The 63,412-nt window shown below is 37.0% G+C and overlaps 6 protein-coding genes across 9 annotated transcripts; 3 read left to right on the top strand and 3 right to left on the bottom strand.

Moving 5' to 3' along the window:
• Positions 1-14,100: 14,100 nt before the first annotated feature.
• On the bottom strand, positions 14,101-15,366 carry LOC107646617 (uncharacterized). Its single transcript, XM_016350793.1, has 4 exons — positions 15,196-15,366; positions 15,060-15,105; positions 14,695-14,975; positions 14,101-14,415 (listed from the first exon to the last, which is right to left on the bottom strand). The coding sequence occupies exons 1-4, from the start codon at positions 15,364-15,366 to the stop codon at positions 14,101-14,103; spliced, it is 813 nt and encodes a 270-aa protein (XP_016206279.1).
• A 12,451-nt stretch (positions 15,367-27,817) lies between these two features.
• LOC107646099 (U-box domain-containing protein 43) lies at positions 27,818-33,480 on the top strand. The gene is made up of 5 exons (XM_016350291.3): positions 27,818-28,110; positions 28,501-29,882; positions 30,337-30,640; positions 31,051-31,538; positions 31,959-33,480. The coding sequence occupies exons 2-5, from the start codon at positions 28,656-28,658 to the stop codon at positions 32,955-32,957; spliced, it is 3,018 nt and encodes a 1,005-aa protein (XP_016205777.1). The 5' UTR covers positions 27,818-28,110; positions 28,501-28,655; the 3' UTR covers positions 32,958-33,480.
• An 11,146-nt stretch (positions 33,481-44,626) lies between these two features.
• On the top strand, positions 44,627-47,415 carry LOC107646100 (serine/arginine-rich splicing factor RS31). 2 transcript variants are annotated; one of them, XM_088489373.1, is made up of 7 exons: positions 44,633-44,864; positions 45,003-45,144; positions 45,601-45,960; positions 46,107-46,219; positions 46,347-46,570; positions 46,677-46,955; positions 47,091-47,415. In XM_088489373.1, the coding sequence occupies exons 3-7, from the start codon at positions 45,837-45,839 to the stop codon at positions 47,119-47,121; spliced, it is 771 nt and encodes a 256-aa protein (XP_088345499.1). In that variant the 5' UTR covers positions 44,633-44,864; positions 45,003-45,144; positions 45,601-45,836; the 3' UTR covers positions 47,122-47,415. The 2 variants fall into 2 exon arrangements, with proteins under 2 accessions (XP_016205781.1, XP_088345499.1); XM_016350295.3 differs by lacking the exon at positions 45,601-45,960 and having other exon boundaries at positions 44,627-44,864.
• A 514-nt stretch (positions 47,416-47,929) lies between these two features.
• On the bottom strand, positions 47,930-48,655 carry LOC107646098 (calcium-binding protein KIC). The gene has a single exon (XM_016350290.3). It carries the CDS (start codon positions 48,555-48,557, stop codon positions 48,171-48,173), a length of 387 nt encoding a protein of 128 aa, XP_016205776.1. The 5' UTR covers positions 48,558-48,655; the 3' UTR covers positions 47,930-48,170.
• Positions 48,656-49,346: 691 nt separating this feature from the next.
• On the top strand, positions 49,347-51,890 carry LOC107646096 (uncharacterized). Its single transcript, XM_021104194.2, has 3 exons — positions 49,347-50,063; positions 50,145-50,235; positions 51,559-51,890. The coding sequence occupies exons 1-3, from the start codon at positions 49,950-49,952 to the stop codon at positions 51,687-51,689; spliced, it is 336 nt and encodes a 111-aa protein (XP_020959853.1). The 5' UTR covers positions 49,347-49,949; the 3' UTR covers positions 51,690-51,890.
• A 560-nt stretch (positions 51,891-52,450) lies between these two features.
• On the bottom strand, positions 52,451-56,536 carry LOC107646616 (putative serine/threonine-protein kinase WNK10). Of its 3 annotated transcripts, XM_088489372.1 has the most exons (8): positions 56,312-56,536; positions 55,712-56,182; positions 55,260-55,297; positions 54,804-55,031; positions 54,490-54,710; positions 54,239-54,396; positions 53,733-54,135; positions 52,451-53,534 (listed from the first exon to the last, which is right to left on the bottom strand). In XM_088489372.1, exons 2-8 carry the CDS (start codon positions 55,823-55,825, stop codon positions 52,651-52,653), a joined length of 2,046 nt encoding a protein of 681 aa, XP_088345498.1. In that variant the 5' UTR covers positions 55,826-56,182; positions 56,312-56,536; the 3' UTR covers positions 52,451-52,650. The 3 variants fall into 3 exon arrangements, with proteins under 3 accessions (XP_088345498.1, XP_088345497.1, XP_020959850.1); XM_088489371.1 differs by having other exon boundaries at positions 55,712-56,406; XM_021104191.2 differs by lacking the exon at positions 55,260-55,297 and having other exon boundaries at positions 55,712-56,458.
• Positions 56,537-63,412: the final 6,876 nt, after the last annotated feature.

Below are 63,412 nucleotides of genomic sequence, written 5' to 3'. Positions count from 1 at the left end.
TTATCCTATTTGATTTTCAGTTGCTTGGGGACAAGCAACAATTTAAGTTTGGTGTTGTGATGAGCGGATAATTTATACGCTTTTTGGCATTGTTTTTAGTATGTTTTTAGTAGAATCTAGTTACTTTTAGGGATGTTTTCATTAGTTTTTATGTTAAATTCACATTTCTGGACTTTACTATGAGTTTATGTGTTTTTCTGTGATTTCAGATATTTTCTGGCTGAAATTGAGGGACTTGAGCAGAAATCAGATTCAGAGGTTGAAAAAGGACTGCTGATGCTGTTGGATTCTGACCTCCCTGCACTCAAAGTAAATTTTCTGGAGCTACAGAACACAAAATGGCGCGCTTCCAATTGCGTTGGAAAGTAGACATCCAGGGCTTTCCAGCAATATATAATAGTCCATACTTTGGCCAAGAATTGACGATGTAAACTGGCGTTCAACGCCAGCCTTCTGCCCAAATCTAGCGTCCAACGCCAGAAAAGGATCCAAAACCAGAGTTGAACGCCCAAACTGGCACAGAAACTGGCGTTCAACTCCACAAATGGCCTATGCACGTGCAACACTCAGGCTCAGCCCACACACACCAAGTGGGCCCAGGAAGTAGATTTATGCATCAATTACTTACTCATGTAAACCCTAGTGACTAGTTTATTATAAATAGGACCTCTTACTATTGTATTAGGCATCTTTGAACGCATTGTTCTTAGACCATAGGGGCTGGCCACACGGCCATGCCTGGACCTTCACTTATGTATTTTCAACGGTAGAGTTTCTACACTCCATAGATTAAGGTGTGGAGCTCTGCTGTTCCTCAAAGATTAATGCAAAGTACTACTGTTTTCTATTCAATTCTTCTTATTTCTCTTCTAAGATATCCATTCGCACCCAAGAACGTGATGAAGGTGATGATTATGTGTGACGCTCATCATCCTTCTCCCCTATGAACGCGTGCCTGACAAACACTTCTGTTCTACATGAATTAAGCTAGAATGAATATCTCTTAGATCTCCTAACCAGAATCTTCGTGGCGTAAGCTAGAATGATGGCGGCATTCAAGAGAATCCGGAAAGTCTAAACCTTGTCCGTGGTATTCCGAGTAGGATTCAATGATTGAATGACTGTGACGAGCTCCTAACTCGCGATTGCAGGGCGTTAGTGACAGACGCAAAAGGATAGTAAATCCTATTCCAGCATGATCGAGAACCGACAGATGAATAGCCGTGCCGTGACAGGGTGCGTGAGCATATTATTCACTGAGAGGATAAGATGAAGCCATTGGCAAGGGTGATGCCTCCAGACGATTAGCCGTGCCGTGACAGGGCATTGGATCATTTTCCCGTGAGATGACCGAAAGTAGCCATTGACAGTGGTGATGTATCACATAAAGCCAGCCATGGAAAGGAGTGAGACTGATTGGATGAAGATAGCAGGAAAGCAGAGGTTCAGAGGAACGAAAAGCATCTCCATTCGCTTATCTGAAATTTCTATCAATGAATTACATAAGTATTTCTATCCCTTCTTTTATTTATTATTCGAAAACACCCTTATCACTTTATATCTACCTGACTGAGATTTGCAAGGTGACCATAGCTTGCTTCATACCAACAATCTCCGTGGGATTCGACCCTTACTCACGTAAGGTATTACTTGGACGACCCAGTGCACTTGCTGGTTAGTTGTATCGAAGTTGTGACAAATTATGAATTAAGATCAGAGCATCAAGCTTTGGATCCATTACCAGGATTTGTTCGAGCCTAGAGATCACAATTTCGTGCACCAGTGGCCAAGAAATTTCACTTCAGCTTTCCAGAACTCACACTTAGCTAACTTGGCATACAACTTCCTATCCTTCAAGATTTGCAGTACAGTCTGTAAGTGATCCACATGCTCATCTTCTGTCTTAGAGTAAATAAGAATGTCATCGATGAACATGAAAACAAACTTATCCATATATGGATGGAAAATTCTATTCATGTAATCCATGAATATCGCTGGGACATTAGTCAATCCGAAGGACATCACTGTGTACTCGTAATGACTATAGCGCGTACTGAAAGCAATTTTGGGAATATCCTCATTCCTAACTCTTATCTGATGGTATCCAGATTGTAAATCAATCTTAGAAAACACCTTGTAACTGGTCCATTAGGTCGTCAATCCTTGGCAACGGATATTTGTTCTTCATAGTAACCTTATTTAGCTGCCGATAATCGACACACAGGCGCATACTTCTGTCTTTCTTCTTTACCAGTAGCACTGGTGCTCCTCACGGAGATACACTCAGCCGAATAAAGTTTTTACCCAGCATATCTGATGGTTTCAGTGGCTAAGAGAAGGGGGGGTTGAATCTTAGCCCCCTTTTTGCTTAGTAAAACTTGCTTGCCTTTGAGATAACTTCAGGAGACTTTTTTTATTTTTGTCTCGTCCCTAGCCACGAGACTTTTATTTTTATCTCGTCACTTGATACGAGACTTTTCTTTTTGTCTCGTCACTTGGTACGAGATATTTTTCAGTTTGAGCTCCTGTGCAATAGAAACAGAATTGGAGTAGAGAAGAGAGAAAATTACACCCATATATATCCTGGTTCAGCTGCTAAGTGCAGTACAGCCTACATCCAGTCTCCATCACAACCATGATAGAATTTCACTATAATCTTCTTGATTACAGACTGTAAAGTGCTAACCCAACTTACAAGGGGATTCCCACAGAATCATGAAACACAACATAGATGAACAAAGGAACTCTAAGACATCTATGGCTTTTTCTTTTAATTTTGCACTCTCTGCCTTTTTCCGCTCTATGGCTTTTTCATACAAACCTCACTGTTTGCCTTTTTCCATGAGACTCAAGACATGACAAAATTAAACAGAAAAATACTAAACAGAATATATTGAAGGAGAAGAAAAACTGCTAGCTTAGGTAGCTCTGAGACTTCTGTGCCTTGCACTCTCAAATCTTACTCCTTGCTCCAAACAGTGGCTGTTCTCCCTTTTTATAGAAGAGAGAAGCCTCCTCACTTGAAGCCAAAACCCAAGCCAACTTCTTCTTCTTCAAGAAACAGAACCGGTTCGGCCACACAGAGAGAGAAGAGATAACCATGCAAAACCCAACATGCAATTACCTCTAGTCCTTCCTTGGTCACCACTCTTCATCAATCCGAGCTCTCCATCCTTGGCTTGCTTTCCAAGATGGATTTCTGACCCTTGATGCTTCATGATGATGATGACTTCATCTGCTTCAATCTCTACCTCTACCATCACTTTGCCACTCTAGCTACTTCCTGTGGTGGTTGAGCAGAATCAAAGACAAGTCACGCCTCCAAGAGTCTCTTTGCTGGCCGAATCTTCTTCTTCCTTTTTGAGCATGAAGAGCTCGAGATTACTTCACCAAATCTAACCATATTTGGTGAAAATCTCAGCCACAACACACTTTTATTTTGTTATGTTTTCTTGCCATCATTGTGATGGTCTTGTAGCTTGCTCTTTCTTCAATTTGGTAGCTAAGTTTTGCTTTCATGGTTTCCTGTGTAATAACCGAAGAAGAGAAGCAAAGATGAGAAAGAGGAGAGAGAAATTTGAACACTAGCTAATGGGTAATGATAAAGTGAAATTAAAGTCCAACTTACCTTGCATAAGGTAGCGTGTAGAGTTACTGAACCCATCAAATCAATTTCTCTCTCTCACATTTATATTTCTAATGCTAGCAAATTAAATTTGAAATCCATCCAAAGTAAAGAAATGGGATCCGTGGGAAAGCATGAGGCAAATGATAACATTTGCTTTCCTGATGGATTTTGGATCAAGCATTGGTTCTTGTAGCATCAAAATTAATTTGGGTTTGTAGTAATAATAGCTTCAATTTGGCCCAAATAAAACACAACATTGTTTCAGCCACTATGATCACAATTAGATTAATATCAAGGCTGAGTGTTCATAGACATATTGGGCTTACACCAGAATTTCATTTTTGGCCTAATATTAAAAACCTGCAACAAAATTATTAATCAATATATTAAATGGGAATCAAATTAATAATTTTGTAATTAATTACTTTTAATAATGTTTAGTCATCACAAATATTAATTTAGAGTTTTCCAAACTCATCAATCTCCCCCTTGATGACAAACATTATTAAAATTGAAATGGAAAGAAATTTAAAGATTGAGTAAAGAATACTCCCTTTGAATTTGAATTTCTCCCCCTTTCAAATTGTCACATGGCTCCCCCTTAATATATGCCATTTTTACTAAGGGAAGCACTAACCTATAACAGTTTAATCAAGCTTCAAGTAACAATGTTATTTAGCATTTTTATTTCATGATGCTAAATGCTTGATTTATGAGCAGAGTGTGATGACAATCAAAACTCATTTGTTATCATAAATTGATTTTCTGCTCAAACTTTTTACACATATCAATCAACAAGAAAGTTTATTCAAATATTTTTCCTATACAAGATATCAGAGCAAAATTATTATAGTAAGAAAAATATTTGAAGCACACATGGTCAAAACATGGCAGTTTTTATATTTTTCAAGTTTAAAGGAACTGCCAAAAATATCAAGCATATTAACCAGGATGAAATAGAGTAATATAATCATGCACATTCATCAAGATTAATTAACAACCAGTCATCCATGTAATCAAAACAAATGCATTGCTAAATCATTATAAAACAGTAGCAGCAAACATAATGAAGCAAATGCAGTTTCAATATTATCAACATGCTATCATCAAGCATCAAAATATAACAAGGGTGATCATGAATTTTCAACAGAAAATTTCATCCCCTGTTTTTTCATATTTCAATTTTTAGCTTTTCTCCCCCTTTTGTCATCAAAGGGGTACCTGCAAGAAATGATTATCATGGAAAACAGAGTATGCAAAATATATCCGAAAACATAAACAACAAGTGTCATCAGAGTATCACATAGTTATGCTACTGTCAGTCCCTAACCTAACAAAATAAAGTAACTAATTGAGCCAAAGTGTGCCAATATCAAACAGTAAACAGAAACTTAATCATCAGAGAGATTAAAGTCCGATCCCTCAGCCCTTGCTTGACTACCAGCTTCATCATCAAGGCTCTCTAGCATTAAACCGACCCTTTCTTGGCATTTCTTCTAGGCCGACTCATTTTCATATGCAAGTTTGCGAGCAGACTTGTGAAATTAAACCATGAGATCAGACATGTTAGAGAATTCTGTGAGAATGTCTCTTAGGGAATCGGTCACCTTTGAGAATTCTGGCCGGCTCTCAAAGTCATCATCAGAGGCCATAGATTTCTTTTCCCTTTTTGTAGCGCCGCCTCCTTTAATCATAGAAACCTTGTTCTCTACATCTTCATTTGTTAAATCTACCTTAAAGTACTCAAAGATGCACGTGAGAAACATTCCATAAGGTAAATTAGTCTTTTTTATACTCTTTACAGACTCCCACATATGTCTAATCATTAGATAACTAAATGAAATGGAAGATGAAGTAACAAGAGCAAATATTATGAGACAGTCAGATACGGTTACCCTGTTATGAGAACCACTCTGTGGAGTGAGAATATGAGTGATGATGCGGTGCAGCAGGGAGTTGGTTGGACCCAAAGCCTTGTGAGTAGGAACGGTTCCATCAAGTCCAGATAGATTTTCACAGATTTGATGAAGAACTTGTTTGTATGTAACCCCAACATGTGAATCCTATTTATCACTCATGTAAACCTTCGGCCTTTCATCAACGTAACCAAGGGCAGAAGCAATTGTCTCAGCATTCAGAGTGATATGCACCCGTTTCACATAGGAGTGAAGGCTGCCATCAATATATCTCAGATTTGCATAAAACTGTCTCACCAACCCTGGATAAACCATTTTGTGAATAAGAAGCAATGGTGACCATTTGAGACTATCACACAGGGGTTGTAGATTGATTCCTTTGGAGGACAGAGACTCGAGATTCACTAAGTAAGAGGGGCACAGATGCCGTTTTTCCAAGACCTCTTTGTGGAATTCATAGAAGGCACAGGTAGAGAACCTTGAAGGATCAAAATGTGAGTGTGGTTTGTGAAACTTATTTTTGAAATCCATTGAACCAAGGTTCATGGGTTCTCTGGTCTCATGAAGCACGAAACCCTTGGCCTTTTGAGAGCTCTTTCCAGATGCATGGGGAGTGGATCTCTTCGGTGGTGAAGGTGGTGGAGACGGAATGGGTGATGTGTGAGACTCTTCTTCTTCTTCCATGGGACCTTTTCCTTTCTTCTTTCTTGAAGAGGTTTTCGTGGCAATGACCTTCTTTCTCATGGTGTCGGTTTGCTTTGAGGGAGGTGAGGGTGATGATGATGATGATGTAGAGTGAATATGGATGTGAGTATGAGATTGTGGAGTGGACGGTTTTTGAGAGAATAGGATCCTTTCACTTTTCCTGGGGGCAGTTTTCTTTTTCATGGTTGGGAGAGTGGAGAAGTTTGAATATGAAAGGGTGAGGAAGGCCGAAAGATGTGAGGGAGAAGGGAGGTTAGTGGTGCAATAAATGTGGAGTGGAGAGAGATAGTGGAGGGAGTTATTAACCATTAATGGCGCAGTTATTAACCAGGGAAGTTTTTCAAAAACTGAAAAAAAAAAGAAATGGGAGTTCCCTTGAATCAAGGGATTAGTTGGAAGGAAAGATTTGATTTGACAACATGCTTCTTCCAACAAGATTTGATAAGACAACTAAGGAATTTTGTGATTTTATTTTTTTTAAAAATGAGGAACTAACAAAACTGTCATGGTAGGGTCAAAAGATATTTGGTGGGGCCTATGAAACTTAAATTCTGCGTTGCCTCCCCCTTAATTATAGCTCTTCCATCATGCCCTTATTTTTATCTCGTCCAAACCTACGAGACAAAACTGAACAGAGTCAAATATTCACAAGTTATCAATAGAGCTTAAATCAAACATTCCCAAACTTTTTCTCAATGTACAGAATCTGTCTTCACAGAGGGGTTTTGTAAAAATATCAGCAATTCGGTCTTCAGATTTTACAAATTGAATATCAATAGTACCCTTTTGCACATGTTCTCTAATAAAATGATATTTTATCTCAATGTGCTTAGTTCTTGAGTGCAGAACAGGATTTTTTGATATCTTTATAGCACTCATATTATCACAAAGTAAGGAAATACTATTGATTTCTAATTTGTAATCTTCCAATTGTGTTTTTAACCAAATTAATTGAGAGCAACATGCAGATGCGGAAATGTATTCAGCTTCAGCTGTGGATAAAGCCACTGTGGCTTGCTTCTTGTTTGACCACATGTTGAGTGAGCTTCCAAGGAAGCAACACATGCCGGAAGTGCTTCGTCTATCCACTCTATCTCCCGCATAATCTGCATTACAAAACCCTACTGCACAAAAATCATCAGATTTAGGATACCATAACCCACAATTACAAGTTCCCTTAATGTATCTAATGATGCGTTTAACAGCCGTAAGATGGGATTCTTTCGGGTGAGATTGAAATCTTGAGCATACACTCACACTTTGAACAATATCCGGTCTAGAGGAGGTAAGGTACATGAGTGAACCTATCATTCCTCTATACCTTGTTTCATCCACATCTTGGCAATTATCTTCCTTTTCAAGTTTTGTATTAGGATGCATTGGTGTACCCATTGATTTGGAATTTTCTAGGCCAAATTTTTTGATAAGTTCTTTTGCATACTTTCCTTGGTGAATAAAAGTACCACTAGGAGTTTGTTTGATTTGGAGGCCAAGAAAGAAGGTTAGTTCTCCCATTAAACTCATTTCAAACTCACTAGTCATAAGTTTTCCAAACTCTTCATACAAGAATACATTGGCCGATCCAAATACAATGTCATCAACATAAACTTGAACAAGGAGTATATCATCATTAGATGCTTTAATAAATAAAGTAGTGTCGGTGGTACCCCTTTGAAAATGATTTTTTAATAAGAAGGCACTAAGCCTTTCATACCAAGCTCTTAGAGCTTGTCTAAGACCATAAAGAGCCTTAGTTAATTTGAAAACATGATTTGGAAACTTTTTATCCTCAAAACCGGGGGGTTGTGCCACATACACTTCTCTATCAATCAAGCCATTAAGGAAAGCACATTTAACATCCATTTGAAACATTTTGAAACCCTTATGGGCAGCATAGGCAAGAAGCAACCTAATTGCTTCCATTCTAGCTACCGGAGCAAAAGACTCATCAAAATCTATTCCCTCTTCTTGATCGTAACCTTGGGCCACTAATCTAGCCTTGTTACGAACAACTTGTCCATCCTCACCAAGTTTATTTTTAAATACCCATTTAGTACCCGTTACTTTCTTACCATCCGAATGGGATACTAGTGTCCAAACCTCATTCTTGTCAAATTGAGCAAGCTCTTCTTGCATTGCTTTAACCCATGATGGGTCTTCAAGAGCTTGTTTGACATTGTTGGGCTCCATTTGTGACAAGAGAGCAAAATTTCTCGGTTCGGTTTGCCTTTTGGTGGAGGATCTTGTGGTTACACCTTGAGAGGGATCACCAATGATGAAGTCATGAGGATAACCCCTCATGGACTTCCATTCTCTAGGTTTTCGGATAGGTGTTGAGCTTGGATGAACTTCTGTTGGTCTCACTGTTTCAGTTTCTCGTGCCTGTTCAGGAGATAAAATGGAAATATCTCCTCCAGTCTGACGAGACAAAACTGGACTGGTAGATTCTTCATTTTGAGCAGATTTGGGATTTTCTTTACTTGTTCCAGCCTCTTCACCATCTGAATCATTATCTATCACAGCACTGGAAATTAAGTTAGAATCACAAAAGGTAACATGTATGGATTCCTCTATTATTCTATGCTCTTTGAGATAAACTCTATAGAACTTGCTTGTGGTGGAATATCCAACAAACATTCCTTCATAAGATTTTGGATCAAATTTTCCAAGGTTTTCTCTATTATTAAGTACAAAGCATTTGCATCCAAAAACATGAAAGTACTTAAGATTTGGAGGGGTTCCTTTCCATAGCTCATAAGGGGTTTTCTTCAACCCTTTTCTAATGATTGTCCTATTCAAAATGTAACAAGCTGTATTTACAGCTTCAGCCCATAAAAATTTAGGAATCTTATTCTCACAAAGCATAGCCCTAGTCATCTCTTGAAGGCTTCTATTCCTTCTCTCAACCACCCCATTTTGTTGGGGGTTCTAGGGCATGAAAAGTTATGAGAAATTCCAAAGTCATCACAGAATTTTTCAAAATCTTGGTTTTCAAATTCTCTTCCGTGATCACTTCTTAAATGGGCAATTTTTAAATCCTTTTTATTTTGAATTTTCTTGCAAATAGTGGAGAAGGCATGGAAAGCATCATTTTTATGAGCAAGGAAAAGTACCCAACCAAATCTAGAGTAATCATCTACCACTACAAGACCATAGTGTTTACCTCCTAAGCTTTGAGTTCTAGTTGGTCCAAAAATATCAATATGTAACATCTCCAATGGTCTTTTGGTTGAGATTCCATCTTTAGGTTTAAAAGAGGATTTTACTTGTTTGCCCAATTGACAAGCATCACAAGTAAGATCCTTATCAAATTTTATATTTGGTATTCCTCTAACCAGATTTTTCTTAACTAGTTTAGAAATTTGGTACATGCTTGCATGACCCAACTTTCTATGCCATAGCCATTTTTCAGAATCAAGAGATGTAAAGCATGTCACATTTTGTTCTTTTAGGTCCTCAAGAGTCAGTCCATACACATTATTGCATCTTTTAGCTTCAAATAAAATATCCCCAGTTTTTTCACAAACAACCAAACATACAAACTTCCTAAAAATAACTTCAAAACCCAAATCACACAGTTGACTAACACTAAGCAAATTATGTTTCAAACCATTTACAAGAAGGACATCATTTATACAAGATGAGAAGTTTTTACCAACTTTTCCAACAGCAACTATTTTTCCTTTTGCATCATCACCAAAAGTGACAAGTCCTCCATCATATTCATCAAGCTTTATGAAGAAGGTTGTCTTTCCGGTCATATGCCTAGAGCATCCGCTATCCATATACCACATATTTTCCTTCCTTTTGGATGCTAAGCACACCTACAAAACAAGCTCAAGTGACCTTAGGTATCCAAATTTTCTTGGATCCTTTCACGTTAAATCATCTCTTATGTTCTAAGCCATTATAATCGAAGACAACTTTACAAACTTTATCACCAATCATTCTTTCACCAAAAAAAACATTGAATCGGAAAGTGTCCATTTCGATTGCATAGTCTACAAAATCTTGGAGTTGTTGTTTTGTTAAAGTAGGTGGGATCTTGAAATCTTGTATCATTAGAAGATGAAGCAATGTTTTCAAAATGAGCTTTTTCTGCAGATTTATAAAACCCCAACCCAGCTTTATCGTAAAGAGGTTTTTGACTAGCCAAGATTTGATTAAGATTTTCAGAACTTTGAGTGAACTTGGCCAAGTCTTCCTTAAGTCTTTTAATCTCTTTAAGCAACTCTTCATTTCTTTTAAAACAATCTACATATGTAAGAACGGAATGATTACTTTCACAGCTCTTAATTTGGGCTCTTAACTGCTTATTTTCTTCAACAAGATCACAAGCAGTTTCGGCCTCTCTCACTTTCTCTTTAAGAAAACTGTTTTCAGCTTTAAGAATGGTGATTTGTTGTTCAAGTTCTTGATTTTCCAACAGAAAGCATCTTATTTTTTCAGAAAGGTGGTCTATCATATGATGAAGATCTTCAGTGTTATGGTTGTGAAAGACTACCTGATCTATGTGATCTGCCATGAGACATGGTTGTGACTTGGTCTCGGTTTCTTCATCATCATCATCTGAGTCATTCTCCAAGTCTTCCCATGAATCCATCAGTCCCTTCTTCTTTTCTCTTTTCGGCTTCTCCTCCTTCTTTAACTTAGGACAATCAGATTTGAAATGCCTCATTTCCTTGCAGTTGTAACAGGTTACTTTGCTAAGGTCTTTCTTCACTTTCCTTGAGCTGCTGCCTTTGCCTTTGAGCTTCATCATTTTCCTGAATTTTTTGGCAAATAACACAAATTCATGTTCAGAAGAGTTATCACTGGATTCATCATCCAGAGGGTTAGTCATAGAAGAAAAAGCAATTCCTTTCTTTTTTGAATCCTTTTTTAAATATGTGTTTTCAAAAGCAAGAAGATTTCCTCTCAAATCATCACAAGTCATGGAGTCTAAGCTACTGCTCTCAGAAATAATTAAAGCTTTTGTTTTCCACTCTTTTGTGAGACATCTCAGCACTCTCCTCACAAGCACAGAATCAGAATATGTAATTCCCAGAGCATTTAAGCCAACAACGATGATGTTAAATTGTTCAAACAGCTCATCAATAGACTCTCCTTCCTTCATTGCAAATATTTCATACTCTCTGTTCAACATATCTGTCCGAGTCTTCTTTACAATGGTGGTTCCTTCATGAGTGATTTGAAATTTATCCTAGATTTCCTTTGCCGTTGTGCATCGTGATACCCGTCGGTACTCCTCGAAGCTGATAGCACAGTTGAGCAGGTTTACTGCCTTGGCATTTAACTCCACCTTCTTCCTATCTTCCTCGGTCCAGCTTGCTTCTGGTTTGAGAGTGACTATTTCTTCAGCACTTGTGTTAGTTAGAAATTGAGAGTCTTCCAAGATGATCTTCCAGAGTCTATAGTCTATTGCGTGCACAAATATCTTCATTCTCTCTTTCCAATAGGTATAGTTTTTCCCATTGAAAAGAGGCGGTCTGTTGCTTGACTGCCCTTCTGTAAGATTGTAGGACACCAGATTAGAGCCACTGCTTTTTGCCATTTGGATCTTTTCTCCAAGCTGCAAAGCTTGATCTCTTTGAGACCAAGCTCTGATACCAATTGATGGTTTCAGTGGCTAAGAGAAGGGGGTTGAATCTTAGCCCCCTTTTTGCTTAGTAACACTTGCTGGCCTTTGAGATAACTTCAGGAGACTTTTTTTATTTTGTCTCGTCCCGAGCCACGAGACTTTTATTTTTATCTCGTCACTTGGTACGAGACTTTTCTTTTTGTCTCGTCACTTGGCACGAGATATTTTTCAGTTTGAGCTCCTGTGCAATAGAAACAGAATTGGAGTAGAGAAGAGAGAAAATTACACCCAGATATATCCTGGTTCAGCTGCTAAGTACAGTGCAGCCTACATCCAGTCTCCATCACAACCATGATGGAATTTCACTATAATCTTCTTGATTACAGACTGTAAAGTGCTAACCCAACTTACAAGAGGATTCCCACAGAATCATGAAACACAACATAGATGAACAAAGGAACTCTAAGACATCTATGGCTTTTTCTTTTAATTTTGCACTCTCTGCCTTTTTTTGCTCTATGGCTTTTTTATACAAACCTCACTATTTGCCTTTTTCCATGAGACTCAAGACATGACAAAATTAAACAGAAAAATACTAAACAGAATACATTGAAGGAGAAGAAAAACTGCTAGCTTAGGTAGCTCTGAGACTTCTGTGCCTTGCACTCTCAAATCTTACTCCTTGCTCCAAAAAGTGGCTGTTCTCCCTTTTTATAGAAGAGAGAAGCCTCCTCACTTGAAGCCAAAACCCAAGCCAACTTCTTCTTCTTCAAGAAACAGAACTGGTTCGGCCACACAGAGAGAGAAGAGATAACCATGCAAAACCCAACATGCAATTACCTCTAGTCCTTCCTTGGTCACCACTCTTCATCAATCCGAGCTCTCCATCCTTGGCTTGCTCTCCAAGATGGATTTCTGGCCCTTGATGCTTCATGATGATGATGACTTCATCTGCTTCAATCTCTGCCTCTACCATCACTTCGCCACTCTAGCTACTTCCTGTGGTGGTTGAGCAGAATCAAAGACAAGTCACGCCTCCAAGAGTCTCTTTGCTGGCCGAATCTTCTTCTTCCTTTTTGAGCATGAAGAGCTCGAAATTACTTCACCAAATCTAACCATATTTGGTGAAAATCTCAGCCACAACACACTTTTATTTTGTTATGTTTTCTTGCCATCATTGTGATGGTCTTGTAGCTTGCTCTTTCTTCAATTTGGTAGCTAAGTTTTGCTTTCATGGTTTCCTGTGTAATAACCGAAGAAGAGAAGCAAAGATGAGAAAGAGGAGAGAGAAATTTGAACACTAGCTAATGGGTAATGATAAAGTGAAATTAAAGTCCAACTTCCCTTGCATAAGGTAGTGTGTAGAGTTACTGAACCCATCAAATCAATTTCTCTCTCTCACATTTATGTTTCCAATGCTAGCAAATTAAATTTGAAATCCATCCAAAGTAAAGAAATGGGATCCGTGGGAAAGCATGAGGCAAATGATAACATTTACTTTCCTGATGGATTTTGGATCAAGCATTGGTTCTTGTAGCATCAAAATTAATTTGGGCTTGTAGTAATAATATCTTCAATTTGGCCCAAATAAAACACAACATTGTTTCAACCACTATGATCACAATTAGATTAATATCAAGGCTGAGTGTTCATAGGCATATTGGGCTTGCACCAGAATTTCATTTTCGGCCCAATATTAAAAACCTGCAACAAAATTATTAATCAATATATTAAATGGGAATCAAATTAATAATTTTGTAATTAATTACTTTTAATAATGTTTAGTCATCACAAATATTAATTTAGAGTTTTCTAAACTCATCAATATCTTCTAGGTGAGACTTCAGCTCGGCCATTTCTAGAGGTGACATTCTATAAGGAGCACTCGAGATTGGACCGGCTCCAGACACCAACTCAATAGCGAATTCAACCTCTCGGTTAGGTGGAAATTTGTCAATATCGTCTGGAAACACCTTTGGGAACTCACACACAACCGGAATTTGCTCCAAACTTTGATCATCACCCGAAATACTCACAGTTAACAACATAATACCTTGATATTCAGCCCCAGAACAATTCACCATCATAGAATTTATGTAATAGCTATTCGCCACAATCGGCCCTTCTGTGTCTTCCGGCATAAAGCACACTAATTTGTCAGAACAGTCGAGCAGAACATGGTTCTTGGATAACCAGTCCAACCCCAGAATGAGATCAAGACAAGTCATCGGTAGACAAATCAAATCATGCACGAATTCACGTTGTTGTATTCAAAGTGGAACTTGTGGACATTCTAACCTAGTTACCATAGCCTCATGGGTAGCATTATACACCTTTAAATCATAACCCAAGACCACTATCTTCAATCCTAATTCATCAGCCTTCTCAAATGCAATAAACAAATGTGTTGCTCCAGAATCAGATAAGGCATTTAAAATTTTACCGGCCATCTCACAGTTACCTCTAATCAGTGTCTTTGACCCCTCAACACCTGCTGCGGAAGTAGTATACACTCTTCCTGGCTGCTGCACTCTACCAGTCTCATACTTCTTCTTCTCTGGGCAGTTATTGGCCAAGTGTCCGGGCTGTCCACAGAAATAACATACTCCCGTCCCAAACCTGCACGGAACTCCTGGATGATACTTCCCACATCTGTGACAGCTCAAATCCTACTATGGCTTCTTCCCATACCTTCTTCCTTGATTAGTATTAGCATTTGGCCTTCTGAAGTTACCCAGACCCTGATTATTCTAAGGGACAAAGCCACCATGCTTGAATTGTCTGCCCCTTGGTGCAAAATTCCTCCCTGGAGTCCTCTGGAAAGGCATTCTCATACTTCTCTTCTCTGTTGTAGCCTTTCTCACACACTCCTCAGCCATCCTACTCTTGTTCACGAGTTCAGAGAACACCCTGATCTCCATAGGTGCAACAAAACTCAGAATATCGCTCTGAAGGCCTCCCTCATACTTGATATATTTCCACTCAGCAAAATCCTCAGGAGCTCCTTGAAAAATCCGTGAAAAATGACACAATTCCTCAATCCTACTAGTGTACTCAGTAACAGTCATCTGACCTTGTTTTAGCTGAAGCAGTTCAAGTTCCTTAGCATTTCTGACTGAACTGAGAAAGTACTTCTTATAGAACTCTATTCAGAACAACTCCCAAGAAATTACAACCCCATCAGGCTGCAGAATACGCCGCGTGCCCTGCCACCAATGCTGAACCTCACCTTGCAACTGATAAGTTCGAAACTTAACCCACTGCTCTTCAGAAACCTATTGAGATTGTAATGCTCGCTCTATAGCTTGAATCCAGTTGTCCGCATCGGTAGGGTTTGAGGTTCCTCTGAAGGTCGGAGGATGAACCTTCAGAAAGGAGAAAAGCGTCATAGAATCCTCATCGCCGTTATTGCCATTATTCTCATTGTTCATTTGGTTTTCCAGGGCTTCGGCTGTCGCCTGCATAGCCGCAGCCATGTTTCCCAGGGCAGCCATAAAGTCTACAGGGTTAGGATTATTCCCTGTCGCTTCAGGCATAGCATTTCCTATTCTGCCTCTACCTCGCCCACTGATAAACCGCTATTTTACGGTTTATTTTGTCTTGAATTGAGCAGATTTTATCCATTATTCTCACACTTATTCATTTAATTCGCATGTTTTACATTTTCCTTCCTAATTTTGTGCTATGATTGAAAACATGCTTCTTTAGCCTTAAATTACTAATTTTTAATACTCCTTTATTACCATTCGATGACGTGATATGTGTGTTAAGTGTTCTCAGAGTTTATAGGACAGGAATGGCTTATAGGATGGAAAGGAAGCATGCAAAAGTGGAAGGAACACAAGAAAATGAAGATTTGAGAAGCTGATGCTGACGCGCACGCGTGGACGACGCGTGCGCGTGATCGCGTCATACTTCAAGCGACGCGTACGCGTGACAGAGCCTCATGTGCTACAATTTGCAGAAAACGTTGGGGGCGATTTTTGGGCTCCTTTTTTACCCAGTTTTAGGCCCAAAAATCCAGATTAGAGGCTGCAGAGTGGAGCTAGAAGGGGGAAATCAATCATTCACACTTTTTATTCACACATTAGTTAGGTTTTAGATGTAGTTTTCTAGAGAGAGAGAGAGGCTATCTCCTCTCTCTAGGTTTTAAGATTCTTAGTTTTATTTCTTCTCCAATACAGATTTCTACTTTACTTTAATTTAGTTTTCTTCTACTCTTATTTGTTCTAGCACTTTAGTTTATCTATTTCTCTTGTTGGTTTATTTATTTTTCCAATTTAATTTATGAACTATTCATGTTAGATTTAATTTCCTATTTAATGCAATTTGAGGTATTTCATGTTTATTGCTTCTTTCATCATTTGTTATTATTGATGCTTGCAATTGGTTGTTTAGATTTAATATTCCTTGTTACTTTTCTATACTTTTATTTTGTGCCTACCAAGTGTTTGATAAAATGATTGGTTGGATTTTAAATTAGATTTTCATGTTCTTAACTTGGATTGATCAATTAGAGACTCTTGAGTTATTAGAATTCTTTTGTTGATTGGTGATTGAGACTTGCTAGTTAGCTTAGGCTTCACTAAATCTAGTCTTTGATTAGGACTTGTGAACTTAAGTTAATTTTTGCTCACTTGACTTTTCTTCATTGCTAGAGGTTGACTAAGTGATAGCAAAAGGCAATTACCATCACAATTGATGATGATAATGAGGATAGGAATTCCAATTCTCAATCCTTGTTAGGACTTTTCTTAGTTGTTATTTTATTTTCTTGTTATTTATATTACTTGTCTCTTATTACAAAACCCAAAAAGATACTTTTCCATAACCAATAGTAAAAATACTTCCCTGCAATTTCTTGAGAAACAACCTGAGGTTTAAATACTTCGGTTTATTTTAATTGGGTTTACTTTAGTGACAAACAAATTAAATTTTGATTGAGGTTTAACTGTCGGTTTAGACTATACTTGCAACGCGATAATTTTTGTAAAAAATCTTTATCGACATTTTTCCTCTGCCACCCGCGTCCATGTTCGCAAGTCGACATCTAGTCCATATACACACCAAACAAGTGATATCAAGTTGATCAGTCTCAATATTGCAAGTCTAGTGCTTTAAGTCCCAAATGCATGCTCATGAACATTTATGCCACATATATCAGTTAGATATCCTAATAGCACATAGACACATACAAAGAAAATGCACAGGAGCATAGTCAGTTCGTCCTCAGGCTCTATAGGAACGAACAGCTCTGATACCATAATGTAACACCCTACTACACAGAGCTTTACGCTTAAGCCGTAGAACAGAGGTAGTGTGGTGTTACGGACCACTAATCATAAAATACATACGTATAATAGCGGAAAAATTTAATATACTAGGAGCCTTGAAAAATAGGTAAAGCAAAATCGCAAAATAAAAAGCGCAATGCTCAAGAAACAGAATTACTTGCGTACTAAGAAACCTAAATATCATAGATATGAATAAGTGAAAGAGTGGATAGATAGCCAAGAATACAGCATAACTAGCTCCTGACTCAGCCTGCAAAGCCAAGGCTGGCCGGAGAATATTTACATACATATACAAGTATCCCAAAATACCCAAAATACAGAAATAAAGCCTTAACTCTCCTTAAACCTCTAAAAGGGACAAAATAAACAAGTTTCTTGAAGAGAAAGGTAAGCATATATGTACATAAACTGATAATCAAAAGAACCCAGGGACCGCTCCGCTTCAAGAATCCAGACGCCTAGCGAGGAGCCTCTCGACCTGCATCTGAAAACAACAACACGGTATGGGGTGAGAACCGGAGGTTCTCATCATGGTAAAGGTGCCACGCATATAATATATAAGGTTCTGGGAATGCCAGAGGCAATCTTAGAACGCCAACACTCAGTCATAAAACTTAAATTCTAAGCAGAAGTCATAACAAGGGTAGGTATTCTAAGGAATTCTAAACTTACTTACTTAAACCTAACGTTATCACCAACCCGGTCCATCTTTCCTCCGCTCCTCCATCACCAATGATTTAGCAAAGACAGACAACCAAATAATTTCAAGTACAAGTAGAAAATATGTACTGCAGGTAGCAAATACTGTAGTTAGCAGAGTATATGTTCAGTTAGGCAATCCCAAGTAACGCATAGTAGACAAGACAAACAGAATGCACATGATGTATGCCTGTCCTATGCCTGATGAGGCTCATCTGTCGGTAATCCAACCAACCCGACAAGTCTGAAACCCTTAGACTGTCCCTCGTCACGCATCCCAATGAGTCTATGCATAGATTTTCTCATTCATTCGTAATTCATATATTCATTCATTCGTTTATATCTCACTCAATTGGGGATATCCATTCCTGGGAATTTATACGTGCCCGGTCACCCTTATGACGTAGGGTCAACAGAGTATCGAGTTTCAACCTGGAACACGCGGTGGCAAGCCACGGTTCTGTTACCCAAGGAAACTTGTATCTCAGTTATCATTAAATTCATAAGCCGCATAATATTCAAACCATTCACATTCATCATATAATCATTCATCTTAGCCATAGCAACATGTATTCATTTAGCTTTCACATCATTCTCTTATAATTCACCATGTTTACCCTTTTCTTCATCCCCAAGTTACCTCAATTTCCTAACTTCAACTAGTTACTAAGCTTACTAATAAGATCTAGGGTTAAAAGGATAAAAATAGAGGTTTAAAGGTTCAAAATCATACTTAATTCACAAAATACAGGTGCAAAAAATCAGAGTGTGCGCGGACACGCATAAGTGTGTGTGCGCATAATTTGTGAAAAGCAGAGTGTGTGCGTGCGCACTAATGTGTGCATGCACACACCGGCCAGGAACTATTTAGTGTGCATGCGCCTCACATGTGCGAGTGCTACCAGCCGTATGCATACCCTTGTGTGTGCGTGCGCACTATGGCATTCGTACGCACAAATGAAATTGTTGCTACTATTGGGTGCGTACGCATATCAGTGTGCATATGCACACACCAGAAATCCTAATTCTGCTATACTTAAAAAAAAATTCAGTTTTTTGCACAAAATTTCCAGCGTTCATAACTTCCTCTACAGAATTCGATTTTCCACAAAATTTATACTGTTCTCAAGCTTATAAAACCCTCTTTGATTTGAAATGAATCTTATCTTCATCCAAAATTTGATATTCGAGTTATGGATTACCGAAGTTCATCAAAAATCAATTTTTTTTCCAAAGATCACCAAACCCCTATTTTTACCAAAACCTCATTTCATACCTAAACATTTCACAACCAAGCATTACCAAAACTCAACTCCACACCTCCCATTCATTTTACAACACACCAAACCCGATACACTCAATTATTTAATAACTCCCTGCATATACACATACATCTTCACAAATCCTCAACCCAAATCAATGAAAATTATACTCAATTATATATATAGTTCCCATGTCACACATATTAACATATATATTTAACCCTTTCATTCAACATATATATATATATATATATATAGTGATTGTTGAATGAAAGGGTTTATATATATAGTTCCCATATCACACATACTAACATATACATATAACCCTTTCATTCAACAATCACCAACAATAAATACTTTACCCCACTGTCATGAATGGCTCAATATTTACATTAAGAATTGCTAATTTATATCAAGTATACTAATTTAACTTCCATCAAACTCAATTGAATTCATCATTAAACACCAACACCACACTTTCAACAAAATCATCAATCACTACTCATTCTCAATATCATTTAATAATTCCATCAAAGTTACTAAACATTAACATATTTACACATTTCAACTTATCCTAGGGTCGTCTAGCCTAAGTTTTCACAGAGCATTATATATTAAATACACGAAACCTAAATCATACCTTGGCTAATTTTCGTGTTTGGTCCAAGGCAACACTTAAGTCATACACAAACAACTCCACAATTCACAAAATCACCAAGAATTGACACCAATACAAAGCCTCCAATGTCCACAATTTCAAGTTCCAATTACATACACACCACCTAATACAAATATACAACACATATATACCCAAACTCAATATCTATTGTACAAATTCAGAAATTAGATAGATTTATAGTTTCCTCATCTTACCGAAGCTTTGTATAAGTAAGAGTGAACGCTTTCCTCAAGCTAATTGGATCCTAATACATCAAAAAGTAAAGAAATTCAACACCACTACAAAATTTTCGAAAATTGTGGGAAAGGAGAGGCTGGAGTGTTAGAGTAACTTACCAAAGAAATTGTTCTAATAGAATTGTAAAGCTCGACACGCTGGACGCGTAGCTACAAACAGTGCGGCGATCAGAGTTCGGATGAAGAAGTTATGGTGGATGAAAGTGGAAGTTAGGTTTTTGGCCTTCACCTTCCTCCTCCCATAGCTGCTGGAACGAAATGAAGAATGGAAGGGAAGTGATGAGCTAAACTCATTTAAGTGTTGGGTCCGGTTCAACTGGTCAGTCCGTTCGGTCCAATCTTGGGCCAAATTTTTTGAAATTAGTGTCAAAATTCTCATTTTGAAGAGTTCTATCCTATTTTAGTATTAGATTTATATTTTTAATTTTTCTAATTAAAATTCGATTTATTGACTAATTATTTACTAATTTTAGCGGGGTTTACATCTTGTCCTTTCAACGGTTGAAATTCATTCCGTCAAAGCGATCTAACTTGATAAACTCTTGATTCATGACCTTGAACGTGGTGTTTTGATCTTGTGCCATCTTCAAGTAATATCTCTCTAAAATTGTTGGGTATATGAAGATTGTTTCAAGGCATGATTAAATCGCTTTCTTTAGAGAGATATTTGTACCCACACTTAGTTGCTATAGGGTTGATGGCAATACTCTCGCAGGATACAATGAAACCTAAGAATTTCTTAATTAGCAATAGTAATAAATTCTCAACTCTCTTAAACAAAGAAAATCTCTTAATAGTTAAGTAAAATGTACATTTAGTACTTCTATTTTTAAAATAGTGGATAAGAACTTATTTATACAAATTGCACGTAGCAATTATAATTTTTAAAATATTTTTAAAAACTTGTTTTTATTAATAAATATCAATAAAATTTATTTTTTCTATTCTTTTAAATATGTTTACTCTTAAAGTAATATTAAACATACTTTTTTTAAATAATAAATTAAAATAATACAATGTATATGATAATTATTAGTTGAAATAAAATATAAAAAGAATATTTATTTATTTATTTTTATTTTTTTGCGCATACGCGGATCGGATATGCGGATATTTACACAAAATCCGCAATCCAATCCTATTAGTGTGTGGATTGGATCCGATCTAATAACCTTACGAATCAAATTCATATTCGTAATTTTCAAATCGAATTTGAATAAATACCGCAAATATACGGATTGAATCTAAAAATAATTTGTATCTATATCCATATCTTATATTTTTAGCCAAATAATATTAAATAGTTAGTAATCATTTATTAATATTAATAATAATATAAATAATATTATTAATATTAATTAATTAAATTTGTAAATACCTTTCCATGACTAAGGAAAATAATCCTCCTCTTATAGTCTTATATTTTTTCTTACCTAATTGTTTGGGACTTGTAAACTAAGATTTTCTTTAAAAAAAAGTGAGAAAAAAAAGATATAAGTGTAAAGTATTTATCTTTTAAGAAATTATGAGAATGAACACTTTTAATTTTTTTTAATTAACTGTTATTAAATATAATTTTTTATCGTATAATATCTTTTTTTATATGTATTTTTTTCTTATTTAAAAAAATACATAGTAAAAAATATATCTTACAATATCAATTGAAAGAAAAAATAAAAAAATAAAAGCTTCAAATTGCATGTATCTATTATTGGTCCACCAACGTGGACTTCGTTTCACATTGGCAGTCTGGCATCGCGAGGACTCAACCCACCATTTGATTTTTCCATTACTCGGTCTGAGATTCTGCCCTGCTATAAGAAGAAGTATATTTTATTATTTTCTGCTAGATTGACAACTTTTTTAGAAAAATAATATGTAACATCATCTTTTCTGGGCCAAAGTAAGATCCATGCATGTGCATTTGTTTTGCAGTAAATGGCACATTTCAATTTTTTTTTTCGGTTAAACTAATTTTTGTCTAGTATTATTCATAAGAGGTAAAAAAAAACCTAAATAGAAATTAGTAACTTCATTTTATCCTAAAATATTGGTTGTTCTATTACAAAAATATTTTTCATACTAAAGATTCATATCTATTTATACATTTTGTAAATATAAAAGTTAAAAAGGAGGTAAACACATGAAGAATGAGTAGTGGAGTCTCTAATCTTATCTTGTTTATAATAATAAGTTCGTATCCGTAAACACACATTTTGAATGTTGTGGGCCTCTTAGGATTTCACTGGTCTAAAGTACACAGAATGATAAAATAAAGGTAACAATCATATATATATATATATATAGGATAATTCACTTTAATAAACTAATACCTATCAAATTTTACGAGAATTATCCAAAGTAAAAAATGTAATATGAATTACCCATGTATATAATTATATAAATCGAATTAGTTTAATTCGATTTATAAACTATAATAGTAAATCAAATTAAACTATGTTAATTTATTAGAAAAATAAATTTTAGGCATAAATCAAATTGAACTATTTCGATTTAAGGTTATTTTTATTAAATCGAATGAAGACTCTTCGATTTATTATTTATTCACGTGCATGTAAATTGAATGAGCGACTAACATTAATTTGATTTACTAATTAAAATGCTAAATGTATACTATTTATTAATTTATTTTAATAATTTTTTTTTATCAAAGATAAGAAGACTTGAACACGCAATCTCTTAGATGAGTAATGAGAAATTATGTCATTTGAGCTATAACTTATTAGCATTTTAATAACTAATTATTTATTTAAGAAATATATAAATTAATATGTTTAAATATACAAAATATATAGATTTTGAATTAATAAAAAATGAAGGATTTTTGGTGACTTAAAAGAAAATAAACAACAACTAAGAAAGAAAAAATAAACAAGAAACTGCTTAAGAAAGACAGTCCCGCTGAATACTACTTTCAAACTCCTTCCAAGGCAACGGAAGCTCCACTTGGGGAGAAAGGGTCCTCATTGCAGTCTTTGTCATGATGTCTGCTACTGTATTTGCATCTCTTAATATCAACCGAAGATCAGCACGCCATTTCTAAGATATGATATGTCGGATTTTTAATACCAAAGGATCAATAAACCCAAAGCAATCCTGTAAATTATTGACAATAGTAAAAGCCTCCACACAGTCTATCTCACATATAATGTCTCTTTGTCCCGAGTCCCATTCTAAAAGAAAGCCTCTCCAAATAGCAAACAACTCTCCTTGCAAAATGCTACGACTCTCAATTGTTCCCAGACAGCCTCGTTGCCACCTTCCCTTCCAATCTCTGCTAACACAAGCAAAACCAAATCGAGAACCATTGTCAGGATAGCTAGCATCACATTAATCTTAAAGGTACCCACTGAGGGGGGAATCCAAGAGCCACTAATGGTGGAGGGGATAGACAATCGTTGCAACTCAAAAATATTTCGGAACTCCTTTTCCAAGGATAAAGCCATACCAATTACCTTGTTAATGGTCCAATGCTCGTGAGGATGAAAGATCTCGTTATTCCTCGAACGCCAAATCCACCAGAGACCAGAAAAGAATCTAAAGGGGCGCTGTTTGTTGTTATGTAAGAACCAACTCATCAAATTCACTGGTTGATCGGAGATTCCTAAAGCTTGCCAAATTAGTTGGGCTTTTGGACAATCCCGAATACAATGTAAAACCGATTCCTGACCTGAGAAACATCGTGGATAGCTATCCATGTGCGAAATGCCCCTCATAAAACGAAATGCAGCAGTAGGAAGAGCCTCTCGAAGACATAGCCAGGCCAAAAAATTGTACTTTTTCGGAACATGTTGACGCCAAAGCCAAAGCCAATTACCCCTATCCTCCCAACTAAACATCTTCTTACTGAGCCACAAATAACCACTACGAGCATCATAAACCTTTGAAGCCGCACCAATCCAACACCAACCGACCTCTAAACAGCTTGAACATCCGGGTTGTAAGAGTTAATGTTGCTCTGCAGAGACTGATTCAGAAGAGAATAGATATTCTCAAGGTTCCACTGTCCAGATGACCCAAGATCCTGATATCCAAATCAGAAATGTGAACATAATCCATCTCCTGACACAGTCGCCTCTTTCTTCTCCATTTAGAAAACCAAAAGTTCTGTTCCAAATCCCCAATGCACCAAATAAAACCTTCCTTCAGGATATCCCAAGCTCGATATATACTCTTCCAAACATAAGATCCACTTCCTCGAGACCGACTGAAACAATCATCCTTAGAAGAATGGTATTTCTCTGTCAACAGTTGAACCTATAGCTTGTCCGGATGGTGAAAAAGTTGCCAAACTAGCTTTTCAAGAAGAGAAATATTAGCACAAAAAGGGTCTCTAATTCCCAGACCTCCAAACTTCTTTGGGGTGACCAACACTTTCCAGTTAACTAGATTCAGGCCTCTACCATCAGTTTGACCCTTCCATAGAAAGTTTCGCATCATGGATTCTATCTTATTAGTTACCCCTTTAGGAAAGAGAGATACTTGCATGCGGTAAGTAAGAATCGCAGTCACTACCGAGTTGAGCAAATAGAGTCTTCCTGTCTTATTAAGCAATCTCCATTTCTAGATGGCTAGCCTTCCCCGAATCTTATTCAAAACATCGTTGAAAGTTGTGCGTGTCACCCTAGAGTGATTAAGGTTCACCCCTTAATACTTGCCCAAGTTCTGGACGAATCTGATGGAGGACACTCCGGTAAAAATCTCTTTTCTTGTCGCTGAAACATTCCTGGAGCATAGCGCTTTAGATTTCTCCACATTAACCTTCATCCCAGAGGCTCTACAGAAATTTTCTAAAGCTACCATTACAGTTTGAACTTGCTGTTTTTCGGCTTACAGAAAAGAAGCAAATCATCGACAAACATCAAATGAAAAATTCTTGGATCCCCTCTAGAAATCGCAACCGGCTTCCATAAGTCCTTATCAACTTGCTGATTAATAGAACAGGACAATCTCTCCATACACAACACAAACAGATACGATGATATATGATCTCCTTGCCTAAGACCCCTGCTCGGAGTGAAGCTATTTAATCTATCCTCATTCCAGAGGATAGACAGTGAGAAAGCAGTGACACAACGCATAATCAGATTGACTGTCAGAGGAAGAAAGCCAAAACTCACAAGTGTTTGTTTAAGAAATTCCCAATCCACTCTATCAGTAGACGTGAAAGCGAAAGATTGAGCAGACGTGAAATACTTAAATCTTTTAAATTATAATCTATTAAATTAAATAATTTAATAATTCTCAGTTTCGAGTTAAACCCCAAAGTGGTCGTTGAGATTCACAAAATATACCGATTTAGTCCCTGACTTTCCGATTGCACTAATTAAGTCCTCCAGATTGGAAAAAATGCATCAACGTGGTCCCTCTCATATTTTTCAGTCATATTCCTTGCCGGCGGGAGTGACGTGGCGAATGAGTGCCACGCTGGAGTGTCTAACAGTTGGTTGATGTGGCAAATGAAAGTTTAAACCCCAATTTGGTCCCTGATCCCTTTTTAAACCCTAACTCAGAAGTAGCGCAGCATTTCTTCCCTGCTGGTTGGATGATGGTTGGATGTGCAGATGAAGGAGAGGGAAGTTCTATGTGATCAACCACAAGGAGGCCAACTCAGAGCAGAGGCACGCAAGTACCAGAGCGGTGTGGCTGTGGAAAACGTCCTGTGCTTCGATGGTCTGGAACGGAAACCCACCCAAATAAGCCCTTCTTTGGATGTCCGAATTATAATGTGAGTGTTTCCTGAAGATTTGTAGTTGACTATTTTGATAGTAACTATTAAATTTCGTGTTCACAGAGTAGTGAAAGAAGATGGTATGGGTTCTCTCGATGTGCAGACATTGTAGAAGATGATAAAGAAAATTTAGAAGACACTGCGGCATACAACAATGAAGAAGTGAGTGTCAGTCTTGCTTTCAGGATTGGCAATTTGGAGGCTGAGTTAAGGACCCAGAAATATATTATACAAATGTTAGGATTGCTGTTTTTTTCTCTGTTAGTTGTTGTTTTAGTTGTGATGGTAAAAATGTAAGAATTGTGTTTGAAAGCATCTGTTAATGAATGTATGGAAACTGTTTAGCTTATTGGTGTGTTATTTATAGATAGATTTTACAAAAATAGAATACAAACTGAATGAATAGAAGAGGTAAATTGATAATAGTAGTTGTAGATTATAAACAAGGCATTGTCAATGTAACACAGTATCAGTTGACCACATAAGGATAAACAAACTGAAACAGCTACCAATTCGAAAACAAGAAGACCTTCGAGTTTAAACTCTGTTAAAGTATTTACTACCAGAAAATTAAAATAAACCATACAGTCTGGCTAAGAGCTATTCATTTAGAGAAATAACAAAAAACCCAAAAAATCAGCCAAAATCCAAATCCCATATATATTCTGAAATCAGTAGCTAGAAAATCCAAAATCAAGGATTTTTCTTCCTTGGTGCCTTGAACTGTGGTGTTGGAACAAACTTCATGAATCTTGTCAACCTTGAAGATGTGGCTGCACTTACTCCTTGCATGGGATCGACAGAAGTAGTTACTGGTTGTGGTGAGGTCCTCTGTTTGGTTGGTAATTTAGATGGCCTTGTTGTTGTTGGTGGTGGTGCCTGAGTAAAGTGTGATAATATGTATGAGATAGTGTGAAAAGGAAAATTAAATCTAAGAAGTAAACAACAAATATTTTGGGACTTTTTATACCTCATCTTGTGTTCCACCATAGCTTGGTTGGGATAATTCAACCTCTTCAGCTTGCGGTGCAGACACTGGTGGTGGAATGTTAGCTGCTTGTGGTCCCGGAGTGGCAGTGTTGCTTGCTTCAGCTGTAGGTGTACTCCCAGTAGAAGTAGCTTTAGCCTTGGAAGCTGCCACAGCAACTGCTGCAGCTGCAAGAGCAGCAGCAAGCTCATCAACTCTCTTTTGTTTGCATCCCCTCTTGGTGTGGCCCTTTACACCACAATATGTGCATGTGAATGGCTTGAGCTGTCTCTTTAGGATAACAGCTTGGCTTTCTTGTTTGCACTAGGACCCTCATCAGCGTCCTTTCTTCTTTTAGTTGTGAGTTTTCCTGATTTCCATTTGATGTTTGGAGCCTGGAGCTGACTATATGCTGATTTTTCCCACATGAATTGGCCCGAGAGAGGATTGATGTAATGTTCATAAGTCTTCCTGTATGAATCCATATTGACCAAGGAGTAACAGAAATTCTCTGGTCTCTTGTTCACCCGTGCAAGAGCAGCACAGACATGAACACAGAGAATGCCTACAGCACACCAAATAAAAAGGTAGTTCAAGTCCAGACCATGTCAGTTAATAGTTCAAGTAAAAACAATCTAAAATGAAAATAAATATAATGTAAATGTAACAAAAATTACCTGTTAACATCGAAAACTGGCCGGTGCAAAGTCTTTTGCCTAGATCGACAACCATGTTTATTTGGTGTCCATAGACCTCAAACTTTTCATAGGTTTCATCCTCAGTCCATATAGGAACCCAGTTCTTTGACTCTTTCCTTACCTTTTCTATCTGGCTCTGAATAACTGGAGGAAGTTTTTCAACGTGGTTGTTCAACTTTATCTTGTTCTTTGTAATGGCACTCATTCGCCACGTCACTCACGCCAAAGAATATGACCAGAAAATATGAAGGGGACCATGTTGATGCATTTTTTCTAGTTTGAAGGACTTAATTAGTGCAATCAACAAATTAAAGACTAAATCGATGCATTTTATAAATCTCATGGATCACTTTGGGGTTTATCTCCTCAATTTCTTCCCTTAATGTTTTAGAAGTACACGTAAAACTTATGGCTCGGAGGGTGAATAGTTTGATAATCACGTCACATTCCCAGGTCAAAGCAAAGATGTTGGTTGGAAAAAATGGTATAGACTTGGTTCAAGGAAAAGGAAGGAGTCTACTCAACTAGTCAGAACTCATAACGAGAAAATAAAACAAACAAAATTTGGGTTCCTAACCATTCAATTCAATTCTGCAAAAGTAATCTTTCTTTTCCGCATCCCTGAAATGCTATTTATGTCTCAATTTTAGTTTCTCAGGAAAGCAGCTTCTCAATTTCCATGGCTCCACCCAGGTACTCTTTTCTCGACTCTTCCTTATCTTCTTTCTTACTTGCTCACATGTCAATGGTGTTTCCCCAATTGATCCTTTCATACGCGTTTTCTTAACTCTGTTAAAATTCATGCTTTAAGGAAGGGTTTCTCTAAGTCTCTTAGTCAAGTCAACTCTTAACTGTGCACATTTCTTTTAGCTTTTTACGGAATTTATAGTTTTTCTGGTGCCAGATGACAGCATATTTAGTCAAAGCAAACTCCAGTTCAAAGTCATTTAAACTTTAAAGAATTCCTAAATGAAAATTGACGCTGCTGGAAAAATTTTCAATATTTTGTATTTGGTTTATCATCAGTGCCATGTAGAAAAATCATCAGGAAATGGTTTTGAGAAATTATTGTATTGATATCAGGTGCAGGCATTTGAAATTGGATTAAAAGGGGTATGGAAGAATTCCCTAATCACATTTTGAGGAAAATTCCTAAAACCTTTCGGTCAAAACTAGCTGGGGTTATCTTTTAATGGGAAAAGAAGGGACTTCATTCCTTAGCCTAACTTGGTCAAAAGATGATGGTTCTGGATGCATTGAATTCTGGTCCTACTGCAGAAGCCATTTCTCAAATTATAGATACCATCGCTGAGTTTCTATATTATGCTAGTGATGTTCTTGTGAAGAAGGATAGTTTTAAGGAACTTTCAGCTTACTTGGAAAAAATTTCACCCATTTTAAAAGCATTGAAGAAAGGAAAAGTCAGCGATTCTGAGAAATTCAACCATGCCATTGAGATTCTGAGTCGTGAAGTTAGAGATGCAAAGCAACTGGCTGAAGAATGCAGCAAGAAGAACAAGGTATATCTCCTAATGAACTGCAGAACCATTATCAAGCGCCTCCAAAATAGCACTAGTGAGATTAGCAGGGCAATTGGTCTTCTTCCTTTGGCCACACAAGGCCTTTCTAATGGAATAATTGAAGAAATTATAAAGCTATGTGAGAATATGCAGGCAGCTGAGTTTAAGGCAGCCATAGCAGAAGAAGAGATTTTAGAGAAAATTGAGTCAGGGATACAGGAAAAGAATGTAGATCGCTCCTATGCAAATGCTTTGTTGGTTCTCATTGCAGATTCTGTTGGGATTACAAATGAGAAATCAACAATGAAGAAGGAACTTGAAGAGTTCAAGAGTGAAATCGAAAATGCCAGGCTAAGGAAGGACCTAGCTGAAGCCATACAAATGGATCAGATCATTGCTTTGTTAGAAAGAGCTGATGCAGCTTCATCCCCTAGGGAAAAGGAACGCAAGTACTTTGACAAACGCAGATCTTTGGGAAGCCAACCCTTGGAACCATTACAGTCTTTTTATTGCCCCATTACCCGGGATGTCATGGTTGATCCTGTGGAAACTTCATCAGGTCAAACATTTGAGAGAAGTGCAATTGAGAAGTGGTTTGCAGATGGAAACAAATTGTGTCCTCTAACCATGGTTCCTTTAGACACATCAGTTTTGAGACCCAACAAAACCTTGAAACAATCAATAGAAGAATGGAAAGATAGAAATACAATGATTACAATTGCTTCAATGACTGAAAAAATCCAATCAGGAGATGATGAGGAAGTACTGCATTGTTTACAGAAGCTTCATGACTTGTGCGAACAAAAGGGCCAGCACAGAGAATGGGTGCTACTGGAGAATTACATTCCAGTTCTTATCCGATTACTCGATGCTAAAAACCGTGATGTCAGGAATAATGCCCTTGTCATCCTTTGCTTGCTGGCAAAGGATAGTGAAGATGCTAAGGTACGTCATAATCTTAACCCATCTTTGGTTTTTCTTTTCTCAAAATAATATTTTAGTTTTATGATAATGGGGTGTAGAGAAGCTTGGCCACACTCAAAATTTGGCTTTCTTTAATACTGATCAATAACTGCCTTTTTAGATGAAATGGTGTTATTCTGATATTTAATATGTAGGATAGAGATTCCTCATGCATATCAATGCTTAATGAATTTAAAGACAGGGCCAATTACAAAGATACCTCACTGAAATATATAGTTTTGGATTATACTTTTCTTATAAAAGCAATTTTATTGTTTTACTTGTAGTATAGATGGACATTTTAATCAATGCTTTAAGCAATAGAATTCGATCAATGAAACTTTTAAATACCCTGGACAAATCTTGCCGTTTTACAATATAGTAGAACCAAGTGCAATTTCTTATATGTTTTTGCCTAATCCTAAATTTTTTTCAGGAAAGAATTGCTAAAGTTGATAATGCAATTGAGTCTATCGTGCATTCTCTTGGTCGTCGTTTGGGGGAAAGGAAGTTAGCAGTGGCATTACTTCTAGAACTATCCAAATATGATTTACTGAGAGAACGTATTGGAAAAGTTCAAGGTTGCATACTGTTATTGGTGACTATGTCCAGCAGTGATGACAATCAATCTGCTAGAGATGCAACAGAGTTGTTGGAAAAACTTTCATATTCTGACCAGAATGTTATACAGATGGCAAAAGCCAATTATTTCAAGCAGTTACTGCAGCGTCTCTCCACAGGTTATTTTTTTACCCACAATTTTGGTTGAGTGTATTAGTATCATTGATGCACTATCATCTATTGAATTTTAAAGTGCAAAATAGTTTTCTTGTTAAATTCATCATCTTATACCAAAGATTAATGTCTGAAATACTAGATTGACTTATGCGGTGTTGAAGAGAAACCTGCTTAATCACTTGTAGAGTGTGTGTAATTCTTTAAAGAACTAAATCTCAAAGTTGAAAATTTTAAAGAGAAATGCTACTCCAATTCAATGATTTGTAAAGCCTCTAGTAAATGTTTAAATAATGTATTTGAGAAGCTGCATTTATGCAAGAATACTATAATTGTTATGTTGGCTACCAGAAAGACCAGAGTGGAGTGATGAACAAGCATTCCCCAGTTACTAAAAACTTCTTTCTTGTTTCAGGGTCAGACGAGGTGAAGATGTTGATGGCCACGACTTTAGCGGAAATGGAGTTAACTGATCATAATAAGGAGTCCTTGTTTGAAAGTGGTATACTTGCTCCTCTTCTTCACTTGGTCTCACATAATGATGTTCAGATGAAAATAGTGGCCCTTAAAGCTCTTCAGAATCTATCCAGTTTAAAGAAAAATGGACTGGAAATGATTCGACAAGGTGCAACACGTCCGCTACTTAACATTCTTTTCCAGCACAGCATTCCATCTTCAAGTTTGTGGGAACATGTAGCGCCAATAATTATGCAGCTTGCTGCATCGACGATGTCACAAGATGCACAGACACCAGTTTCATTGCTAGAATATGATGAGGATGTTTTTAACCTTTTCTCTCTAATTACTTATAACGTGCCTGATGTGCGGCAATACACTATCCAGACTTTTTATGCCCTGTGCCAATCGCCCTCAGCTTCTTATATTAGAACCAAGCTAAGAGAGGTATGTTTCTAACTGAACCTTAATGTAGTTTCCACATCTGGAAATGTTCTTTTTCCTGAAGTGCTAGTGCCCAAAATGAGTTTTTAAGTATTCGACAATGTCAAAGTAGGCACGTCTAGATAGGGATCACCATTTAAGTTCTGGATTCAGCTTACTGCATAGCAGACTACAGACAAAGGCAAAATCTTGCATTACCAAAATAGTAAAAGGACTTCATTCATAGATGAGATTGCTAGCGCTGCATAGGTTTCTTCTCTTACCTTCTACAGGTTATGTAGTTATACCTTACACCAATAGATGGTGATTTGAGACCAACATTTTCCATTAGAAATTTTTGGCTGACTATCTATTTAAGATGTTTCTACCATATTTTGTTGAAATGTCAATATATCAGAGCTAAGTCTAATTATGCATGTGCAGTGCACAGCTGTCCAAGTACTGGTTAAGTTGTTTGAGACTGAAAACCAAAAACTACGAGGAAGTGCGGTAAAGCTTTTCTCTTGCCTTGTAGAAGGTTGTGATGAAGCCATCATACTAGAGAATGTGAACGAGAAGTGCATTGAGACTTTGGCCAGAATCCTGAAATCATCTTCTGATGAAGAAGAAATAGTTTCTACTATGGGAATAATTTGCAGTTTGCCGGAAAATCACCAGATCACTCAGTGGCTTTTGGATGCTGGTGCCTTGGTGACTATTTATAACTATATCCAAGAAGGGAAGGACAAAGATCTTCAAAGAAGCAAGCTGGTAGAGACTTCTGTTAGTGCCCTATGTCGATTTACAGTGCCAACAAACTTGGATTGGCAAAAGAGAGCAGCAGAGATTGGGATTATAACTATTCTAGTGCAGTTGCTTGAAAGTGGAACCATGTTAACAAAACAACGAGCAGCATTGTCTCTTGCTCAGTTTTCTAAAAGTTCACAGGGGCTGAGCAGGCCATTGCCGAAGCGCAAGGGACTCTGGTGCTTCTCATCCTCAGCGGCTGAAAGTGGATGCTTAGTACATGGGGGCCTGTGCACTGTCAAAACCTCATTTTGCCTTTTGGAGGCTGATGCAGTAGTACCACTAACAAAGGTTCTTGGGGAATCTGATCCGGGAGCTTGCGAAGCTTCTTTAGATGCTCTATTAACTTTAATTGAAGGTGAAAGACTACACAGTGGTAGTAGAGTGCTTGCAGATGCAAATGCCATACCACTTATAATCAGATTCCTTGGTTCCCCTTCTCCTGGATTGCAGGACAAGTCTCTGCATGCTCTGGAAAGGATTTTTAGGCTAGTGGAGTATAAACAACAGTATGGACCCTCAGCTCAAATGCCTCTAGTTGACTTGACTCAACGCGGTAATGGTAGCATAAGATCCATGGCAGCTAGAATATTAGCACATTTGAATGTCCTGCATGATCAATCTTCATATTTCTAAAAAAATGGTGATTCAAATTCTTGTGTTGAGGAGCCATGTTAGCTAAACCATGAAGTATAGCCTTCCCTTGATAACATCATTGTTTGCAAACTACAAGCTTGGACATGAAGGATGACTCTTTTTGCTGTCAAAATTGCTTTCATCTGTGCAATATTCTCATGGAGAATCACATTGATGTGGACAAGGTTTGCACTTTGCAGCATTCTATTAGGCTATATCCTCATGGGGAATCACATTGATCATGAACCACAGGTGAAGTGTGTCCTCATCCAATTTGGACTGTTAGTCCACTACCACCACCATTGGACATGAAGGAATATGTTTGAGGCCTATATTAAACGCCTCAAATATAGCTTCTACGTTTGAGGATCGACTGGATGGTTTCGTTACTTGTGTAAAATATGTATTAAAAAAAAGTTTCCCTTTCTCAAGGAGTTGTATTCTTTGTTCATTGGTATTGGAACTCATTTGTGATTCATCTTATATTGTGAAAAAAAAAAAGGAAAAAAAAATATTTGACACAGCTCGAAACTTCAATCCCCCTTCATCCTTAAAGACATTCATGAATTTTCCTTCGTAAAAGGGACAACATTGTTGCATCATCACTCGTGGCGTACACGTCGTGAGAGATTTTACATCCATGGTCTTGAATTTTAAACCAAAAAATTTCAATAATTAAGCTTGAGTGTAATTTTTTCTCTATTAAACATTAAGGCTGCATTCACTCGGACAAAATTAAAGAGACACAAAATTATTTTTGGTAGCTAAGATATGAACAAAGACATTGTATCCAAAAATTGAATTAGTGTAATTTGTGTCATTCTTGATAAAAAAGACAAAGAGAGACTAACAAGATATAACTTATTTTTTATTTTTTTATTATTTTATCAAATTTTTATAATTATATTTTTTATTATTATATTTTTTTTAATTTTTTTATAAACAAAATGAGAATAAATTAAATTTTTATAATTTATTCTAGTTTATCATCAAATAAAATATAAAAAACATTAATTTTTGTGTCTTGTTTTTAGTGTCCTATCTTATTCTCATAACTAAATACTAAACACAGCCTAATAGTAGTGGTTTACCAAAAAAATTTAATAATCATGTTCTCATAACGAAACGCAACCTAATAATAGTGGTTTACCGAAAAAAAAGTTTAATAGTAGTATTTAGTTCTAGTAATTGCTATTGTGCTCCCCATTTATCAATTAAATTATACATTTAGGTCTAGTTTGGATAAACAACTTAATTAAATTTTTTTTGAAAAAATAAATTAAATAATAAATGACTATATTAAAAGTAACTTATAAATAAGTTATTTTGTATTTGAATTTTTAGTTCTAAAAGTATTTATTTTATAAAAATATGATAAAAAGTAATAATATTATAAAAAAATTATTTTTTTTAACTTCTCTATAAATTCCTAAATAACTTTTTAAAAATTACAATTTGTACTTAACATTAATATTACTAATTTTCATAAGTCAAAAAAGTTCAAAAAAAAAAAAATTTTTTTAAGCTTCCCAAAATATCGATCATTCAAGTAGACAATTAGAATTATATTATGAGTGAAGGACTTGAACATCACTTTCATTTTGATCTTGCATATTTCAACTCAGCCTGTCATTCATTTCTGCCCATCCCATACTCCATGCCACTCTCAAAGGACCGTTTAATTTAATCTGTCTACCTAACATTTTAAATAATATCACAACCACTTCACAGTTGGGAATTTGATATTCCCCAAACTCTATCACTGTACTAGTTAAAGAGTTGGCTAACAAAAAACATTTTTCTTTTAATTGTTCAATTCAGGAAGCAGTTATATTTTTTTATAAAATAAGGGCAACTAAACATTTCTAAATTAGAGTTTCTATGCCCAAGCTTAAACTTATTTTATTGTTTCGAAAATTACTTAAAATGTTGATTTGGGCCTGAATGTAAGGTTCAGATTCTTTTGTATGGCAGCCTCCGACTTATTGATGTCGATGTGTCGTCTCTCCGAGTTCCTCGTGAAGAGGTGGGGGTGGTATTTGCAAGAGACTCTGATACTTAAGTTAGCAAGGACTTTAAACAGATTTTTTTAGTAGATTAAAACGTGAATATACTTAAGGAATGTCAGTGTATTTATAGTAGAGTAGGTGACCACCTTTTGAATAATTCTATCTTTATTGATGGATAATCATTCCCTTTATTTTGGGAGTTGTTGAGACCTATCTTTTACAGAAGATAGAGATAATAGGAGAGATTCGCGGAGGTAGTTTATTTGCTTGGGCAAGTAGAGCTTGAACTCCTTTGCGGTGTCCGACCTCTTTAAAGAGGTCGGGTACAGGTTGTAGACCTCCTTTATGGATTGGGTCTTTTATCTTTATTGGATCTGACTTTAGTTGTTGGGACAAAGTATGAACAATGCCCATGCTTGAGTCCTGAGTTTTTTAAGAAGTCGTACTCAAGCAATTTTGTGACTTTTGCTTTGACGTCAAGTACACTGTCTTTCTAGCGGTCGGGTACTCGACGTGTTTTAAAAATTTGAACGTTACCCTCTTTAAATGAGAGTTTAATTTTGCACGACAATTTCCTTGAATTACGCACATGTCTTTAATAGGGGTTAGGGAATGCTTGGGAAGAGTACGTTATCCTTTAGGAAAATGTGGTCGGAGATATAGACAAGATGTTCGACAATTTAAAGGTTCAAATCAAAGTCCTTGTCCCGGACTTTGATCTTTCCTTTTTCGGCCAAGACAATATTGTTGCTGACGGGAGGATCGAGTGAGGAGCCTTAACCTGACTTGAAGTCTCAACGCAGCCGACCTCCTCAAATCCCTGAAGTCCGTGTCGAGGTCGAAAATGCTAAAACTCTTTCCTCGCCTCTTGGTCTTATTCTGGCTGTCCCGGTCTCGATGCATCCTCTGACCCCTCCTGTTCGAGGTAAGGATGCCGAGACTGGTGAAGACCTCAATCCTCTACTTGGTGCTACTTCTTTGAATGCTCTTATGTTTTTATTTGGGATATTCGAAATGACCCGGCTTGTGGGTCTTATGACAGTTTATTTTTTGTAACAGTTAGTAGCTTTTTTGAACACTTTGCTTTTGTTATGGTTGCTTTTTTCACAACTTTATAAAGTAGTATTCGAGTTACTTTCTTGTATCTTAAAGAACTCTTCTGCTTTTTAAGCGAGTGAAGCTAGGTCCTTGAGGTTGAATATAGTTTGCTTGATTTCGGATCTTAGCAAATTTTTTAAGTAATAAATTCATTTATGAGTCTCCTTTCCTAGTTTCGACCTCGTATAGTCGGACTTTGTTAAGTTATTTTCACACTTCGTTTTTATCTGGCTTGTGGTTGAAGTCGGTTTTCATGAGTTGTTTTTATAACTTCTTACATTAATTTGTACCTCGTCGCTTCATCTTGCCGACAATTTTAGGTCGGGTAATGATTTTTGCAGTTTGTCGAGTTTAAATTAATGCGTTTTTAATAAGAAACTTTTGGCGAAAGAAATAGGAATTTTATTAATAAGCAAGAAATTCCTTTACATAAACCTACGTAGTAAGGACTTAAGTACCCCTAGCCCTTGTTTTGGTGACTCATTAAAATTCTTTTAAGAAAAAACTCTTTTTCAGGGAAAAAATTCTAAGGTCGGAAAAAAGAGTACACCAAAGAATAAGGTTTGCTATCTAGCTGTAGTACTTTCTTAGGTTACATGCATGCCAAGACCTCGGGAGCTCCCGTCCTTGGAGGTCAAACACTTTATAGTAACATTTGCCTAAGACCTTGACTACCTTCTAAGGTTCCTTCTAGTTTGCATCTAGTTTTCCTTCACCTGACTTTTGCACTTCAATGTCATTTCGGATCAGGATAAGATCGTTTGTGACAAAACTTCTTTTGATCACCTTATGATTGTACCTTAGAGCCATCCTTTGTTTTTGGGCTTCCTCTCTAATCCAAGTTCTTTCTCAGACTTCTAGAAGAAGATTGAGCTCTTCTTTTTGTGCCTGGACGTTAGCTCCTTCATTGTAGAATATAACTCTAGGTGATTATTCAGTAATTTGTATGAGAATCATGGCTTCCATCCCGTAAGCAAGTCGGAAAGGTGACTTCCCTGTTGTGGAATGTAAGGTGGTCCGATACGCCCATAGGACTTGAGGGAGCTCGTCAGCCCAAGCCCCCTTCGCGTCTTGTAGTCGTCGCTTTAGCCCAGCCAGTATGACTTTATTCACAGCTTCTTCCTGTCCATTGGCCTGGGGATGCTCTACCAATGTGAACTGATGTTTTATCTTGAGGTCAGCCACCAAGTTCCTAAAGGTTGAGTCGGTGAATTGAGTCCCATTGTCTGTGGTGATGGAGTAAGAAACTCCAAACCTTGTGACAATGTTCTTGTACAAGAATTTCCTACTTTTCTGGGTGGTGATGGTTGCTAAGGGCTCCACCTCGATCCATTTAGTGTAATAGTCAATCCCTACTATGAAGTATTTGACTTGTCCTGGAGCTTGACAAAATGGTCCGAGCAGATCGAGACCCCATTTTGCAAATGACCATGGTGAAATGATACTAATGAGTTCCTCAGGCGGCGCAACGTAAAAGTTGGCATGCTTCTGGCAATATGGGAACTTCTTAACAAACTCGGCCGCTTCTTTTTGTAAGGTCTGCCAAAAGAATCCAGCTTGGATTGCCTTTTTGGCTAGTGATCAGGCTCCCAGATGATTTCCATATATGTCATTGTGCACATCCTCTAAGACTTTCTTTGTGTTGGAGGTCAGAACGCACTACAAAAGAGGGGTGTTAATATCCTTCTTTTGTATAGGACATTGTGAACCAGTGTATAATTTTGTGCTTCCTTTATGAGTCTTCTGGCCTCCTTTTTATTCTCAGGGAGGACATCAAATTTGAGATAGTTGACTATAGGAGTCATCCATCCATCCCAAATTTTGACTAAATATGGTCATTGCCTCCGAATTGTCTTCCCCTTTTGTTATTGATGGTGCCTGCAGAGTCTCTTGGATAAGACTTCTATTGTTATCCCTTGGCTTGATACTGGCTAATTTAGAGAGGGTATCAACTCGGGCACTTAATTCCCAGACTATGTGTCGGATCTCTCCTTTTGAGAAGTGTGTTAGTTGCTTGCTTCGTCCAAGCACCTTTTTATGGTGGGACCTTTAGCTTGATAGGCACCGTTAATTTGCGAAGTTATTACTTGAAAGTCACTTAACACTATCAACTTTTCTGTCCTACTTTTTTGGCCAGCTTCAAGCCAGCAAGTAAGGCTTCATATTTTGCTTGATTATTAGAAACGAAAACTTGAACCTTAGTGAGAGTTCTATCTAAGTTCCTTGGTTTGTTGCATGACCCATCTACGTACAAGCTCCATGTAGTTGGATCTCCTAGGTTTTCAGCGTACTCAGCTACAAAGTCGGTAAGATATTGGGATTTAATTGGTGTCCGAGCTTCATATCTTAAGTCGAATTCAAACAGCTCAACAGCCCATTGCAGCATCCGTTCCGCTAAGTCCGTCTTTTGTAAGATGTGTTTCATTGGCTGATTAGTACAGACTTTTATAGTGTGGGCTTGAAAATAAGGTTGAAGCCTTCGAGAGGTGAGAGTAAGGGAACACGCGAACTTTTTTATCTTTTGATAGTTCAACTCTGTCCCCTGTAAGGCTTTGCTGATAAAATAGATAGGTTGCTGCCCCTTTTTATCTTCTCGGATCAGAGTTGAAGCTTTGGCTCGACTTGCTACTACCAAGTATAGTACAAGCTCTTCTCCTGCTACAGGTCGGGCAAGTATGGGGGCTGTCCGAGGAAGGCTTTGAAATCTTGAAAAACTTGCTCGCACTCTGGGGTCCATTCAAATTGCTTTCCCTTTCTGAGGATTGAGTATAAAGGTAGTAACTTCAGGACTGATCTTGCTAGGAATTGATATAGAGTTGCCAACCTTCCATTTAATTGTTGAACTTCTTTGAGACAGGTCTGGCTTTTCATGTTTAGTATAAATTGACCTTGTCTGGGTTGGCTTCTATGCCTTTTTAGGTTAGCATGAAGCCTAAGAATTTTCCCACATCTACTGCAAAGGTAGATTTTGAGGGATTTAGTCTCATCTCGTGCTTCCTTATTGTGGAGAACACCTCGAATAGGTCGGATAGTATTGTTGAGCTCTCCTTGGTTTTGACAAGTATGTCATCCACATACACCTCCATAAACTTTCCTAGATGGGAAGATAATACTTTATTCATCAGCCATTGGTACATAGCTCCGGAGTTCTTTAACCCAAAAGACATTACTATGTAAAAATAGTTAGCTTTTGGAGTTATGAATGAGGTGTTTTCTTGGTTTAGTTTATACATCGGGATCTGGTTGTATCTTGAGTAAGCATCTATAAAGGACAGATACCGATAACCTAAGGCTGAGTCAACCAGAGCGTCAATGCTAGGGAGGGGATATGGATCCTTGGGACAAGCTTTATTAAGGTTGGTGTAATCAACACACATCCTCCACTTTTCGTTTTATTTTTTCACGAAACGACGTTAGCTAGCCACAACGGATATTTTACCTTCCTTATAAATCCCGCTTCCAGCAAAGCTTGTACTTGTTCCTCCATGACCTGTGTCCTTTCTGGTCCGAGCTTCCGACGCTTTTATTGAATAGGTTGAGAGCCCGGGTATACTGTGAGTTTATGGGACATCAGATCGGGATCTATTCCAGACATGTCGGAGGCCTTCCAAGCGAAGAGTTCAAAATTTCTCCTTAGTAGATCAATGAGTTGTTCCTTCATGTTTTCTTCTAAACTAGCTCCTATGTTTGTCGTTTTGTTAGGGTGATCTCCGATTTGTACTTTCTCTACTTTTCCTCCAGGTTGGGAGTGCAGTTCTTCTCGAGTTTGGACACCACCTAGTTCAATAGTGTTGACCTCTTTGCTCCTGAGACTGCCTTTTAAATTAAGATTTTCATTGTAGCACTTATGTGCTAGCTTCTGATCCTCCTTGATAGTGGCAATTCCTTCCGCTATGGGAAACTTCATATAGAGGTGAGGTATAGAGACAACAGCTGCAAGTCGGTTCAAGGTGGTTCGACCTATTAAGGCATTGTATGCCGAGGTAATTGGTGCACGAAACTGGCTCTGCAGAATTCGTACAGATAGACCGACAAGTATACCGGGTCGTCCAAGTAATACCTCAGGTGAGTGAGGGTCGATCCCACAGAGATTGTTGGTTTGAAAAAGTAGTGGTTACCTTGCAGATCTTAGTTAGGTGGATAGAAATGATAATTTGTCACGGAAAACGCATAAAACAAAATAAATAAATAAAACGTTACTAGGTAGACAAGAATTCAATGGTATAAGAATGGTTGAGGCTTCGGAGATGTTTTGTCTTTTCGCATTAACTTTTCTTACTGTCTTCTTCAATAACCTTCTGATTCCTTCAATGGCAACCATAAGTGATTAACTCATGTCCTCTCATCAAGTTAATCTCCTCTACTGCAGCAATCCACCATGTTGAAGTGACTCATGTCCTCTCATCAAGACACTTCTAGGTTTCTCAATGTAGCAGAAGATGAAGCTCTAAGCAATCCACTCCCCTTCGCGATCCTACTCAAGGTGCCACAGATAAGGCAGATCTTCCGGATTAGAAAGTGCTGCTTCTCTGACTCTAGCCTTAGCGCCACAGAGACCTTACGCACCCATAGTCAACGGAATTTCATGTCACATATCCAAAGTTGCTCAGATGCTCTGTTAGAATTCGCAATGCAATCTCTAGTTTTAGTTCAATGCTATCCAGGTCAGGAATTGTACGGAACCCATGTAGAACAAGGGTGATTGTCATGGGTCACCCTCAATTCATAAGATGAAGAACAAGGTTGCATAAGAGAATAGAATCAGACATATTGAATTAGAACAGTAATATTATTGATCCATGAAACTCAGCAGAGCTCCTAATCTTAACCTTAGGAGGTTAGTGACTCATACTATACAGAAAAAAATAAAGAAAGGTTCGAATGGGCAAAGATCTCTAACAAGGATGATCTTTGTTCTATATATACTAGTCTAATAACTAAGGATTACAGAAAATAAGATAAACTAGTCTTTTAGTGCGAAAATCAACTTCTGGGGCCCACTTGGTGAGTGTTTGGGCTGAGCTTGAGTGAAATCCACGAGCTAGTACCCCTTAGGGGCATTGAACGCTGGCTAGGGACTCCATCCTGGGCGTTGGATGCCAGCTACTCCCCAGTGGGCGCTGGACGCCAAGAATGGGGCTGGTGGCTGGCGTTAAACACCAGTTTTGGGCCTTCATTTCCAAAGCAAAGTATAGACTATTATCTATTTCTGGAAGATCTGAATGTTAGCTTTCCATAGCCATTGAGAGCTTGCCATTTAGACTTCTGTAGCTCCAAAAAAGTTTTTTCGAGTGCACGGAGGTCAGATCCTGACAGCATCTACAGTCCTTTTTCTATCTCTGAATCAGACTTTTGCTCAAACTCCTCAATTTCAGCCAGAAAATACCTAAAATCACCATAAAACACACAAAATCAAAGTAGAATCCAAAAATGTTAATTTTGCACTAAAACCTATAAAAAGTTAATAAAACTTAAACAAAACATGATGAAAACTATATGAAAATAATGCCAAAAACCGTATAAAATATTCGCTCATCAATAATGTCAACCACAATATAATCAATGCTTAACGTCTTCGATTTTGCACCTTTTCCACAAGTAGTGTATAATAAGAAAATGTATCCAAGAGGTCGAATCGGCATATCTCCCAATCCGAAGAGGTTATCCAAGCATGCCTTCGAATCCTTTTCTTCTAATCCGAGTTTATCGAAACCAGGTTTAAACAAAATATCTGCCGAGCGACCTTGATCTATTAGATTTATATGGAGGCTCGCATTGGTAATGATCATTTTTATCACCACGGGGTCGTCATGCCCAAGTGTTATCCCTTGAGCATCTTTTTTAGTGAATAAGATGGTGGGCAAGTCGAGTAGTCTACTATCTTGCCCGACTTGATAAACCTCTTTAAGGTGCCTTTTCCATGATGATTTTGACATTTCTCCTCCAGTAAACCCCCATTAATCATCTGTATATATCACTCCGGGGTCTGAAGTGGACGTTCTTGTCGTCCCCCTTCTTTGTCTCTCTTTCTCTTTCTCGGATCGTCCGATCTGTCAGCCAAGTATCCGTCTAATCGGCCTTCTCTGGTCAACTTTTCTATGACATTCTTCAAATTGTAGCACTTATTAGTAGATTACCCATAGAGTTTGTGATACTCACAATACTCTGTCCAGCGTCCTACCTTCTTATGTTTGATCGGACGAGGCGCTAGAAGATTTTTGGTGTGACATATCTCTCTGTAAACGTCTACTAGAGAAACCCTGAGGAGGGTGTAGTTGTGGTATCTTCAAGGTTTCTCCAGGTTGTGTTCTTCCTTCATCTTGGATTCTTTTTCTTTTTTCCAAGGTGGATAGGGTAGGTTGGGTCGAGGGAAAGGTTTCCTTAGTCGGAAATTCTCCTCCATGTTGATGTATTTTTCGGCCCTTTCTTGCATTTCGTTTAAGAAATCTGGGTGTTGTTTGGATATGGATTGAGAAAACGGCCATTCTCTAAGGCCGTTAACTAATCCCATTATCACCGCTTCGGTGGGTAGGTTTTGTATCTCCAAACATGCCTTATTGAACCTTTCCATGTACTCTCGAAGGATTTTTTTTGACCTCTTGTTTAACCCCTAGCAAGCTCGGCGCGTGCTTCACTTTATCATTTTGGATAGAGAACCTGGTCAGAAACTTCCTCGCCAGGTTGTCGAAGCCAGTTACCGACTTGGGCGGTAAGTTATCGAACCATTTCATTGCCGTTTTAATCAAAGTGGTCGAGAAGGCTTTGCAGCAGGTAACATCAGAGGCATTGCCCAAGTACATCCGCCTTTTAAAGTTGCTCAGATGGTGTCTCGAGTCAATCGTTCCATCGTACAGATCTATGTCGGGAGTTTTGAAATTTCTGGGAACTTTAGCCCGCATGATCTCCTCTATGAACGGGTCTTCTCCACCTAGGGGATTTTCTTTCCGATCTGATCGGTTATTTCGATTTTGAAGGTCGGCCTCTAACTTCATGAGCTTTTCTTCCAGCTCCCTTTGTCGTCTTACCTCTCTCCGCAGTTTTCGCTCTACTTCTCGCTATTATTTAGCCTGTTGATCTAGCGGTTCTAGTCGTCCTCGTTGACCATGGACTAGGCCCAGTATTTCCATTGTTTGAGGGGGTTCCTCATTTTCAGGATGGTGGATCTCTGAATGAATTCGCCTTGAGTGGAAGTTTCCCGATGTCCCTTCCCCGCGAGGACCATGCGTTTGCCGTGGTGGAGGTAGTATAATGACATGGTCCTCTGGTTGGGGCTCGGATTCGGATTTAGACGCAGTGTGGCCGTCTTAATACTGGTGGTCCTGCCATTGTTAAAGAATGAATCCTAAGTCTTCGGCACCAGTGCCAATGTTCCAAAGGTTACCTAAAACGTTGATTTGGGGCTAAACATGAGGTCCAAATTCCCTTGTATGGCAGCGTCCGACTTGTTGATGCCGAGGTGCCGCCTGTCTAAGTTCCTCGTGAGGAGGTGAGGGGTGGTACCTGTAAGAGACTCTGATGCTTAAGTTAGTAAGGATTTTAGGCAGATTTTTTTAGTAGATTAGAACGTAAATATACCTAAGGGGTGTCAGTATATTTATAGTCAGGGGCGGAGCTAGAGTAATTCTTAGGAGGGGGCTAACATAAAAATATAATTTTAGAAGAAGAAAAAATTAAAATTAAGGAGGGATTAATATAAAAATTAATGACCTTTATACATTAAAATTTTTAATTTGGGGCCAGTGCCCCCTTCTCCAACACTTGTCTCCGCCCCTGTTTATAGTAGAGTAGGTGACCACCTTTTGAGTAGTTCCATCTTTATTGATGGATAACCGTTCTCTTTATTTTGAGAGTTGTTGAGACCTATCTTTTAGGGAAGATAGAGATAATATGAGAGATTCGTGGAGGTAGTTTACTTGCTTAGACAAGTAGAGCTTGAACTCTTTTGCGGTGTTCGACTTCTTTAAAGAGGTCGAGTACGGGTTGAAAACCTCCTTTATAGATCGAGTCTTTTATCTTTATTGTGTCTGACTTTAGTTGTTAGGATAAGATATGAACATTTATTAATATAATTTTTTTTGCCTTTCTTCTTTTTCTTTAAATTCAAAATATAAATAATCAAATAAAACAATATTTTTTATTTTTTATATTTTGGTCATAAAAACTAAAATCAAAACCTTTTTTTTTCTAAGAAAAAAGATAAATATAGATCAAATAATCTAAATGAATTGCACAATATTTAGAGTGCTCAACAATAAATATAAAAAGATTTATTCGTATTTTGTCATAAAATATTACTCATTATTTATTTATTTATTTAAAGACCTATTATATTTTAACTGTCAGTTTCTAGACGTTTTTAGTGTAATGTATATTTTGTTTAATTTGAATTTATTTCGAAGTAAATAATTCACAAATCAAATCTTTTCTCTCTAACTTGGATCGAGTTTTGTAAGAACGATTTAAAAAAAATGATCTAAATGGGTTGCACCCATTGACTTTTATTGATGGGCTGAACTCCCACAACTACAAGCACAGACCACATCCTTAATTCCTTATCAATCTAATCCAACTCAGTATTGACTAATGACTATAGTCATCAATATTTTTTTATTTTTTATTTTTTCCTTTAAAGTTCAAAATTAGGGTTTGGTTTGTGGTGGAAATCCTATCCGAATCAGAGTATATATTTCAACACGGTGAAGAAACATCACTCTCTTGCCTGTTCCCAGTGTGCTTTTAGCTTTGTCCTTTTGATCCTTCCCTACCCGTAACTTTCCCCAACAGACTCCAAGCTTTTCAGGTACTAATTGATTCATTGGTATTCGATTTTCCAAACTTATCGCAATTTTAGAGCGATGACCCCTATTTGTCAGGGGTTATGGTTTTTTTTTTTTTCGTCCTTCGTTGATTCTTATAACTCTTTCTCTCTTTGTTCTAGGAAAAAAAACCCTTGGTTCTGAAGGCAAAGGCGAAGATGAGGCCGGTTTTCGTTGGGAACTTTGAGTACGATACTCGTCAGTCAGAGCTTGAACGCTTGTTCGCCAAGTATGGCAGGATTGAGCGCGTTGACATGAAATCTGGTAATTCTTGTATCACTCATTTATTCGGTTTTGATCGGTTTCTGTTGCACGCTGAATGATCACTTCACCAATATCACCTGTCTTGTATTAATGTATGTTTAGGGTTTGTAAAATTGCAACGTGTTTTTGGCTTTTTGCAATTACACTAGTAGATGCTGGAAAATCTTTGATTGATAGGTTATAGGTAGTTCATCTAACACTAATAGCTACTTAGAATTAGGTTTGACACTGATAGATGCTGGAGATGAGGGTATATTATTTGTTAGTAATGCTGCTTTTGGAGTTGGAAGATTGTTGCTAATGTAATGTAATCCTGGTGGAAAATAAAATGGACGCAGAAAGAATTGAAAATTTCTGTGGGGGCAAAGCAATCCTCCATTTTATAAGTGTTTATTTTGACGCAGGAACTTGTTCTAAGGAAAAATATGCTTTAATGAGCTTCTATACTTTTTACAGAAGGAAACCTTTCATGCTTGTCTGCTCTCTCCTTCCTTCTACCGATAGCATCATCTCCATTTTCTCACTCACCTCATCGCACCAACCACTTCCACTGGAATGATCTTCAATCGATTTAATATGCCATGCTTAGCTTCACTGAAAATAGGGGGTCATTGAATTTCTGTCATGCCATGCCATCTATTATTTGAATCACTACTGCTGTCTGAAATCTGAATGGAGAAGCATGCTTGGCAATGACATGCACAATATCAGAATCTCAATTTTGGATTTTAATCTTTAATTGCAATCATCATTTTCTTCATCATTCAACGCCTCTACACTACAGCATCATCTGCATCAGCTCTCACATATATGCAGGTGTTGTATTCCTTTGTTCCCGACAAGGGAAATAATTCCCTGATTCAGATGATATACTGCTTGCCAGGGATAACATGTTGAAATTTTATAATATTGATCTTTGCTTTTGCTTTTAGATGTTTTTAATACTAGTTCTGCTTATGCAGGGTTTGCTTTTGTCTATTTTGAGGATGAGCGAGATGCTGAAGATGCAGTTCGTGCTCTTGACAACTTTCCATTTGGTTATGAGAAGCGAAGGCTGTCTGTAGAGTGGGCTAGGGTATGAAAGGATCCCAATTAGCATTTTTTTAGTTGCCTTTACCTAATATTATTCAAATTGTAATGCACACTGGCTATCCACCACTTGATCTTAATCAGAGGGCTTCCTATTTGTTATGTTTTAACAGGGTGAACGTGGTCGCCATCGTGATGGCTCAAGGTCAAACCAGAGGCCCACAAAAACACTATTTGTGATTAATTTTGATCCAATTCGCACCCGAGTTCGTGACATAGAAAGACATTTTGAACCTTATGGGAAGGTTCTTCATGTTCGCATTCGTCGTAACTTTGCATTTGTGCAGTTTGAAACACAAGAAGATGCTACTAAAGCTCTTGAGTGTACACATATGAGGTCAGTGATGAGATTCTAGATATTATTGGTTGGAATTCTGAGATTTCTTATTTGATCCCACATGTAAATTGGTGAATGAATTTCTGGTTGCATTGCAATTGTGCAGCAAGATATTGGATAGAGTAGTGTCTGTTGAGTATGCTCTGAGGGATGATGATGAAAAGGGTGACAGATATTATGACAGTCCTAGAAGAGGAGCTTATGGGAGATCACCCAGTCCAGGTTATAGGAGGAGACCAAGCCCTGACTATGGCCGTCCACGCAGTCCTGTATATGATAGGTACAATGGTCCAGCCTATGATAGGCGTAGGAGCCCTGAATATGATAGGCCTCGGAGCCCTGACTATGGTAGGAACAGGAGTCCTGAATATGGGAGACATCGCAGGTATTATATTTGTTGGGCAAATTAATCAATAGCCTTTTGCATTTACTTATTGTATTTCAGTGAATTTAATTAATTCTGTGTACTGTTTTAAAATTGTTTTCTCCACCTTATATATATCTTATTGATTTTCTACAGTCGAACACCAATTCGAAGATCCAGAACTTAGAAGCAGTTCTTGGTCCCTGGGGTTTGATGCATCTGGAGTTGCTTGATCTTTTTCTCGTGGATGTTGGGATAGCTGGTCATACATCAAGGAGAATGTTATGTTGTTTTCAAACTTCAATCTCTGGTTTCTTAGCTGTGTAGCAGTTAATATGAAATTTGCTTTTGTAGGATCCTGGATATATAGTCAGTTTTCAGAGGCAGAATCTTTAATACTTGATGCGACATCGTTGCATGCTGTGATTAAATTAATTGGCTTATTAATATGATGGCATGCATGATTCTCTGGAACATTTTAGTATTATGTATTACGGAAAGTGATGTCCCATGGTGTTGTAAAAACCTAAAAGGTTGCTTCTAAAATCTTTAAACAAACATTCCAAAATTTCCCATAGCTAACAATAAATTATGCAATAAAGGGTGCTTCATTGTTTGAAATCTGTTATGCCAATTTTCGAGTAAAAATGTTACAATATTCAGATCATCTTCTGAACAAAGGAGTTGATTCAAACTCAAATTTTAAGTTTCAAGTACTCAAATATACATACATATTACTAAGTTTTACCAGCATTATCCATTTGAATTCAGAGATTTCTGACAGATATCATATTAAACGCTTTTAGGTTTTAATGATATCAAAATTATTTTATTGAAACATAATATTTGTATCATAATGTTTTAAGGCAATGTACAGTATGGTAATTTAAATATTATATATTAAAGCTTTTTTTATGAAAAATAAAATTACTCAAGCTATGACTTAAACTATCCAAAAATGCTTTAATATTTAGCACGCAAAATAACTTAACACAATCATTTTGCTGGTTTGAACTCACTGAATAGATTCATTTCAATATTATTCAAATTCACATAAGCATTCATGGTGGACATGAGCACCTCAAGTCCTCAACCAGAGACACCATTCAAAAATACACGCAACTTTTTATAACCCAGATGAGATGATATAACATAAATATACATACATACATACATACATACATACATACATGTTACCGAAATAACTTAACAATTATTGACAGAAAGAAGCAGCAGTTACAAGGTTGATGATTTGGTGAGCTCTTGTTGAATTGCTTTGTGAAGCCATGCCTCAGCATCTTGCATCATTTCGGGGCTAAGCCTCACCATCAGGATGCAAAACTCAGTTTCATTCAGCTTCCCATCCCCATCAAGATCACCATGTCTAACCATAGCCTCTGCATCCTCTTTGCTCATCCCATCCATGCCCAGAAGCTCCGAGTTCCTCTTCAGACTCTCCGCCGTGATCAAACCCTTTTCGGGGTCAGCCAGAAGCTTGAAACCCCCACACAGCTCAGACACAAAAGTGTCCACGTCAAGCTTCTCTGCCATCACCGGCAGCAAGTCCTCAAACACAGCTGCTTCTGCAGAAGCGCTTTCTTTTTCCCCTTGGCTGCTTTCCATTGTTCTATTTTGTAAACTGTAGAAACTAGAGATAGGTGAATGAAAGAAGCAAGAGACTTTGGAAGCTGACTTGTAGTTGTGTGTAAACAATGGGGCAATGACTTGGAATTCGTTAGGAGAAATGGCCTTTATAAGAGATGCATTAGTCTATTCCACAATGCCAAGTTGTTAGGAGGAGCTAAATTCTTGATGGGTCCTACGCATTAGGAATTATTGTGTGTAATAATACTCTAATGCTGACCCTGCATATTGAATTTAACACGATGGACTGACTAACAAATCTTAGTAACCCGTGTAACAAAAATGATGGTTTAACTTTAGTGCAGGGTGAACATGTTACTGCACTGTTTTTACTTTTTCATGGAGAGTGGCGGGCATTGGTGGGGAACAAGGGATATTATTTATAATAATGATTAAAACGTGATAGTCTTGGGAAGGAATTGGCTTCCATGAAACTTCCTCTATAATTGATTAATTGTGATGTTATATGCACCCCTTTGTCTTCTTCTAACTCAGTCACGTGCCAAGTAACACAACAATATGTTAAAGCATGGGCCCTCCTTCTAATAATGGGCGTGATTGTAATTTTTGAATTTTAGGGGCTTGTGTCCAGATAAGAGCTGAATTCGAAAATGATTAATTCCTTAGATATGGGAGGTAGTTACTTAAATCCTCACAAGCCTTGTCAAAAGACCGGTCATAAACCGCTAAACCGGCCGGAACCACTCGGTCTGATCGAACCAGGATCCGGTCGGTTTTGAAAAAAGAGGTATAGCCGTTTTAACAATCAGGAAAAGGGATGGGGAAAAACCCAAAAAACCCTAACTTCCCCCAGCTCTCTCGCCTCTCTCTCAACTCCAGAAGATCAGAACCCCTTCGAACGCAACAGCCTCTGTTCTTCGGAAGAACTTCTTCCATCTCGTGGTCGTTCTTCAACCAATCCAGCCACCGCCGCCGTCCGCGCTTCTCCAAGAGTCGTCGCAACGCCTCTGTTCGTCGCACTTCCGCGTCTGTTTGCCGAGCTTCCCCTCTGTTTCGCCGTGCTTTTGCCGCCGTTTCACCGTGCTTCCGCCGCGCTCCAGGAGCCTCGGTTCAAGTGAAAGGGTCCTGCCTCCCCCACCAACTCCGACGCCATCTCTTTTTTTATTTTTGAAGAAAAACCACACAATTGGGCTGGCCCACTCAAAATTTGCTTTCGCTCTCCATAATACAGTGGGCTTTTCCCGATTATTCCCCCAGCCCAAGCCCAAAGAGAAAAAGGATATCTGCAAATAATCTGGCCTCACCTCGCCGCGACGGCACTAGCGCTCCTAGTCGAAGTTGAATTTACATTGAAGCGAATTGATTTGTGAATCGAATTTTGAGTTCTCCGAACAAGAAAGTAATGCAGTGATGGAGTTTTGCCCAACTTGTGGAAACATGTTGCAGTATGAACAGCCTAATCTGGGTCGCCCCTCTAGATTTTATTGTCCAACTTGCCCCTACGTTTGCCACATTGAGAACATGGTAGGAGCACCCCTCTTTCCTTCTACTACGTCCGTATCTGCTTTTTCTATGGTTTTTACTTTTTCTATTTCCACTCTTTAGGTCAAGATTAAGAGAAAGCAGTTGTTGGTGAGGAAAGAGATAGAGCCAGTTATCTCACAAGATGACATGAAGAATGCTCCCACAGCTGAGGGTATTCTTTTTCTTTTCTTTCTCCATTCACAGACGTACATATTCTCTGTTCATGATCCAAGCACTTCAATGCTTAATCAAGTTCAATAGTCTTTTAGACTACGTTTATTTATAGAGACAGACAAAGACACACTGACAAGAAGGACATCAGAAACTAATAAGAGACACAATTTATTTTTCATTTTTTTTATTATTTTTGTTAATTTTTTATAATTATATATTTTTATTATTATATCTTTCATCTCAAACTTTTTAAATGAAAAAAATAAAAATAAAATAGATTTTTATAATTTGTTATAGTTTATTACCAAACAGAATAAAAAAATAAAATTTTGTGTCTCTGTTTCTTATGTCTTGTTCTAAGTGTCTTGTCCTGAGCTGTTATCAGAAACAAATGCAGTCTTACCGTTATTAAGCACCCTTGGTTAGTTCATCATCTTATCTGTAAATTTGTTCATGATTTGAACGGTGCTTTGTTCTTTAGCTTTGTGTGATTGTTTACTAGGACAATTGGTAGAAATTGGAACAGTTATCATTGTTTGAACTTGTAATATCGCTTTGTTGATAAATTAACAGCTCCAACATAATTGAACACTTGAACTCTCAAGATATATTTCAGAATCCAATTCTTACGTGTGGATATTTTCTTGTTATGACTTTGACCTAGAGCAAATTGTTGAGTAGGCAGAGAGAAATAAAAATGAGTAGCAAACAGTCTTCTACTGTACCATCTTTTGTTGAGAACCATGTGTCTAAATGCAACAAATTATCCTGATAGTTTTATTTATGAAAAAAGAAAATATTTTTAGAAGTAGGGAAATTGAAAGTGTTCTGGTCAATTTCAAATGCAAACATGGACTGAATCAATCCCAAGTAATCAACCATATTGCTGAAATGCTGAATCATAAGTTCATAACACGCTAATTATGTTCAGTTATGTCAATTTGCATACTTCAGTTTGCTTATCAATGCTTGAGTAGAAACTTTTTGAGTTGATTCTATCGGCCTTAATTTTGTCATGCTGTTGTCATAGATTTCCATTATGATTATGTTTATTATTTTTTTTTTGGGAGGATGAGTTATACGTTGATTTAGGTTGAGAACTAATTCACAATATAGATTTTGTGCTAGTGCTAAGGTTTTCTTTTATCTCAATCTCATAGGAATGTATAGTTGTGTTTGTTTAATTGGAAAAAGTTTTTTCTAATTCAGTACTTTTAACTAATAATTAGGGCTAATTGCACAATCCATGCTTCTTTTGTCAACACCTTGTATCCTCTCCTGTTTTTCTTCTTATTTAACTTGGTTCCCTCTTCTTTTGCAGTGCCATGCCCAAGATGCAGTCATGATAAAGCTGCTTACACAGAGTTTCAGACTCGTTCAGCTGATGAGCCAGCAACTATATTTTACTTGTGCCTGAATGAGAAGTGTAAGCACCAATGGCGTGAAGATTAACTGCATATGCTCATGCAATCTTTTTATTATTTTTGGTTGGCCCAGCATAGAGAAGCTTTTCATGTTGTTTGAATAGAAATTATATGGCAGCTGAGAGGGGTGTGGTTCTTGGTTTCCTCTTTTTTGCTAATAATTACAAAATTCTTATATTTTCCAGTTTTTTGTCTATTTTAGAATATTAATAAAATTTAATTTTATATCATTACTTCATATTAATCATTGTCATTTGTTTCAATCCATGTATATTTAAATATTTGCTACATTGCCACTTATCGTTTGAATAGTGTAAATCATATTAATGTATTAATGTATTATGCAATGTAGACCAACTCCACTGAGATATCAATTATTTTACTTGTTTGTCATGATATCACTTATTCCAAAAGTGTAAATGCATAGGAGAAGACAATATTAATAGTTATATCTCTAACACTCTCTCAAGCATGAGTTTTTTTGGATTTGCTTGATTTTTAAATGGATTTTCTTTTTTTTGTTTATTTATCTTATACTATTTTTTCACTTTTTGAAATTCACCAAGAATTGAACTCTAAATCTTTTGACAAAGAATGGATTTGCTTGATTTTTGAATGGTTTTTTTTCTTCTTTTATTTATCTTATATTAGTCTCATTTACATAGCATTGATTACTTTGAAATCACAAAAATAATGTTTTCGTGATTGCTTGTAGGCGAATGCTAATCCAAAAGCAACTACTTTATTAGATAAACCTTAAAATTTAAACAAAATAGTATTAACAACAAATTGTTGGAGAAAGCCCTTCTCATATATGATGGCAATACTAATTTAATAAAATCTCTGAAACCTGTGAAAATAGGTTGAGAGTACGGACGGAGGCTTTAACTAAAAAGAGCCGCATCCAATGTACAAATAATAATAGTAAATATCACAAGCTTTACAAAACTTGGACCAGGGGCAAAAGGGGAAGAGCAGCAATCTTAGGATCAATGAACAATCAGTTTCTTCCTTTCTGTCCATTTCTTTCTGGTGGCTTCCAATGCTTCCAACTTCTGTCTTGAAAGTTCTTGGAACCAAAGCTCATAGTGTGATTCGATCGCATCGAGTTCATGCTCTAGCTCGTGATCGATGTCTTTGTCGGTTGGAGACAAAGAAGAATTGCTGCTTGTCAAGCTCAAAGCATTAGGTGTTCCCCAAAAGGCTGGGATTGTAGAGTGAGAAGAGTTCTTTGAGATTCCTTTCAGTACAATGCTTTCGGCAGCACAGTTTGTAGCCTGCAATTTACAACATTCCCAGAATGTATCAGCCAGCTTCATTTCTAAGGTTGACCAACTTAATCCCTTCTCACTCCTATCAGCATCAGAATCAAGACAGTATTCATTTTTCGTGCAAGCATCTTCAATGGCTATATCAGCCTCTGCCGGTTCTTGCCAATCTTGATCTTCCAAGCTACTCAAACTCAGAGAAGAATTATACTCACCAACAAAAGCAGCATTATCACCATTGTTAAACACGAAGCTTCTGTTGGCTGTATCAAAATCTTCTGCTTGGTTAGAATCAACTGGAGTCGAGTTCTCTTGATTGAAAACCAATTCAGAGGGAGCATTGGTTTGGACAGGACACTGTGCGTTGTCTTGATAAAAAATCACTTCAGTGCGAGCACTGCTTGGCACAGGACACTGACTATGACTATTTCCTTCATTCGACGGCTTACACTGAGGTAATAGCTTCATTATCAAGTAATCAATAAGCTCAGCTATGAAGGCTACATCATGATCGGGCAGCTCCAAATTTTCAACCATCTCTGATGCCACAGAAACTGCAGTATCTGTCTCAAGGTAGAAGAGGAAATGTATATTCCTTACTTGACCTGCGAATAATAGAAACTAAGTTATTGCATTATAGAAGATGAACTATCTGGTATCAATTCAATACTACCAACATGGAAGCTTCTCAAAATTAGGTCAGATATTATTTTCTGTTTACCAAAACTACATCTTTGGTATCTTTCCCATGTGAAAAAGAAAAAGAAAAAAGAAAAAGAAAAATGGAAAGAGCATATAATCACCGCAAGAATCAGCAATACGCAAGATTAATGACACCGAGTTATCATCATTTTTGGTCCCTTTCAATTTAAACTCATTGTTTTTATATGTACGCCGAACTTCCAGAAGTGGACAATGTGAACTTCCATGGCTGTTTTCAGCACAGGTAAACACAGACACATGTTTGGAGTCAGCCTCGAAGTCTATAGATAAAGGACCAGATTTCGGCCTATCTATAGCCTTTGGAGATTTATTAGGTGAGTTTAAGGGATTAAGGATTGGATCCTTGGAACACTCGACTTGCAGAAATGGATCTTTAAGAAGCTCCTCTGCAGACAACCTCTCAGATGCAGGAACAAGACATTTGTTGATAAACTCCTTAATTTGGGGATCACTCACCCTGTTAAGGGAATTCGGTTTGATGCCCTGCAATGAAATGAGTCAGAGTAGAGGGGAAAAGAAATGCAGTTGCAGTTATTCAGATAACGAGCATGGAATTATAAGATATATCAATTGTCACTATACTTACAGAGGTAACTTTCTTGTAAATTTGAGCTGGATTCTTGCATTCGCTATATGGGTACTCAAAAGTAACCATTTCCAACATGCACATCCCAAAAGAATAGACATCCACGAGTTCATTGTATTCCTCTTCATATAGTTCTGGAGCCATAAACTCGGGCGTCCCTTTTACAAGGAAAATTTACAAATTCAGCAATCTGCATGGTGTTAACACGATGAAAAATCCAGAACATCAATATTCAAGAAAAGTAATGGCACCAATAACACTTCGAGCAGTTGGTTGCTGCATGACAGTTGCCAAACCGAGATCTCCGATCTTGACTTCTCCATGGTTCCCATTTACAAAGATGTTATCACATTTCAAGTCTCTGTGAATAATAGGCGGCTTGTGACCGTGAAGATATACCAGACCTTGAAGAATTTGTCGAGCCCAACCTTTTATGGCTTTCATGTCAACATATCTGTGCTTCTTCCGGTATCTGTTAGCAACAAGCATGCAAGAGATTCATGTGTGCATAATACAACAATACAACATAAAGAAAATGAACGGTGATAGGTGCAAGAGAGCATACTGTCTTAGGTTTCCAGATGTGAAGAGCTCAGTAATAATGTTAACAGTTTTCTTCTTATCATCAATCCAAGAATTATAGAACTTAATGATGTTTTCGTGGTTCACAGACTTCAATAGGTTTACTTCGGAGTACAACTTTGCAACGTCATCTGCAGATCCCAGGAGTTCATCAATCCTGACTTGGTTCCAAGCAACTTCTAATCCGTCAACTTCATCAAAGCCCCTATAACTGCAAGCGAGAGAAAGAGGGAAAAAGCAGTAGAGTAATTAGCTCGCTTTCACTACTTCAAGAATCATGAAATATAATTGGAGGCTAAACTTGTTAAAGAGACATATACCGTAATATATTAAGTTAATCCTGTGCAGAAATTAGAAGACAATGAAGTGTGAACAAAATATAATTAAATATATAACTGAAGGGGAAATTAGAAAAGAAAATCAAGTATCAGAATCATACACAGTCTTGAAAGCACCCTTGCCCAACATTTCATTGTACTGTGGGGAAAAAGAAAAGCAAGACAAGAAATAAAACAGTTAATAATTTAAAAAAAAAAAAAAAAAGTAAAAAAAAGATGATTCATGGAAGCAGAATCAACTCTTCATTCACATAATGATATACTGTTTTGGAGGATTATATACAGTTTCAAGAATCATCCAGAGACTGATCCAGTTTATTGAATCCACATGATAATGGAAATGTTGCACAATAATAACGACATGAATACCAGTTATTTTGTCCGAATGGAAAATAATGCATTGGGAGCTACTGCATAGTATTGATGAAAATGCAGAAGCAGAAAACGTTCAAATTGTGTCTATGGTATATTGCAGTTTCAGTCTTTCAGATTCAAACACACAATGACATGCAAAACACATTGAATCGTGAAAAACACATAAACGAGGTCGTACTCTAAGATAGCGGCCGGTAGGATCTTTCTCTACAAAGTCTTCCTCAAAATCATGACTGTCCCTTGTTTTGAATCCATTGCTCTCAGGCAATGCCAACACAGAATCAGAATCCATCCTGAAAAATGCTAAGATTCCAGAAATAAAAGAAAACCGGGGATATACTTTGTTGTTTGTTTTCTTTTTTTTTCTTTTGTTACTAAAAAGTGGTGGGTCAAAGGTGTCGCTGCTCTGCTCCAAGAGGTATGAATGAACAAGAACAACCACCTTCAGAGAAAGCTTTGGAATGAATATTGGAGAACAATTCGAATGCCGATCGCAACATGTATCGGCATTCGATAACGATGGTTTGAGGCAGTGAACCTAAATCCAGTACCCCACCTTCCATATCATAACAAAAATTCATCTTCATACGAAACCCAGAACAACCTTCCTCAAAAAATCCATTCTTTTCACCAGCCCAGCCGCTATTACCTAATAAAGGATCAAAATTGAACAGACGGGATATCTCATTAGACCACCTGCTATGAGGAAAACAGAAAACTATGGGGGAGAGTAATACGAGAAAAACAAAACAAAACAAAATCAAGGAGGAAAATTTACTTAGAGGGGGTGTGGTTTGGTTTTGGTTTTGGTTTGTTTTGTTTTGGTGACTGGTGATAATGAAGAAAGAGAAAGCGGGTGTGATTTGTGAATGCGAAAGCTGAAGATGAGGAGGGAACGGACACTTGTACGGTCGCAACTCGTAGTATCAGTTAGTCCCATGAATACCGCATCATACATATATCGTACCAAGTACTCTACCAACTCCTAAGTCATTTGCACTCCACATTCCTAACACACTCAATACACAATAATATAAATCGCTTTTATTTATTCATAATTAATTTACAATATTCATTGATACTTACACTACCTATAAATTTCATGTTCACAATATATCATATTTTTAATTTTAATTCTCTTGTATATCTCTAAACTAGAAGAGGATTCCTACCATTTATGTACTATTAAGCTAAAACATTGAGTAAGTTTATATTTTTTAGTTATATATATATATATAGTCAACTACTAAATTAAATACTGATATATAATATATATTAAAATGTAAAAAACATATAAAAAATAAATTAAATAATATATATTGATACATAAATACATATTATAGAGACTATTTTTTTATAAACTAATCTACCAAAAGTAACCATGAAAGATTGATTCGCTAACAAAAGTAACCATGGAAGATCATAACTCCTTGAATGTCCATAATTGATTAGCTCCGTTTGTCAAAAATAGCCAAGCCTGATGTAACCTTAACAGAGTGGCATACTGGACTGTTTTTTTTCATTCTTCTTAGTTAGAACCCAATTTTGACAGGGTAAATCATACCCGAGTACAATCATCCATCGTTTCGAGCTACTCCACAGGAGAACCCTAAATTAATTTATTCTCATAGAATTCAAGCAAAGTCAAGGAGAGAAGTAACTACAAGCGAAGAAAGCAAATTTTCAGGAGCTTCACATTCGAAGATGAAAAAGAAGAAAATTCAGGATGGAAGATGTCATTAGGTGAGTATGTTGTCTTGTTGGAATCTTTGACGGTTACTAATCCTGTAAGATGGTTTATTGGTTGCCCCTCTTCAAAGGTATGGAACATTATTTATGATAGTTAGACAAGTATAAGGTTCCTTTGTATCTCTGATATTTTGATTTTTTGGTTTCTGTAAAATCGAGATTGCAATTATTTTGTTTGGGTTGATGAAATTGACGGGGAATAGCAAAGTTTGGCAAGGTGTTTGATTAGAATACTCAATATGAATGTGTTGTTGCTAATCAAGATGTGACGATTGTTCTAATAGACCACAGGGAGAGGAATGTTAACATGGCCATGAAGATTGAGAAGAAGATTAAAGGTGAAATCAAAGCTATGAGAATATGACTTATGTCTATGGTTATTTTTGTCTAACAGAACTAATCAATTATGGGCATACGACGAGTTATGATCTCTGTAGTTACTTTTGTCAACAAATCAATTTTTTATAGTTACTTTTGGTGGTTTAATCTTTTTTATATGTATCATATAATTTTGATTTTTGTAGCATATTTATATTTTTATATTATATTATATTATATTATATTATATTATATTATATATAACGGAGATATTAAAAAGGTTGGTGTTTAACTTTTTTTTTTTTTTCTGAAATATCTTTTATTGTGAGTAGTATTATATATTTTAATTTTTTTATGAATTAAGTCTAACTAAATTAAATAATAATATTTAAAATAATATTAGTCATAATTAATTTTTGTTATATTAGACTAACTGAATTAAATTTAATTAAAAATAAATTTGAATATATAATATTATTTTTTATTATATTTTATATATATAATAGGAATATTAAAAGAGTTGGTGTCCGACTTTTTTTTTAAAAATATCTTTAATTATATATAATTCATTTCTAAAATTTAAATCCAAAATCTTTTAGTTAAATTATAAACTACTTGCAATCTCAACCAATACATTTAACAAATAAAAGAATGAATTATTCCAGATGTTGGTGCTTATTAAATATTAATACATGCACTAGTATAAATAAAATAGTTTTTGAAAGTTAGATATTCTTAACGAGATTTCTTTTGTCGTTTTTAAAGTAAATGAGAGAATTCTCTCAAATTAATTCATATCACATAAATTATATTTATTTATTTCATTTGAAGTTTAAAAATGGCTATAAAAAAATAACTCTGGTTTAACTTATAATATAATCATTTATATTATTCTATAAGTAAATAGTTATTTTTAACCATGAAAGATTCGAACACTAACAAAACTAATCATAAAAAATTGAAACTAAAGTTATATCCATATAAAATAAATTTTGTTCGACAAAAATAACTAATCGTTAAATTTTTATTTATGATTCGATAAATACCCTTTCTCCTATCCTAAACCGATTCATTCCTTTTCTCTTCCTGCCACTCCCTCGCAGACTCTGCAATTTCTCTCCTTTCGCAGCCGCCACCGCATTCGCAGTTGTCTCTGAATCAATCGCAACCACCCTTCCACCTTCTCCTTCAGTCATATCAACTTCTTCGGTTGTTCACTTCCATTCAAAACATTGAATCAATAATCCCAAAGTCAAAGCAATAATGGTATGTTTTCCCAAATTGGCTCCAGGACAAATCCTTTTTTCTAACCCAAACGTATTCAACTTATCAACTTTCTCTTCTTTTTCAAATTTTTTTTGCTTAAATTGTGTTGGGTCATTCCATAGTTGAGGATCTCTATGAACAGCCTAACTATTTACCAGAAAGATAATGAAAGATATAGAGCTTGATGATGTGAATGACAAAACCTTTGTGGTAGCTCCGGGGAGGTGGAGCTGGTGTCGAGGAGGCGCTTGGAGAAGACGAAGCAGAAGAAGAAGCCGATGAAGGTGACTGTGCTTCGAACTTTGCTTGTTCGATCTCGTCCACGTTTTCGGCGAGGAGGGCGATGGAAGCTCCGACAATAGCGACACCACCCTCGTCAATCATGATGGAGGCGATGTAACCATCGTAGAAGGTCTCACCCTTGGAGAGCTTGTCGCTCTCGGATTTCACCCAAGACACAATTTTTTCCTCCGTCATGGTTGAGTTCAGTGTCGACATGAACATCTCCCAGATCTTGGCACGGACCCACCGGGAGACACTGGAGGCCTACAAGTGCCCGAGAAGGCCGAGATGCGGGAGAGGGCAGTGGAGGAGAAAGAAGAAGAAAGGAAAGGAGTGCGGAGAATGTGAGCCATCTAGAAAATCGAACAATGCAGAGAGAATGACCAATAGCGTTGGGTGTTGAACTTTTATGATCTTCCATTCAAGGTAACAAAAAGAGAGTGAATGTGAGTGAATTCCATTGAAGAGTTCTTTAATTAGAAGCTCCAATTAAAATTGTTGTTGTGATTTGAATTTGTGGTGGTTGTGATAATATACAGCTGAAAGAGGTGAGAATATAGGAGTAGATTTGGTGGGATGGTGAATTTTACAGCGGAGGTTGGGTGGTTATGGAAGAAAAATAAGGAAGAAAGAGAAAAGAAGATGGTGTTATGGAATTATGAACAAAAATTTAATAATTTTTTTTTTTTGTGGAGTGAAACTTATCTTATATGGGTATAACTTTAGTTTCAATTTTTCATGGTTAGTTTTGTTAGCGTTTGGATTTTTCATGGTCTGAAATGACTATTTATTCATTATTCTATTAACCCTTTCTCTTTCTCTGATCTCTCGATTGCCAAATTTTATATAATCATTCAATCAATGTTCTGAAAATCGGTTCGGACCGGTCGATCGAACTGGTTGAACCATGAACCGGACACAAGAACGATTCGGGAAAACAGCAAAACCGCAAAATCTAAAAACTGAAATTGAACCGGTGAATCGGTCGGTCGAACTAAACCGTGACCTGGCCGGTTTTTTGCTTGGGCAGCAAAACGTTGCCGTTTCAACCTCTGGAACCCTAAACCAGTAACCAAATCCCTAATTGCCTTCTCATCGAGCTTCAGAACTCAGAAGTGAAATGAACTGAGAATTGAGAGCGCCTCCGGCCTCTCTGACTCTCACACAGGTTCTCATCGTCATCGAGCTCGTCGTCCGGTCATCCATCACATCTGTCGAGCCACCGCGTCGAGCCATCGCCGTCAATCCTTCAAACAACCACCTAATCGCGCAGCAGCTGTCGTTCGTTGGAACAGCCACCTCCGCCGCACAACAGCTGTCGCTGTCTCCCACTCTCCCTATTGCATGTTCTGTTGAAGCCTTGAAGGTGCCTTCGAGCTTCCAGAGTTCCAGGTAATTATTTTTTTTAGTTATGATTGTTTGATTGAATAACTGTTGCATGTCTCTGTCTCCTGATGAGTTTGATTAAGTTGTTCTTTGATTTTGTGAAGCTCTGTGAACTGAACTCACTGAAGTGTGACATGATGAACTCTGAAACTGTGAAGTGTGAACTCTGTCTTCCTATTTTATTTTTCTTTTAACTGTGTAGTGTGAAACTGTGAAGTGTGAACTGATTCAACTGATCCTGCTAAACTGAACTGTGAACTTTGGTTAATAATTATTGTTTACTGATTACTGAACTGGTTTTGCTTTGTTTACTGAACTGGATTTTGTTATTTGTTGAGTTATTGTGAATAATTTTTAATAATTTTGGATATTGTTTGTTGTGAACTTGAGAGTTGAGATTATTGGGTTGGATTGCTGGTAATCTTTAGGTATGGATGAGAGAGACAACGGTGATCCAACCAAGTAGAAGTGAGGAGAACATGTGTCTGAGGAACTGGAAAGCAGCCAGAATGCAGAGTCCGTTGTAGGACAACAAGTGCAATTGAGAGCGGATGAGAACTTTGGAGGGTATAAGTTAGCAAGAAGGAAAGGGCTATCTTAGGCTTAGAGCGAGGTCTGAGAGGTATAAAAGATTGCAACATTTTATCAATAACTTGCATTTGCATGTTTTGGGAAAATGAAGAAAAGAAAGAAAAAGGATTATTCTTTGAACTATGGCAGGACTCTAAGGGAATGAGAAGGTTAGGAATTTTAAGTTTTTAACATCGTTTTTGGCTTCCACTTCAGCTCTAATATCCTTCTCAAGCTTTTGCAGTGATGACACCAAACGTACCAAATGGCATTGGTTCAAAAGAGGGTGGAAAGGTAAAAAAAACCTATGCATTGTAGCTGCAAACACCATTCTTGGTGAATTAATATACTCTAAAAGCACATTGTGACTCAAAAAACATGAATCCTGTTCGAAGTTAATCAAAAAAGGAGATAATTTGAGTCAAATAGATGGAAGTTAATAATAAAGCACCTTTGTTTTAAAGTTTACATTAGACTATAATTATATTTTCATGTGTTTATTTATATTTTATTATAAAACAGTTTTTTCGGTTCAATCACGGTCGAACTGGTTAAATCTATAATCAATAAACCAATAACTAAAGCGGTTCGATAACCAATTCGGTTTTCAGAACCTTGCATTCAATAGATATCTTATGTAAAATTTTCTTTCTCATGATAATCTTTCTCTTTATCTTATGTAAAATTTTCTTGACTTGCTAATAATTATTCTGTTTAAGTTTAACATTTTCTCAAATATCTTTTAGGATAGAAAAAAGGTCAAACAATCTGTAAGAATTTATGTTTAATTTGGTCTAATCTGATAGAAATAGAATCCGACACATTGGCGAATTTTTCTTTTGACAATGGAGGTCAATGGTCCCTCAAGTCTTTTGAAAAAAAATTAATAATTTTGTTACATGTAGTATTAATTATTCAATTAATTGATATTTTTTATTTTTTAACTCAAATATCTTAGAGTATCTGAGTTTAATTTTATACACGATTGTAATAAATTATAGTATATTAGATTAATAGAAGAGATGAACTTAGATAATTGAGTTTCTTAAATTTTGACTAACTAAAACATTGAGTTAAATAAACACATCCTTTTTTAAATGAGTAGAGTATCATCAGAATTTATTGTTTTTGACCATCATTTTTAGTCATAAACTCAAATTTTTTTAGTATAGTAATCTAATAACATACTTTAGCCCATACTTTTAAATATTAATGACTAATGTAGCACCCTAACTTTTAATACGTCATGATCGTACCAAAAGTGAGGCGTTACTAACCTGTTTTCCTTATTTACTATTTAATATTTAGCCTTTAGTTTGATTTCGCGTTTCAATTTTAAGAATATGCCGAAAACTTTTTTTTTTTATTAATCAAACTCAATCATCAAAGAACACCAAGTAATAACAATCACATAATTATTAATAATAATAAATATTGTACAAAAGAAAACAAAAAAAATTCAGATACCATTCCTATCCTTCTATATAAAAATTAAATCTTAATAACAAAGGCGAGGGAATTCTATGAAAGTAACTCAACAAATAACTTAACTCAAATAAAACTAATAACCGTCCGCAAATTCAAACCGAGTCTTCGAACCTGTGTCACTGAAAGGGTGGAAGATTTTGGGGTGAGAACAAACCACGCATTCTCAGTAGGGAATGGGAATGCCGTAAGAGTAATGAAATAAAATGCAAATAATTAACTTTACTCAATAAAACTATATTCTTATCAAACCTTTTGAAAATACTTTTTACTATTACTTTATATAATTAATTACCTTCTTTAAATTTCCGAACTTAAAACAAATCTCAATCACAACCTCAGTTCTCAATCACCTCAATACACAAACTAATAGCACTGGAAACAGATCAACACACAAACAAATAACAATAAGACAAATAGCACAATCACAGAGAGACAAGATAAGCAAACACAATCAAATGCATATGTGCAAATAATGATGATGCATGTCTAGTCCTATCGCAGGTAATGAGCTCATTTGTCGGTTTCGACCCGCACCCGACGCAATCCAACTCGCAAGTCGGATAAGGCATTCCAGCGACATAACCTTTGCAAGGTTACAACCTCTTGCAGGCGCTGATTCTCCAGCTGAAGTATGTCGAACATGACCTCTGCAAGTACTTGCAGGTGCTGATTCTCCAGCTGAAGCATGTGCCACTTTCTCCTAGAAGCCATTCCATACACACGGGCATCCCTCGCACAATCATTCACACATAAAGCCCGCGGCCTCCAGTGAGCGTTACGTATCGCCGTCCTCACTGAGCCGTCTCTATCATGTCAAGTG

The sequence above is a fragment of the Arachis ipaensis genome, chromosome B6 (assembly GCF_059453495.1).
Source record: "Arachis ipaensis isolate K30076 ecotype BB chromosome B6, ASM5945349v1, whole genome shotgun sequence".
Lineage (NCBI taxonomy): Eukaryota > Viridiplantae > Streptophyta > Magnoliopsida > Fabales > Fabaceae > Arachis > Arachis ipaensis.
This window is presented reverse-complemented; position numbering and strand designations above follow the sequence as displayed.

Excerpts from the sequence above, each read along its gene's own strand:
- LOC107646617 (XM_016350793.1), bottom strand. The coding sequence starts at position 15,366 with ATGCCTGAAGCGACAGGGAATAATCCTAACCCTGTAGACTTTATGGCT. Across the intron at positions 15,106-15,195 it reads CGCTTTTCTCCTTTCTGAAG|GTTTCTGAAGAGCAGTGGGT; the intron begins GTTCATCCTCCG and ends CAATCTCAATAG. Across the intron at positions 14,976-15,059 it reads TCGAACTTATCAGTTGCAAG|AGTTCTATAAGAAGTACTTT; the intron begins GTGAGGTTCAGC and ends TGTTCTGAATAG.
- LOC107646099 (XM_016350291.3), top strand. The coding sequence starts at position 28,656 with ATGATGGTTCTGGATGCATTGAATTCTGGTCCTACTGCAGAAGCCATT. Across the intron at positions 29,883-30,336 it reads AGGATAGTGAAGATGCTAAG|GAAAGAATTGCTAAAGTTGA; the intron begins GTACGTCATAAT and ends AATTTTTTTCAG. Across the intron at positions 31,539-31,958 it reads TTAGAACCAAGCTAAGAGAG|TGCACAGCTGTCCAAGTACT; the intron begins GTATGTTTCTAA and ends ATGCATGTGCAG.
- LOC107646100 (XM_088489373.1), top strand. The coding sequence starts at position 45,837 with ATGACATGCACAATATCAGAATCTCAATTTTGGATTTTAATCTTTAAT. Across the intron at positions 45,961-46,106 it reads CAGCTCTCACATATATGCAG|GGTTTGCTTTTGTCTATTTT; the intron begins GTGTTGTATTCC and ends CTGCTTATGCAG. Across the intron at positions 46,220-46,346 it reads TGTCTGTAGAGTGGGCTAGG|GGTGAACGTGGTCGCCATCG; the intron begins GTATGAAAGGAT and ends ATGTTTTAACAG.
- LOC107646098 (XM_016350290.3), bottom strand. The coding sequence starts at position 48,557 with ATGGAAAGCAGCCAAGGGGAAAAAGAAAGCGCTTCTGCAGAAGCAGCT.
- LOC107646096 (XM_021104194.2), top strand. The coding sequence starts at position 49,950 with ATGGAGTTTTGCCCAACTTGTGGAAACATGTTGCAGTATGAACAGCCT. Across the intron at positions 50,064-50,144 it reads TTTGCCACATTGAGAACATG|GTCAAGATTAAGAGAAAGCA; the intron begins GTAGGAGCACCC and ends TCCACTCTTTAG. Across the intron at positions 50,236-51,558 it reads GAATGCTCCCACAGCTGAGG|TGCCATGCCCAAGATGCAGT; the intron begins GTATTCTTTTTC and ends CTTCTTTTGCAG.
- LOC107646616 (XM_088489372.1), bottom strand. The coding sequence starts at position 55,825 with ATGGATTCTGATTCTGTGTTGGCATTGCCTGAGAGCAATGGATTCAAA. Across the intron at positions 54,711-54,803 it reads ACATCTGGAAACCTAAGACA|ATACCGGAAGAAGCACAGAT; the intron begins GTATGCTCTCTT and ends TGTTGCTAACAG. Across the intron at positions 53,535-53,732 it reads GCGTATTGCTGATTCTTGCG|GTCAAGTAAGGAATATACAT; the intron begins GTGATTATATGC and ends TATTATTCGCAG.